Source organism: Zea mays, chromosome 1 (assembly GCF_902167145.1).
Source record: "Zea mays cultivar B73 chromosome 1, Zm-B73-REFERENCE-NAM-5.0, whole genome shotgun sequence".
NCBI lineage: Eukaryota > Viridiplantae > Streptophyta > Magnoliopsida > Poales > Poaceae > Zea > Zea mays.
Genome location: NC_050096.1, coordinates 279,361,983 through 279,432,444, shown reverse-complemented (window position 1 = coordinate 279,432,444; position 70,462 = coordinate 279,361,983). Strand labels below are relative to the sequence as shown.

Genomic DNA, 70,462 nt, shown 5'->3' with positions numbered 1-70,462 from the left:
GTTCTCCTAGAATCAACCCTATGTCAGTCATTTCTCCGTAGTCTGCTCAAGCAGCAACAGCAGAAGAAGGCCCCGTAACACCCTTATTATTATGTACTTCAAGGAGTTCAAATCCCCAAGATTCAAAAGTCCTACCCTCATTCTTTTTAAGTGGGGTAGTGTTCCAGTAAGGTTCCTGCTATGGAGAAAAAGAAGAAGGCATGTAGCAAGTTGTTGAGGACCAGATCATCAAAGCATATAAGTTTTTGGATGAGAAGTGGTCACCCAAGTTCCGTTGATGAAGCACCAGAAGACCAATCAAGAAAGGAATCCATGTGGGAGTTTGCAAGAGAAAGGTTTGTGTGTTGGCATCAATGCTTCCTCAATAAGCTAGCTGCCAAGCGAAAGCCAGAAGCCTGAAGATGATCTTTGAGTAGCCAGAATCAGCGTTTGTAATCAGCAACCGGATGCTCCTCAAGGCTAGATTTTGTTGAAGTTCCATCTCCTCGAAGAGTCTGCAAGGTGAAGATATGTAGCTGAAGTAAAGCTATACCCATAACCCTTCTAAGCCGAATCTCGAGGACGAGATTCATTTTAAGTGGGGTAGATTTGTAGCATCCCAAAAATTCAAATCTTGAAATTTTCTCAAACTTGCTCTAAATTCAAAATGAATTTCAAATTTTATTTCAAAATGTTTGTTTGCGAGTTGATATCAGCAAATAAAATATAGTGGTCTATATTCTCTCTAAAATCCTCCTCAAATATCCTACAAATATTTCCCTAGTGACCCCCCTCAAATTCTTTCTAGAAATACTGCCCAGATATTTCCCTAGTGATCCCCTCAATTTCTTTACGGAAATACTGCACAAATATTCCACCGATAATTCTCCAGATATTTTCCTCCTGAGAAATACCTTCAGAATCATTTTTAAAGTCCCTACAAATATTTTCTTCATAACTTCCCTCATGCTCATACGTATACGTATGCCTCCAGTGTCATACACTAAGCTCTACAAGCTAATTACACTTATACAAGACAAATTCATCGTTACTATTCATCGATACTATTGACTATTGTTACTATTCACCGACACTATTCATCATCGTTACTATTCATCATCGTTACTATTTCACCGATGATATCTATGGTAACTTTTTCGTCGTCGCTATTTATCGTTGCTATTCATCGATCATCCGATCACCCCAAATTTCAGCTACTCATCCATCATGTTGTCCAGTCCACCTAAGACCAGCCAAACCCCTATTCCAGTCATACGAACTCCGGTGACTGTGATTTCCCTTGCAGTAGGGAACTCCCCATCTAGTCACCCATCCTAGGTTTCTCCAAGTTGAGCCCGCTTAACTTTGAGATTCCTTCGAACCATGCTTCCAAACTCCGATTCCAATAATTCTTGTTTCTAAATTCTTATCGAATTATTCCCTATCCAACCATGTCATCCCTTAAGCATGGTTCATGTTCCAGAAAACTCCCAAAATACTCTTGTCCCATATTCTGCCTATAACTCTCATGTTCATACTAAGTCAGACGATTCATTCGTCACTATTCTCACCAATAGTGAACTTCACTGTGCTACACCACATACACCCAGCTATAAATACACCCAGCTACCCTCTCCCTCTCCACACACACTCAACACCCTCAGCCAAGGCAAACACCCCACCCACTCAGTTACTCCGCATTGCCGGCTACACGCATAGTGTCGCTTCGCCTCCAGTTCACCCTCCTGGTAAGCACCTCCGCTCCACCACCAGTAATATCACAACACCACATGACACAGATTCTGCTCAAGACTTTACCCATCCATATATCGCTATTCTGACCACTATACTAAATATTTGTTAGTATACTTGCTTGTTTGTATGTTTGCTTGTTCATGTTGCATAGTTATCGGAGCGTTCGTGCCGTCTCGTGGAGGCCAGATCTGCAAGTCTACGCCAGGCGGTGGAGCCAGAAGCCAGTTCCGCGAGCTCTCCCCCCTTTCGCCGGATAAGCACGGCAAGCTCACTGGACCCCTTTGATGCATAAATTACCTATGTTTTTCAACCACAACCCTCAGCCTGTTATTTTATGCATGATATGATTTTGAGACAAGTTATTATGGCCACCCAGCCGCTTGCCGCAATCAATCCTTGACATATTTGTTACAAATGATTTGAGAAAAGGTGTGAGTTTTCAAAAGAAAATGCTTTTCAAAATGAGTATGATGAAGGGTTTTCACCCTTATCACCTTTGAGTAGGGATGATCAGGGACTCCCTGGTTTAGGGGAGGGCCTAAGGTGATGGCTCAGCTGGTTTTGGTGTGAGCAGAAGGATTGTCCTCTCACATAAGGACCAGTTTGTCATCCTTCACTACCTGTACTCATGATAAGTACAACCACTCGAGACTGTATGGGCAGTCACTCAATCTGAACTCGTACGATTCAAACCCCAGGGTTATGAAGGCTGGGAGCACCGGGAGGATAAGGAGGGGGAATGTTTTGTCCGGTTTGGACATGGTGGTGGTCTGACTCATTCTGGTATAACCGTTAAGGTAAGGATGTGCGAGGGAAGAAAGAGATTCGGCCTTCGGGTCTCACGACGATGAGATCGCAGAAACCGGACTAGTGGGTAAAGTGTACCCCTCTGCGCAGAGTTTCAAACATATTCGAATAGTCTGTGTCCACAGGAATGGACGAGTCTGGTGTGGTATGGCAATTAGTGTTTTGTTTTAAAAAAAGGGTGCATTTGAGAAAAGTGGTTTTTAAAAGGTCCGGCGGTTGAGCCGTGAGCTATGGTGGACGGGAAATCCAGTAGCTATTTTTGAAAATGAAAACCAGTGGGAAACTGCTGAGATACCTGGATGGTTTAGTCCAGGGGATTTTATTCTATATTGAAAAACTTCCTGCTCCTTTGGGAGAGGATGCGCTTTGAAAAATACAAAATGTTTTACAAAACAACCCTGCATAAAATATTACGGTTTCTGCAAAATATCCTGAGCTCCACATATTCCATGCATTATATCTGATTTCCCCATTCCGCGGGTGAAGGTGGGCTGCTAAGTACGTTTGTACTCACCCTTGCTAATTTGTTGTTTTTCGGAAAAAGGAGATCGGGTAAGAGTTACGACTGTTCTCAACCTTGCCTGTGGCTGTTGGACTGCTGATTTGCTTCACTGCGTATATCGGGCTGCTTCAGCCCCACTCTGATGATATGTTCCGAGTTGTGGACCAACTTTTAAAGTTGTTCGCCACCTTTATAGGTTTGTCTCATTTAAGCAGATCTGGAATCATCTGATGTATAAATTTGTTTACTAGCCTCCTGGGACTAGTAATTGTATCACATTTGAGTCCCGAAGGATCTGGGGCGCTTCAGAACATTACTCTTTTGTCTCCTCTATTGAGCCATACAGGGTAGAGTATGCACTATGAGACTCGGATTGGGTACTGGCAATGCAAGAGGAGCTCAACAACTTCACGAGGAATGAGGTATGGCATTTGGTTCCACGTCCTAACCAAAATGTTGTAGGAACCAAGTGGGTATTCCGCAATAAGCAAGATGAGCATGGTGTGGTGACAAGGAACAAAGCCCGACTTGTGGCCAAGGGATATTCACAGGTCGAAGGTTTAGATTTCGGTGAAACCTATGCACCCGTAGCTAGGCTTGAGTCAATTCGTGTATTACTTGCCTATGCTACTTACCATGGCTTTAAGCTTTACCAAATGGACGTGAAAAGTGTCTTCCTCAATGGACCAATCAAGAAAGACGTCTATGTTGAGCAACCTCCCGACTTTGAAGATAGTGAGTACCCTAACCATGTGTATAAACTCTCAAAGGCGCTTTATGGGCTCAAGCAAGCCCCAAGAGCATGGTATGAATGCCTAAGAGATTTTATTATCACTAATGGCTACAAAGTCAGTAAAGTCGATCCTACTCTCTTTACTAAAACTATTGCAAAAGATTTGTTTGTATGCCAAATTTATGTTGATGATATCATATTTGGGTCTACTAACAAATCCACTTGTGAAGAGTTTAGTAGGATCATGGTACAGAAATTTGAGATGTCTATGATGGGGGAGTTGAAGTATTTTCTAGGATTTCAAGTCAAGCAACTCCAAGAGGGCACCTTCATCAGCCAAATGAAGTACATTCAAGAAATACTCACTAAGTTTGGAATGAAGGATGCCAAGCCCATCAAGACTCCCATGGGAACCAATGGGCATCTCGACCTCGACACGGGAGGTAAATCTGTAGATAAAAGGTATACCGGTCGATGATAGGATATCTACTCTATATATGTGCATCTCGACCGGATATTATGCTTTTCGTATGCATGTGTGCAAGGTTCCAAGCTGATCCTAAGGAAGTTCACCTTAGGGCCATGAAAAGGATCTTGAGATATTTAGTTCATACTCCTAAGTTTGGTCTTTGGTACCCCAAGGGATCCTCTTTTGATTTATTAGGATATTCAGATGCTGATTGGGCAGGATGTAAAATTGATAGGAAGAGCACATCAGGGACTTGTCAGTTTCTGGGGAGATCCCTGGTATCTTGGGCTTCAAAGAAACAAAAATCAGTAGCTCTTTCTACCGTCGAAGCCGAGTACATTGCCGCAGGCCATTGTTGCACGCAATTGCTTTGGATGAGGCAAACCCTCAGGGACTATGGCTACAATTTAGCAAAGTCCCTCTCCTATGTGATAATGAGAATGCAATCGGCATGGCGGATAATCCCGTTGAACACAGCCGCACTAAGCACATAGCCATTCGGTATCACTTTTTGAGAGATCACCAACAAAGAGGGGATATTGAGATAGCCTATATTAACACCAAAGAACAACTAGCCAATATCTTTACCAAACCACTAGATGAGAAAACCTTTACCAAACTCAGAAATGAGCTAAACATTCTTGATTCTCGGAACTTTGATTGATACTTTGCACACATAGCTCATTTATATACCTTTGATCATATCTCTTTTATGTCTATGACTATTGTGTTTTCAAGTGTATTCTCATGCTTAGTCATAGAATTGAAAGGGAAATGGAGTATTCGGCAAAGACGACGCTTCCACTCAACTCCATCGGTATTATCTACTCTTTGCCGGTATTCCGCCATCTCTCCATTGGTATAATCTTTCACTCATATATTGTTTGCCAAAGTGGGAGAGAATGTTATAAGGGCTCACAAAGTCTCCGTTTTTGGTGATTCATGCCAAAGGGGGAGAGAGTATTAGCCCAAAGCAAAAGGACCGCACCACCACCTAAATTTTTAATTATGTTTTGAAAATTTTTATTGGTATTAGTATCTTTCAAATTGGTGTTCCCCTAATGAGAGTATCTCAATTAATATATCCCTAAACCCTCTTGAAAGCTAAGAGGAGAATTTCATTTAGGGGGAGTTTTGTTTAAAGTCAAAGGAAAAGCATTTGAAACAGGGGGAGAAAATCTCAAATCTTGAAAATGCTTCTTTCAAATTTTATTCATATATCTTTGACTATTTGCAAAAGGTTTTTGAAAAGAATCTTCCAAAGAATTTGCAAAAATAAAACTCGTGGTGCAAGCGTGGTCCAAAATGTTAAAATAGAAGAAAGCAATCCATGCATATCTATTGAAATAATTATATTGGTTTCACTCCAAGCAACCTATGCACTTACATTATGCAAACTAGTTCAATTCTGCACTTATATATTTGCTTTGGTTTGTGTTGGCATCAATCACCAAAAAGGGGGAGATTGAAAGGGAAATAGGGTCAAACCTTTTTTTAAATGATTTTGGTGGTTGAATTGCCCAACACAAACAATTGGACTAACTAGTTTGCTCTAGATTATATGTTCTACAGGTGCCATAGGTTCAACACAAACCAATAAAAAGAACAAGTTAGGGTTCAAAACAAAGGGAGCAAAGAAAACCGAAGTGTGCCCTGGTCTAGCGCACCGGACAGTCTGGTGTGCCACCGGACAGTGTCCGGTGCACCAGGGTGGATCAACTCAAACTTGCCACCTTCGGGTTTTCGGAAATATCACTCCGCTATAATTCACCGGACTGTTCGGTGTAGCACCGGACTGTCCAATGTGTCATACGGAGCAACGGCTACTGCGCCAACGGTCTGCAAAATGAACAGTGAACAGTGCGCGGACTGCGCGCGCAGAGTCAGAGCAGCGCCAGAAGGCGCACCGGATAGTGAACTTTACCTGTCCGGTGCGGCACCGGACTGTCCGGTGCCCTATGAAGACAGAGCTCCAACGGTCAAAACCGTCAGAACCCTAACGGTTGGGTGATGTGGCTGGCGCACCGGACAGTGTCCGGTGGCGTACCAGACTGTTCGGTGCGCCCTTCGACAGCAGGCTTCCCCAACGGCTGTTTTCGTGGTTGGGGCTATAAATACCCCCAACCACCACACTTCAATGCATCCAAGTTTTTCAGACATCTCACTCAATACAAGAGCTAGTGCATTCAATACAAGACACAATTAGATTGAATCAAAGCCTCTCCAAGTCCCAATTCCACTCAAAGCAATTAGTGACTAGAAGAGAGAGTTTTGCTCGTGTTCCTTGAGCTCTTGCGCTTGGATCGCTTTTCTTCTTCCTCTTTCTTGTTCTCATGACACTTGTAATCAAAGCAAGGGACACCAAGTTGTGGTGGTCCTTGTAGGGGTCTAAGTGACCCGTTTGATTAAGGAGAAAAGCTCACTCGGTCTAGGTGACCGTTTGAGAGAGGGAAAGGGTTGAAAGAGACCCGGTCTTTGTGACAACCTCAACGGGGAGTAGGTTTGCAAGAACCGAACCTCGGTAAAACTGAAAATCGCCTAGAGGGGGGGTGAATAGGTGGAATCTGAAATTTATAAACTTTAAGCACAACTATAAGCCGGGGTTAGCGTTAGAAATATAATTGAGTCCGAAAGAGAGGGTGAAAACAAATCACAAGCAAATGAAGAGTGAGACGTGGTGATTTGTTTTACCGAGGTTCGGTTTTTGCAAACCTACTCCCCGTTGAGGTGGTCACAAAGACCGGGTCTCTTTCAACCATTTCCCTCTCTCAAACGGTCACTTAGACCGAGTGAGCTTTCTCCTTATCTCACGGGTCACTTAGACCCCGCAAGGATCACCACACACTTGCTGTCTCTTGCCTTGGTTACAAAACACTTGAGAACAAGAAATGAGGAAGGAAGAAAGCAATCCAAGCGCAAGAACTCAAAAGAACACAAATATCACTCTCTCACTAGTCACTATTTGATTGGAATGATCTTTGGACTTGGGAGAGGATTTGATCTCTTTGTTTGTGTCTTGGAGTGAAGTCTAGAGCTCTTGCATTGAATGCAATAGCTGAAAACTTGGATGTCTTGAATGAGTGGTGGTTGGGGGTATTTATAGCCCCAACCACCAAAGTGGCCATTGGGAGGGGCTGCTGTCGTATGGCGCACCGGACAGTCCGGTGCGCCAGCCACGTCACCCAATCGTTAGGGTTCGACCGTTGGAGCTCTGACAAGTGGGGCCACCGGACAATCACTGTTCACTGTCCGGTGTGCCTTCTGATGTCTGCTCTGACTTCTGCGCGCGCAAGCGCGCACTGTTCACTTTCACTGTTTCTTTGTAGACGACCGTTGGCGCGAAGTAGCCGTTGCTCCGTTGGCACACCAGACAGTCCGGTGCTACACCGGACAGTCCGGTGAATTATAGCGGAGTAACTCCCCGAATTCCCAAAGCTGGCAAGTTCAGAGTCGATCTCCCTGGTGCACCAGACACTGTCCGGTGGCGCACCGGACAGTCTGGTGCGCCAGACCAGGGCTGCCTTCGATTTAACTTTGCTCCTTTGTTTTAAACCCTTTCTTTTATCTTTGTATTGGTTTGTTGTGAACCTTTGATACCTGTAGAACATATATTCTAGTGCAAACTAGTTAGTCCAATAATTTGTGTTGGGCAATTCAACCACCAAAATTCATATATGAAAAGGTTTGACCCTATTTCCCTTTCAATCTCCCCCTTTTTGGTGATTGATGCCAATACAAACCAAAGCAAATATAGAGGTGTAGAATTGAACTAGTTTGCATAAGGTAAGTGCAAAGGTTGCTTGGAATTGAAACCAATATAATTATTTCAACAGATATGCATGGATTGTTTTCTTCTTATTTAAAATTTTGGACCACATTTGCACCACGGGTTTTGTTTTTGCAAATCCTTTGTAAATTTCTTTTCAAAACATTTTGCAAATAGTCAAACGTACATGAATAAGATTGAAAGAAGCATTTTCAAGATTTTGAAATTTTTTTTCTGTTTCAAATGCTTTTCCTTTGACTTCAACAAAACTCCCCCTTAACGAAATTCTCCTCTTAGTGTTCAAGAGGGTTTTAGAAGTTTTGAAGATACTACTTTCTCCCCCTTTTTGAACACAATAAGATACCAATTTAAAAAACTTCATTTTTAAAATTCGGTGGTGGTGCGGTCCTTTTGCTTTGGGCTCATACTTTCTCCCCCTTTGGCATGAATCGCCAAAAATGGATACTTGTGAGTGAAATATAAGCCCTTTTGACTTTCTTCCCAATGGCAAATAAATGAATATGAGTGAAGATTATACCAAAGTGGAGAATGATGTGGAATACCGGCAAATACCAATGGAGTTGAGTGGAAGCGTCGTTTTTGCTGAATACTCCATTTCCCTTTCAATTCTATGACTAAGCATAATAATACACTTGAAAACACATTAGTCATAGACATAAAAGAGATATGATCAAAGGTACATAAATGAGCTATGTGTGCAAAGAATCAATCAAAATTCCTAGAATCAAGAATATTTAGCTCATTTCTAAGTTTGGTAAAGGTTTTCTCATCTAATGGCTTGGTAAAGATATCAGTCAATTGATCTTTGGTGTTTATATAGGCTATCTCGATATCCCCCTTTGTTGGTGATCTCTCAAAAAGTGATACCGAATGGCTATGTGCTTAGTGTGGCTGTGCTCAACGGGATTATCCACCATGCGGATTGCACTCTCATTATCACATAGGAGAGGGACTTTGCTAAACTTGTAGCCATAGTCCCTAAGGGTTTGCCTCATCCAAAGCAATTGCGCGCAACAATGGCCTGCGGCAATATACTCGGCTTCAGCGGTAGAAAGAGCGATTGAGTTTTGTTTCTTTGAAGCCCAAGACACCAGAGATCTTCCCAGAAACTGACAAGTCCCTGATGTGCTCTTCCTATCAATCTTACACCCTGCCCAATCAGCATCGGAATATCCTAATAAATCAAAAGAGGATCCCTTAGGGTACCAAAGACCAAACTTAGGTGTATGAACTAAATATCTCAAGATTCTCTTCACGGCCATAAGGTGAACTTCCTTAGGATCGGCTTGAAATCTTGCACACATGCATACAAAAAGCATAATGTCCGGTCGAGATGCACATAAATAGAGTAAAGATCATATCATCGACAGGTATACCTTTTGATCTACGGATTTACCTCCCGTGTCGAGGTCGAGATGCCCATTGGTTCCCATAGGTGTCTTGATGGGCTTGGCATCCTTCATTCCAAACTTGGTTAGTATGTCTTGAATGTACTTCATTTGGCTGATGAAGGTGCCCTCTTGGAGTTGCTTGACTTGGAATCCCAGAAAATACTTCAACTCCCCCATCATAGACATCTCGAATTTTTGTATCATGATCCTACTAAACTCTTCACAAATAGATTTGTTAGTAGACCCAAATATGATATCATCAACATAAATTTGGCATACAAACAAATCATTTTCAATGGTTTTAGTGAATAGAGTAGGATCGGCTTTACCGACTTTGAATCCATTAGTGATAAGAAAATCTCTTAGGCATTCATACCATGCTCTTGGGGCTTGCTTGAGCCCATAAAGCGCCTTAGAGAGTTTATATACATGGTTAGGGTACTCACTATCTTCAAAGCCGGGAGGTTGCTCAACATAGACCTCTTCCTTGATTGGCCCATTGAGGAAGGCACTCTTCACATCCATTTGATAGAGCTTAAAGCCATGGAAAGTAGCATAGGCAAGTAATATACGAATTGATTCAAGCCTAGCTACGGGTGCATTGGTCTCTCCAAAATCCAAGCCTTCGACTTGTGAATACCCCTTGGCCACAAGTCGTGCCTTGTTCCTTGTCACCACACCATGCTCATCTTGCTTGTTGTGAAAGACCCACTTGGTTCCTACAACATTTTGGTTAGGACGTTGAACTAAATGCCATACCTCATTCCTCGTGAAATTGTTGAGCTCCTCTTGCATTGCCAGCACCCAATCCGAATCTTGAAGTGCTTCCTCTACCCTATGTGGCTCAATAGAGGAAACAAAAGAGTAATGTTCACAAAAATGAGCAACACGTGATCGAGTGGTTACCCCCTTATGAATATCGCCGAGGATGGTGTTCACGGGGTGATCTCGTTGGATTGCTTGGTGGACTCTTGGGTGTGGCGGTCTTGGATCTTGTTCATCTTCCTTGTCTTGATTATTAGCATCTCCCCCTTGATCATTGTCCTCCTCTTGAGGTGGCTCATCTTCTTGATTTTCTCCTTCATCATCTTGAGCCTCATCCTCATCTTGAGTTGGTGGAGATGCTTGCATGGAGGAGGATGGTTGATCTTATGCTTGTGGAGGCTCTTCGGATTCCTTAGGACACACATCCCCAATGGACATGTTCCTTAGCGCGACGCACGGAGCCTCTTCATCATCTAGCTCATCAAGATCAACTTGCTCTACTTGAGAGCCGTTAGTCTCATCAAACACAATGTCACAAGAAACTTCAACTAGTCCAGTGGACTTGTTAAAGACTCTATATGCCCTTGTGTTTGAGTCATAACCAAGTAAAAAGCCTTCTACAGCCTTAAGAGCAAATTTAGATTTTCTACCTCTTTTAACAAGCATAAAGCATTTGCTACCAAAGACTCTAAAATATGAAACATTGGGCTTTTACCGGTGAGGAGTTCATAAGATGTCTTCTTGAGGATTCGGTGAAGATATAACCGGTTGATGGTGTAGCAAGCAAAGTTGACCGCCTCGGCCCAAAACCGATCCAAAGTCTTGTACTCATCAAGCATGGTCCTTACCATGTCCAATAGAGTTCTATTCTTCCTCTCCACTACACCATCTTGCTGTGGCGTGTAGGGAGAAGAGAACTTATGCTTGATGCCCTCCTCCTCAAGAAAGCCTTCAATTTGAGAGTTCTTGAACTCCGTTCCATTGTCACTTCTTATTTTCTTGATCCTCAAGCCGAACTCATTTTGAGCAGGTCTCAAGAATCCTTTCAAAGTCTCTTGGGTTTGAGATTTTTCCTGCAAAAAGAATACCCAAGTGAAGCGAGAATAATCATCCACAATAACTAGACAGTACTTACTCCCGTCGATGCTTATGTAAGCTATCAGGTCGAATAGGTCCATGTGGAGTAGTTCCAGTGGCCTGTCAGTCGTCATGATGTTCTTGTGTGGATGATGAACACCAACTTGCTTCCCTGCTTGGCATGAGCTACAAATCCTGTCTTTCTCAAAATGAACATTTATTAGTCCCAAAATGTGTTCTCCCTTTAGAAGCTTATGAAGATTCTTCATCTCAACGTGAGCTAGTCGGTGATGCCAGAGCCAACCCATGTTAGTCTTAGCAATTAAGCAAGTATCGAGTTCAGCTCTATTGAAATCAACTAAGTATAGCTGACCCTCTAATACTCCCTTAAAAGCTACTGAATCATCACTTCTTCTAAAGATAGTAACACCTATATTCGTAAAAAGACAGTTGTAACCCATTTTGCATAATTGAGAAACAGAAAGCAAATTGTAATCTAATGAATCTACAAGAAAAAACATTAGAAATAGAATGGTTAGGTGATATAGCAATTTTACCCAATCCTTTGACCAAACCTTGATTTCCATCCCCGAATGTGATATGTCTTTGGGGATCTTGGTTTTTCTCATAGGAGGAGAACTTTCTTTTCTCCCCAGTCATGTGGTTTGTGCACCCGCTGTCGATAATCCAACTTGAGCCCCCAGATGCATAAACCTACAAAACAAATTTAGTCCTTGTTCTTAGGTACCCAAACGGTCTTGGGTCCTTTTACATTAGAAACAAGCACCTTGGGTACCCAAACACAAGTCGGAGCCCTTGTGTTTGCCCCTAACATATTTGGCAACTACTTTGCCTGATTTGTTAGTTAGCACATATGAAGCATCAAAGGTCTTAAATGAAATGTTAGGTTCATTTGATGCAATAGGAGTTTTCTTCTTAGGCATTTTAACATGTGTAGAACGCCTAGAGCTAGAAGCCTCATTCTTATAAATAAAAGCATGGTGAGAAGCAGAATGAGTCTTCTTTGCATGAATTCTCCTAATCTTATCCTCAGGATAACCAACAGGATACAAAATATAACTCTCGTTATCCTGAAGCATGGGAGCCTTGCCCTTAACAAAATTAGACAATCTTTTAGGAGGGGTATTAAGCTTGACATTGTCTCCCTGTTGGAAGCCAATGCCATCCTTAATGCTAGGGCGTCTCCCACTATAAAGCATACTACGAGCAAATTTAAATTTTTCATTCTCTAGTTCATGCTCGGCAATTTTAGCATCTAATTTGGCTATATGGTCATTTTGTTGTTTAATCATAGCAAGGTGATCATGAATAGCATCTACATTAATATCTCTACATCTAGTGCAAATAGAAACATGCTCAACGGTAGATATAGAGGGTTTGCAAGATTTTAATTTTACAACCTTAGCATGTAATATATCATTTTCACTTCTAAGGTTAGAAATAGTAATATTGCAAACATCAAAATCTTTAGCCTTAGCAATTAATTTTTCATTTTCATTTCTAAGGCTAGCAAGAGAATCATTCAATTTTTCAATCTTAGCAAGTAAATTAGCATTATCATCTCTAAGATTGGAAATTGAATCATCACAAACATTAGAATCAACCTTAGCAATTAATTTAGTATTTTCATTTCTAAGGTTGGCAATCAAATCATGACATGTGCTTAGCTCACTAGTTAATTTTTCACATTTTTCAACTTCCAGAGCATAAGCATTTTTAACCTTAACATGCTTTTTGTTTTCCTTGATTAGGAAGTCCTCTTGGGAGTCCAAAAGTTCATCCTTCTCATGGATGGCACTAATAAGTTCATTTAGTTTTTCTTTTTGTTGCATGTTGAGGTTAGCAAAAAGAGTACGCAAATTATCCTCCTCATCACTAGCATTATCATCACTAGAGGATTTGGATTTAACCTTCTTCTTTTTGCCGTCCCTTGCCATGAGGCACTTGTGGCCGACGTTGGGGAAGAGAAGTCCCTTGGTGATGGCGATGTTGGCGGCGTCCTCGTCGGAGGAGGAGTCGGTGGAGCTCTCGTCGGAGTCCCACTCCCGGCAAACATGGGCATCGCCGCCCTTCTTCTTATAGTACCTCTTCTTCTCCTTTCTTCTTCCCTTCTTATCGTTGTCCCTGTCACTATCACTTGATAATGGACATTTAGCAATAAAGTGACCGGGCTTACCACACTTGTAGCAAACCTTCTTGGAGCGGGACTTGTAATCCTTCCCCTTCCTTTGCTTGAGGATTTGGCAGAAGCTCTTGATGATGAGCGCCATCTCCTCATTGTCGAGCTTAGAGGCGTCGATTGGTTGTCTACTTGATGTAGACTCCTCCTTTTTCTCCTCCGTTGCCTTGAATGCAACCGGTTGTGCTTCGGGCGCGGAGGGGCCATCTAACTCGATGATCTTCTTTGAGCCTTTGATCATCAACTCAAAGCTCACAAAATTACCTATTACTTCCTTGGGAGTCATTTGTGTATATCTAGGATTTCCTCGAATTAATTGAACTTGCGTAGGGTTAAGAAAAACGAGGGATCTTAGAATAACCTTGACCATCTCATGGTCATCCTATTTGGTGCTCCCGAGGTTGCGCACTTGATTCACCAAGGTCTTCAAGCGGTTGTACATGGCTTGAGGGTCCTCGCCTTGGTTGAGTTGGAACCGACCGAGCTCCCCTCGATCGTCTCCCGCTTGGTGATTTTGGTCACCTCGTCTCCTTCGTGCGCGGTCTTGAGTACGTCCCAAATTTCCTTCGCACTCTTTAACCCTTGCACCTTATTATACTCCTCTCGACTTAGAGAGGCGAGGAGTATAGTGGTGGCTTGGGAGTTAAAGTGGTGGATTTGGGCTACTTCGTCGGAGTCATAGTCTTCATCCCCTACGGATGGTACCTGTACACCAAACTCAACAACATTCCAAATGCTTGTGTGGAGTGAGGTTAGATGATGCCTCATTTTGTCACTCCACATATTATAATCTTCACCGTCAAAAACCGGTGGTTTGCCTAATGGAACGGAGAGTAAAGGAGTACGCTTTGAAATACGGGGGAAGCTTAGGGGGATCTTACTAAACTTCTTGCGCTCATGGCGCTTCGAAGTTACGGACGGCGCGTCGGAGTCGGAGGTGGAAGGTGATGAAGAATCGGTCTCGTAGTAGACCACCTTCCTCATCTTCTTTTTCTTGTCGCCACTCCGATGTGACTTGTGGGAAGAGGGTTTCTTCTCCTTCCCCTTCCCTTTGTTGCGGGACTCTTTCGATGAAGCTTTCCCGTGGCTTGTAGTGGGCTTGTCGCCGGTCTCCATCTCCTTCTTGGCGTGATCTCCCGACATTACTTCGAGCGGTTAGGCTCTAATGAAGCACCAGGCTCCGATACCAATTGAAAGTTGCCTAGAGGGGGGGTGAATAGGGCGAAACTGAAATTTACAAAGTTAATCACAACTACAAGCCGGGTTAGCGTTAGAAATATAATCGAGTCCGAGAGAGGGTGTAAAAACAAATCGCAAGCGAATAAAGAAGTGAGACACAAGGATTTGTTTTACCGAGGTTCGGTTCTCTCAAACCTACTCCCCGTTGAGGTGGTCACAAAGACCGGGTCTCTTTCAACCCTTTCCCTCTCTCAAACGGTCCCTCGGACCGAGTGAGCTTCTCTTCTCAATCAACCGGGAACCAAACTTCCCCGCAAGGACCACCACACAATTGGTGTCTCTTGCCTTGATTACAATTGAGATGATCGCAAGAAAGAATGAGAAAAGGAAGCAATCCAAGCGCAAGAGCTCAAATGAACACAACAATCACTCTCTCTAATCACTAAAGCTTTGAGTGGAATTGTGAGAGGATTTGATATCTTTGGTGTGTCTAGAATTGAATGCTAGAGCTCTTGTAAGTAGTTGGAAGGTGGAAAACATGGTTGACTTGAATGTGGGGTGGTTGGGGTATTTATAACCCCAACCACCAAAAATGGTCGTTGGAAGTGTGCTGTCGCATGGCGCACCGGACAATCCGGTGCGCCAGCCACGTCAACCTGCCGTTGGGTTCCGACCGTTGGAGCTCTGACTTGTGGGCCCGCCTAGCTGTCCGGTGGTGCACCGGACAGGCCCTGTAGGTTGTCCGGTGTGCCACCCGCGCGTGCTCTGCTCCTCTGCACGCGCAGGCACGCATTTAATGTGTTGCAGTCGACCGTTGCGCGCGAAGTAGTCGTTGCTCCGCTGTCACACCGGACAGTCCGGTGTGCACCGGACAGTCATGTGAATTATAACGGAGCGGATTCCCGAAGCTGGCGAGTTCAGAGTTGCTCTCCCTTGGGGCACCGGACACTGTCCGGTGGTGCACCGGACAGTCCGGTGAATTATAGCGAAGCGCCTCTGAGATTTCCCGAAGGTGAAGAGTTCAGCTTGAAGTCTCCTGGTGCACCGGACACTGTCCGGTGTTGCACCGGACACTGTCCGGTGGCACACCAAACAGTCTGGTGCGCCAGACCAGGGAAGCCTTCGGTTGTCCCTTGCTCTCTTTGTTTGAACCCATTCTTGGTCTTTTTATTGACTTTTTGTGAACCTTTGGCACCTGTAGAACTTATAGACTAGAGCAAACTAGTTAGTCCAATTATTTGTGTTGGGCAATTCAACCACCAAAATCAATTAGGAAATAGGTGTAAGCCTAATCCCCTTTCAGTGAGACATGGTGATTTGTTTTACCGAGGTTCGGTTTTTGCAAACCTACTCCCCGTTGAGGTGGTCACAAAGACCGGGTCTCTTTCAACCCTTTCCCTCTCTCAAACGGTCACTTAGACCGAGCGAGCTTTCTCCTTATCTCACGGGTCACTTAGACCCCGCAAGGATCACCACACACTTGGTGTCTCTTGCCTTGGTTACAAAACACTTGAGAACAAGAAATGAGTAAGGAAGAAAGCAATCCAAGCGCAAGAACTCAAAAGAACACAAATATCACTCTCTCACTAGTCACTATTTGATTGGAATGATCTTTGGACTTGGGAGAGGATTTGATCTCTTTGTTTGTGTCTTGGAGTGAAGTTTAGAGCTCTTGTATTGAATGCAATAGATGAAAACATGGATGCCTTGAATGAGTGGTGGTTGGGGGTATTTATAGCCCCAACCACCAAAGTGGCCGTTGGGAGGGGCTGCTGTCGTATGGCGCACCGGACAGTCCGGTGCGCCACCGGACACTATCCGGTGCGCCAGCCACGTCACCCAACCGTTAGGATTCGATCGTTGGAGCTCTGATAAGTGGGGTCACCGGACAGTCACTGTTCACTGTACGGTGCGCCTTCTGACGCCTGCTCTGACTTCTGCGCACGTAGGCGCGCACTGTTCACTTTCACTGTTCCTTTGCAGACGACCATTGGCGCGAAGTAGTCGTTGCTCCGCTGGCACACCGGACAGTCCGGTGCTACACCGGACAGTCTGGTGAATTATAGCGGAGTAACTCCCTGAATTCCCGAAGCTGGCAAGTTCAGAGTCGATCTCCCTTGTGCACCAGACACTGTCCGGTGGCACACCGGACAGTCCGGTGCGCCAGACCAGGGCTGCCTTCGATTTAACTTTGCTCCTTTGTTTTGAACCCTTTCTTTTATCTTTGTATTGGTTTGTTGTGAACCTTTGGCACCTGTAGAACATATATTCTAGTGCAAACTAGTTAGTCCAATAATTTGTGTTGGGCAATTCAACCACCAAAATTCATATAGGAAAAGGTTTGACCCTATTTCCCTTTTAAAAACAAATCACTGTGTCATCCGCTTCATTTGACTTTGATTTGATTTTCACCCTCTCTTTGGGACTCGATTTTATTTCTAACGCTAACCCCGGCTTGTAGTGTGTGCTTAAGTTTATAATTTTCAAATTCCGCCTATTCACCCCCCTCTAGGCGACTTTCAGTTTATGCATCACAACCACCCAACTAGGTGTTACATAAACTCTTGGTTGAAAACACATGCAACAAATCGTTGGTCTTATTTCGACATGACTAGGTCACAATAACTTTATTATGTTAGATATATATATGTTAGAGATTCTACTAGAGCATATAGTCCGGCAACCGCGATAGATCAGTTCGACGCTCATGAAACCTCTTTAGTCACATTCAAGGCATTGAACCAGGACTCAATAGTCTGACGGACATCCTATTCACACAGTCCGACACCCTACAGAGAGAACCTTATCTGCTGTAGTTGGACTATCCAATCTGATGATACTCATCGGACTAGTCTGATGCATAACAAAGCCTCTACTGTTTGTTTTTTTAAATCGTTGGACTTAGACGCTATGATTTGACAACCATGTTCCTAAAATTCCATCTTTGGCAAACCATGTGTAGGCGTCGGACTATGCTCGATGGTATGACAACCCTATTTTTTAGGGTCTGACGCCTACAAACATCTCCATATCACTTCTAATTCAAGAATTTTACAAATGGAATTTGTTTCAAATGACTTTTGGGCTTTCTCTAAGCTACCTAAAGCTAAGGTTAACAAGTGTGCAACACATCTACTCTATTAAATTCATCTAGGTCAAGCTATTAGTCCGTACCCTCTTTATAGTACGACTAAAGAAAAGAAGTCCTAAACTACTATAAGTTCTATCAACTCTAATCGAATACTTTAAAGCTGAAACAAATTCTTTGAAAACTGAAATGGGTTACATAGGCATGAAAACCCTCGATTGCTCAAACAACCAGTATTATTGTGACATAGTTCGAATTACCTCTGTAAAATACATGTTAGTCACAACAATTGTGCCATCATTAATAATCAAAACCACTAACAAACTAGATGGTTTCACCAACCAAAATACGCTTTTGTAGATCTAGAGCTGTTGTCTAGCTAAACACTTTCCACGGTGGATCTCAAATTTGAGAGACTGCTCCATTGTGGTCTCAAGGAGTCAAGGTGGATCTCAAATTTAACAGGGGCTGCCCCATGGTGCTCACACGGTGGATTTCAAATTTTCCCACAGCAACCGAAGGTCCGTTTTTGAGTGAGGAAGCTGCGCAAACAGGCCCTAAACGGCCACTTCTCTATTATACTTAAAGCATCAATTTTAACGATCGTCCTACGTAATCTTTTATAAAAAAGTCCCTACATTCCTTCCAAATCAACTCAACGACACCCTAATAGAAGAAGGGTGGGAAACGCTAGATGATGTTGTCTAACCATCATGTTTAGGTATTTATAATATCGAATATAAATTGTACATATGTATACATAATTTTTTGTAAAATAAAAAAATAATCGTGTTGGACCGGGCCAGCATTATGTGCCGAGGCTACGGCCCTAGCACAGCACGGGGCTCGTGTCGGGTTGGTCCAGGCACTATTAAATGGGCCGTGCTTCGGGCCAGCTGGTCAGACACGACTCATTTGGTCATCTATACCTCCACACGATAATGATGGTCCTCGCCTCAGTTGCCACCATATTGTTCGTCATTCTACTTTTTCTCTCTCTCCTCATGCCTCTACCTCTGCACCATCCCATTCTCAGCAGAGGGCATAGGAGCATACGCCTCCTCTCCGTATTCGTCCGACACCAGCCCGACACCGACTCGCGCAGTGGCTATTGCACGTCCACGAGAACGTTTCACATCATGCGCGCACCATCGTTTTCGCCCATCGTGGGATGTCCCGTTCGTCTTTCCAGCCTTCGCCCTGTTCTTCCTTCCCAACCTGTTGCCCTCGGCCACGGTCGCAACCGCGAGCCGACTGACGCCCGTCGACGCGGGTACGACGTGAGTTGGTCACGCTCCTGGCCTTTCTTCGTACGTGTCATCGAGGAGGACATGGTGACACCTGTCACGCTTAGGTTATCTTGATGATAGAGGAGTCAAGATCTGAAATATTGGACAACCAAGGCTCGTAGTGTGGCAGCAGTCGACATATGGTAAAGAGTTGGTGTGTTGTGTCGCTTTGGCGGGTTCGAAGCTGGAAAGATAATCACATTCTCTCGCCCTTCTTGGATTGACGCTTGGTGCAGATGCCTCTCGGTTTGGAGTTGCTCCGGCTAGGCTTCTTTCTCCGCTTGCGTGCTCTCTCCCTATATATCTAGCGGTATACTACCTATGTCGCCTCCATATGCCTAGGTCTTCATCGTGTCTTTCTCCGATAACAAACAGATATGTCCGTCTCTTCCCTTCCCCTCCTGCTCTACAAAACCTTGAAAGTAGAGAAGGCGAGAGATGGGGTCTCTAATTTGCTATCTATGGTACTCGTGCGTTCATAAAAAATATTATACGAAGAGCCGAGACAATCAATAAAAAATTTTGAGATCTTTTTGATAGATAATTTACATGGTTATTATTGTGAGCCGTCGCAACGCACGGATAACCGACTAGTTATAGTTTATGGATGAAACTGGATCTAAAAGTTAAAGCTTGAAACGGTCATTTCGATAGTTATGATATTAGACAAAGTAAAGGTTGATGATTGAAGCAAATATTTTCGAAGTACAGTCAGGGACTAATTTGCGCCTTAGGCAATAGTTGAGCGGCCAAAATGACTATTCCATCACAGTAATATATACTTTTTCCAACAACGAAAGCTGCTCATATAACTACTGTCCTTGACACTTCGTTACTGCTGTTTATATTGTGACATACTTGTGCTAAATGTCATGTGACGGCTCCAACACTCGTATCAAGCCATCAGGGATCAGCAATACAGGATCTAGTTCCACGGCAGCCGCTAAGCGAAGTAATCACCCACAAGCGTCATCATCTATGTTATAACGAATTCCAGTTGAACATAAGCGAAGCCACTGCCACTGTGTTGGCCAAGGATGCGTCAATCAAATATCATAAAAGCCAACGACAGCTTAAGAAATGGGGCAAGGGGCATGGCCGCGTGGAGCAAAGAACACAACACGGGCTCCCATTGAAATGATTCTGTAAAGAGTGTGTACAAGACACATCAATCTTTACATTCATTCCAATCACTAATTCTGAAGCGGTGAAAACGAAAAATCTACCATCCAACTCTCACCGGTCCACTCCCCTTTTCATGTCAGACTAACCTTCTAACAAAGAGCCCACTCCAACATAGCTTGTACACCAGGGCAGCCCATCTTCGGGTGCCTAGGTGAAACGGACGCTTACTTCCCGTATCCTACAATTGGGAAGTAGTGGATGAAATGGGGAAAAAAGAGAAAATAATTTGGGGTGGAAAATACTTTACACAAACGCTGAGCTTCTACCAGAGCCATAACGGAAGAAGCTTCAGAGATGTTATAGCCAGAAAGACTTCTTCTCGCCATATCCTGTGCACGGAACACCCTTCTCTTCTTCTTCCCTTTTGCTAAAAAGGGTCTGGTCTGAACAATCCAGACCCGCTCCACAAGCTGTATTGTACAATTCGCATGCAGAGTAGCATACCCTGAGCCTGTTGTCCCCATCCTCGTCACACCGTTGAATTGAGATCTGATAAGAGAAGTTGCATCAGGCAAAATTAATTCATTAGTAGATGATAGATTTGCTGATATCGTATCAACACTAACATATGTTTTTCACATGCCTTGAGTGACATGATTGACAGCACTTGACAAAGATCAAGGACGAGTGGCTTAATAATCGACTTCTCACTAACTAGTTATACTAGTTTAAGTAGTGTGCTCGTGCACAAGTAGTTAACACAAGTAGCTTAGTAGCACCAGTAGCTAACACAAGCTACCTACTGCTCATCTAGTGTGGCACTGTTCTTGAATTTATTTATTTTCAAGCAACAAAGCAAGAGCCTAATCCAGAAATGAGTATGCAAAAGCTTAAAGTTTTTCAAATATTTGGAAAAAACAGCAAAAAACATGATAAAAATGTTAAAAGAGAAAAGGTCAAAGAAAGCAGTACCCAGCAGGCTAGCCGCTTTGCAGCTGCTGCACAGTTGGCATTGTTGAAGAAGTTAAGGAAGGTCCGCCCACTTGGCATCAATCTATTGTAATTTGGCACGAGAACTACAGTTTCAAGCTGCTGTAGTATACTGAGTTCACTTGGCGCACAATGCTGCCCATCTGAATCTCTAACAAGTACATCATGACACATTGACAGACTTGGCAGTATTGCAGAACCCTTCTGACATGTGTAGCCTGCATAATCTGAACAACGGAATTCACATTTACCATTATCACAAACCCCTCCATGTAAACTACATTGTTCATCGCAAACCGCTGCATAAAAAAAAGCAGGATATTACTTCTTGCTTACATGAAAAAGATATAGTTCGCAAACATTGAAGATAACACGATTCTTTCACCACACAATTTCAAATCCATTGCCCCAACATGACAACTGTCAAACAAAACATTCCTCCATGTCATAAATCTTATGACTTCGACCAAGCAATCAATGCATAAATCTGTCCCCCGTTCCAGCCAACAATACTTGTAACGTTTGACTTTGCATGGTCTTCTATGCTTATTTTTACCAATAATATCGTCTAGGATATATTCTTAAAACCTCCAAATTTATGATACTTTTGGAAACGTTTTTACAATACAAATTTATGCATATATCTCCAAACTAAATGATCTAAAAGTTTTTGGCATTGTAGTTTTCAAGGTTTGCCAAACCTTATCCTCATGTTTCAGTACCTATAGTAAGAAGAAATCAGTAGTTAAAGGCTTAAAGCATCACCTGTAGAGCAGTCAATCCCTGTCCATCCACTTTGACATTCACAGATCCCATTAGCTTTGCATGTACCATGGTTACTGCACTTGTCTGGGCAAGATCCTGTCCACCACACCAACAATAGTGAATTTGTGAGGTATGACGGAATGATTGAATGAACACTTCAAGGTGACTGCAATTTTCACAGTTTCTAACCAACACAATCCTGTTGACTGTTGCATCATCTAATTAGACAATATCAATTTTGCAAAATAAACACATTCTGTGCAGCTCATACTACTGATAAAAGTGGTAGACATTTACATGATCCTGATTGACAAATGAAAATACATGAAGCAAAACAACATAAACCTACATGCCGTTTTCTAACATAAGCTACTATGTGGTGAATTGCTTGACTATGGACATCCTTATACTCATTTATTTTTAAGATACCATTTTCCTAGGTAGATGCCAATTTGGAATTTCTACAGTCAATGACAAATTGGCAACAGCTTTGGCCATTAAAATACACAAGTATTTAAATCTATCATTTGAAAAATCAATATTTGTATTTTTTTTCATTAAAGTACCTCCCTAACATTATACAATTTTCACGATCATTTCTGGCATAGTATTTCTATAATCAATTAACAGAACAGTGTATTCAAATGGTATCAATGACTGGAATAATATCTTCTTGATACGGTAGTAAAATGTTAGAGAAGTTTCAAGAAAAACACACATCTGATGTCATTCTAGAGGAAATACAAGCCAAGGGAAAACATAAACTCACTTCTGCTGCAGTCATGGCCATGAAAACCAGGAAAGCAGTGACAGGTTCCATCAATGCAGTCACCGTTAAAACTGCATGACTTTGGACATTGGCCAATCATTGGAACTGGTACAGTAGTACACAACTCATGATACATCGGGCAAATTAATTCCCCTTCAGAGCAGAATAAACTTCTATGAGAAAAATACGAATGATCTGATACACCTTAAGTAACAACAGTAACAACCCTCACCGTTGAATCCTGGAAACTGAACAGGCCCACCAGATTGTGGACATGACTTCCAGATCCCATCAACAGCAACCTAGAAAAAAAAGTTAGGAAGCACCCCTAGATTGATATCAGATATGACGATGCACTCAATCAGGCAAAAGTAAGACAATATCACTCAGAAATAGAAAAAACAGTTAGCATACAACGGTACTTTTCCCCCTCGAATACGCAGGAGAACTGAGTAGCATTGCATTAAGAAGAAAAGTTAAATATTTTCAAGAACTCACAATACTCATACAACTATACTTACGGTAATCACAATGAGCATCAGTGCATCAAAAATTCACAATTAAAGAAAAAAAAACTCGGCCGGGGAAGGAATGACCGCCCTCCCGGTATTATACTAAGGCCCCCTTTGGTAGGGCTCCTTCAAAGGCTCCTTTAACGGCTTCTTGAAAAAAATTACCAAAGGGGAGGCTCTTTGATGGGCTCTTCCTAGAAAAGAGCGAGGAACTCCAAAAAACCAGCAGGAGCCAGGAGCCAGAAAATGGAGCTTCTACCGGCTTCTCTCCCATGTTTTTCTCCTCATCGACGCTACATCGTAGGAGAAGCTGCAAGAGGAGCTATATTTCCAATCAAACATGGTGCTCTTTCTAGAGCTCTTCCTGAAAATAAGGAGAGAGTTGTTTTCTTAGAAGAGCCAGAGCCAGGGCTGAAGCTGACAGAGGAAGAGCCCTGCCAAACAAGGCCTAAGAGACCGAAACATTGGTCCCAATCGAGAAAATCCCCGAACCCTAACCTCCCATCACTAACGGGAAAACGTCAACCGTCCACTCTGCAACGGTCCAACCGGAGGGTGGCGCACAGGACATCGTAACCTGGGAGCGGATGAGGCACAGGAGGGGATTTTTTTTTAACCAAGCCAGAAAATTTGCCCCTGAGGGGAATCAAACCTAGGTCGGGTCTTGGAGGTGCTACTCGGAATCCTTAACCACTAGGGCTTGTTCGTTTTGTTGCTAATCCATGTGGATTGAGTGGGATTGAGTCAGTTTAAATCCATAGCAAGTCAAAATTTGTCTCAATCCCACCCAATACACTACAATCCACATGGATTAGGAATAACGAACACACCCTCAAGTGTCAGCTCATGGAATGAAGTGTATTACCTCTAGTGAGTTGTTCGTGCAGCGGTGCTGATAACAGCCATTTCCTTGGGTCATAGATCCCCGTACAAACCCAGTTCGCACTAGTGTTGAGGCCATGCACCTGCTCATTAACAAATTCTTAATTATTACAACACAACTAGTGGATGTAGTTGTGCGTATATCCAAATCTTTGTAGGCGATGTCACCTCGAATTACTTCCTCGCACTTCACCTAACATTCTGTCAGGCGCCCGTGCACTATTTACATCAGTGCATGAACCATCAGAATAAGCAACGTAGTATGTGCAGTAGTCTGCTAATGAAGATTGACCACCTGCAGACATCAAATTCGGAGCATATGATATATGCAAGAGAATAAAGTACAGCATACTAAAATTCAGACATTATATCCAAGTAATAAAAGACAACCATAAATCATAGAAACTGAAGATATCATAAAAGGAGCATTCGGTCTACAAACTCTACAACATGGTGTGTGGTGTGTGTGTGTGCGCGTGGGGGGGGGGGGGGGGGAGGGCTTTCTATTACCATATAATTGCCGTTGCACCATAAACCACTGCTAGGCACACCACTCATCATTTTGGAAACCATGCAAGTAAAAGGTGCTACTTGTCTTTTCTTTTTTTTTTGTGGAAAGGGTTGATAACCCAGTACAAGATATCTGTCCAAACTTACATACGTGATGAGTTTTGTCATTCTGTTATTTAGGGTGTGTTTGGTTAGCAGGTTGACGCGGGTTGGAACGGGTTCAACCCACAACTCGTGTTTGGTTCAAAAGACTAGGTTGGTTCTGGGTCAAAATACTTATTGAAAATGTGGGTTCTATTGATTCCTCAAAAACAAGCGGCCCACTTCCTCTCCACCCTCTCGTCACCCATGCCTTATCCACTCGAGACCAGCACAGGAGCGCGCCGCCACTGTCGTCCTGCTGGGACGAGGAACCCCCGCCGGCCTACCCTTCGACGTTAATCCCTCGTCTGCCTCCCGTCGTCAGTCCCCCGCTGGCCTACCCTCCGATGTCGGCGTGTTCTCTAGTAGGCACAACTCGCGAGCCTTGCTAGTGCTGTCGTAGAACAGGTAAAGTTCAGTGTTCGTCACCGCCTAGACAAGCCTGCTAGTGATGGCAAATGTTACAAATTCACTGAAATGCATCTTGATGTTGTTGGGATGTTCCTTTAATTATGACTAAAATGTAACAGTGAGACCTCGTCACTAAAAATTTATGACTTAGTCAATAATGGCTTTAATTTATTTATATCTTATGCTTATGGATTCCTCAAATATTAAAATAGTGTTAGTTCCATTTATTTTGAATGATGTCAACTTATTGAATTGAAAATATCATCCTGAGTGTGGTAATATGAACAGGAAGGTGACCATATTCAGTTCATCCTTCATCACAAAACAAACAAGAGATGGTGCAGCTCTAATCCACTTTAACCCTATAATCAAACAAGAAACTAGGTTCAACCTATCACTAAAACCAAACAAGGAACGGGTCCGACCCAACCCAGAAAAATGGGTCGGCTCCGACCTGACCCACGTCGTTCCGAAACCAAACACATGCTTAGTGTGGATATATATAGTCTATAAAGGCCCCATCGTGGCCACTGTTTATAAATGGGATATCAAATGAGGTGAGATAATGGTGTTTAATGATAGTGTTGATTAAACGATTCCAACAGCGCAAACAAATTAAGAATCAATCATTCAATCATGTCCCTTTTTTCTATTTTTTTATTTTTGGGTGCATGTGTAGGCAGGGGCGGATGCGGATCTACATCTACAGTTCTACACCCGGGCCACCCGAGCCGTGGCCCAGAGCGTGATCCATGTAAGTCCATATAATTCTATTTAATCTAGTCTGAATTTGTTAGGATAAAAGAGAAGATGAAGAAATTTAGTAGGTTTGGCCCGGGGCATAACATTCTAGATCCGCCCCTGTGTGTAGGTGAGAGAGTGTGGGGGTATGCAGATCTGCCCGCATCCACTCCCTGTAGATCTACCAGTTCCAAAAAGCACATTGAGTCGTTAAACCCAGATAGAGCTCAAGATCGATTCCCACCATGCTTTGACCACTTAGATTTTTTTATTTAGAAATTCATAGCATACTGACAACTTCATGCTAAATACCAACTATATGTTGTGCAAACAAGAATCTATCTATCTTCAGCAAGTTACATTTACCCCTACAACTCAAACCAGATTCTGTATACATTTCAAACACACAAAACAAGTATTTGTATTCTATGGCATCTGCTTTAATTAAACTAGAAAGAACTCAAAGGAGTGTAACTAATAGAATTTTAAAAAAGAAGTTAAATATTTTTAAAGTTTTCATTTAATATAATTCAGCATCCTGTTTAATGTCATAAACATAATAATTTATGCTACATTTGGGCATACCTTTATTGGCTTGGGGAAAATATTGAGCCCACTTGGGCAAGTCCCCACTATAGTTTACTATAGGGCAGTAACCTTCTGCCTCCCTATTATATGTGCATCCTGATAATTGAGTTGTATTGCAATGGTATGCCCCTTTCCATGAGTTGCAAGGAGATATAACAAACTCTGTTCCCTGATTCTGACCCCAATCTAAATGTTCAGCCATGCTGTAATTAGCTTGATACCATCCACTGTCCTCCAGTAATGCTAAAGTCATTCTTGAAACCACAGATCTCGTATCCACTGACCCAGTCATGATCTCATTCATTAAGAGCCTCTTCTCCCAATGTGAACCTAATAGTATATCAAACATCAAAACAAATGAATGTGTTTGGAAACTTGCATGATGCATACATATAACAGCAAATGAAAAAAGGAAAGAAAGAAAAATAAAAATTAAGACCATAAAGGGTGCATGTTATCTACCTGAGGTGCCCCGGCCTCCCCCGTCTTCCAATTCTAACCCAGTGAAGTTTTGGGAAAATGCCTAGCACAAGAGTACAAGACAAAAACCGGTTAGTTTATATGAAGTGATTTTCTAAGTAAAGAGCATGAAAACAAATTGGTTAGTTTATATGAAGGGGTTTTCTAAGTAAAGAGCATGAAAATAAATAACTGTCGCCAATGACTCAATTAACTTTTTCCACATCTTTAGTTAGAACTTACTCCATAATGATGTCTCGCGTGCATGACAACTCGTGGTAGGACAACACGAGTAACCATTCTTCCAAGCTTTTTATCCAAACTTTGAGCAGTAACCTGAAGGAACAAATAGATAAACATAGATTAGAGAAGAATATTGGTTGTTAAGCTAAGCATGCCACACTGTGTGGAATTTTATTCTTTTTGTCCAGTACATATTCACACACAAGTATGGAGGTCATGTTCTCAAATTCTTCAGCAATCATTGAGTTGCTGGCATACATTTTAACATAAATGTCATCGTGAGCTGGTTGCCCAACATGTGATGTGACAAAGCTTACAGCAGACCGATGAGGTCTACACGTAACTCCCAAGACTCCAACTTATAAGCACCTGCAACCTAAATTATATCTAACCATTTTTTAGGATTATCCGCTTAACTGCCCTTGTATTACCACCATATAGTGGTAATTGCCAAAGCGATTATTCCATAAACCAGCAAAGTTGACATCACCCATCGAATTTCTAGCGCTTTAGTCATAGAAACATTAAAAGCAGGTCGAAGTGCAACCCAAATTTAAATAAGGTAATGCACTGACATTTTGAGCATTAGGGTCTATTTTAAGCAAAAGAAAATATATCACAATACTGAAGTGGGAAATACATTGTTGAGTACCTGACCACGTCTCCTTTTCCTTTCATCACGAAAATGTGTGAAGGCATGAGGATCAAACCCTAGAACATGCATAACCTCGTGTATTAGAGTAGCTGAAAGTAATGTTTCAGCTTCAGCTGTCAAATGACGAGGGGCCACATTAACATGTCCTAAAAGCAGAAAAAGAATACATGTAGGGTCAGAACAACACTAGAAACCCCTGGCATGTGGATGTCTGTACTTAATTGAGTTGGTTCACAAACCTGCAATGGCCCGACCCCACTGGTCACGTTCACAGGCCACAGCCCATGCAAGGGTGTTACCTGTTGTTGGTCTAGTTGTTACTAAGAGGACTAAATCAGCATTAGCAACACCATCTGCAATTGAGGAGAGATTCACATGAAAACATAGTCAGGCAATTAGCAGGCAAGAATGCAAGATTGCTAAACTGATTCATTAAAACTGAAAATTACCTTCAACATACGCATGAGGTAGTTGTACACCTCCATCCTGACCACAAGCTGAGTACCCACTGAGCCGTAGGTTCCCCTTGACAGGTTCAACAGCTAGAGCTTTTCTAAACCACTCTACTGTTTGCCCCAGTGCCTGTTAAATGATTCTCAACAACAAAACAGAAGTCAGAAAAATATGGAAATGGGGATATGGATGATACAGCTTCTATACCAGTCCAGAGTGTTCGGTATGCATTTGAACTGAACCTTCAGAGAGACAACAAAAGCATGAGAACTGCACCTTACGGAGACGTTGCCTCTTGTCTTTCCCAGCTATGTCCTCAAGGGTGCAATTGTACCAGCAGTCTCCCACCAGTGGTGGATCACCATGAGGATCGCATATAGGTGTTCCTGGTGCTGATGATACAGGAGGTTCGCCAAGCTACCAAATAGAAACAACAGTTTCAATTCTACTACACAGATAAAATAGCTGGTGGTGCAATGAGAAAAGCTAATGTGACAAACTGACCTTCACGATGTCGCCAACATTTTTACAATCACGGTCGGGCGAATGCCCGACGGCATCATAATTGAGGTATATTCGTATTGGCTTCCTGGCATTCTCGTGCGGAGCACGCCAAGATGACATGCCCAACAAGTGTCGTCCTCTTACACGCTCCGCATCCTCCCGAGACTCATGGTACACTTGTGGCATGACAGAGTACTCCTTCCTCCCAGCTCGTCGCCGTTGATGTAGTATCTCGTCGTGGATGCAGGAGTGGCTAAGGTAGACATCCTTTTCTCCAGCTTCAGAGTCTTGCAGAAACGATCCTTTGCTTTCACCAGAATCCGCACCAGCTCCGCGAGTGCAGACTAGAACCAACACAATCTGCAACACGAGAAAAGAATTGAAAGAAAAATCGTCGGGATCAATACAAAAAGCACGGTTCCTCCTTACAATGGTACTTGAACGCAAGTTATAAGAAGCCCAAATGTTCACGAAAGAGAGAGCAAACGTCAAGCAATCCACATATAAATGATAAAACCCTAGGTGTACCTAAATTTGGTCGCGCCCCAAGCATCCAAAAATAGCTCCGAGAGACAGACAAATATTTGTTGCCCCAAAAGTGCGCAGAGAAACAGTAAAACCCTACGCGCAGCAGGGAAGCCAAATATCTGAAATCAACCTCCAAACACGATGCCCGCATCAGCCTATACCAAATCCGCTGAGAGCACGCTGAGCCCCCCGAACTTTCCCGACCACTCCGCCCCGAATCTGTACTCAGCTCCCACCGCCCGCCCGCCAAAACCCGTACCGGATCGAAGGCAGTGGGCTCACCTCGACGCTGACGAGCCAGAGCACCCCACAGCGCCAGCCGCGGGGCGGTGCCCCGGCCTCCATGTACGCAGCCGCCGCCCGCAGCGCCCCGCCACTCCCATTCACGGCCTCGGACGCGACGCCGCGGCCGCGAGCCTCCGTGTCATCGCCCGAGCAATTCCGCCCCTCCGCCTGCGCCCGCCTTGAAGCCCGCGCCTCGCCGCCGTGGACGGGTCCCGCTGCGCGCAGAGACCCACGGGGACCTGCGCGCGTAAGCGCAAGCGCAACCACCGCACAGCCGCCTCGGCGGGCGGCCGCTGGAGCGGATCGAGGCAGGGCCGCGCGGCGCGGCGCGGCGCCGGAGTGATTAGGGTTTGGTGGGGGAGCTGGCTGCCCGCCCAACGCGCGCGGAGGACAGGGGAGGAGGCGACGCGGGCAGGTGAGGTGTGCGGGAGTGGTGGTGGATTTAGTCGTGAAGGCTAGAGCAGAAGGGGGGGCACTGAGGAGGAGAGAAGGGCAGGCAGACAGAGCCGAGATTTTATTATTAAGACCGAGTAAAACGGGAAAAAGGAATTTCAGCATTTAACTTAATTACGTACTAGTATTCCTGTTTTCTTTGCTAACCTCTCCTCCCTCTCGCTGTGCAGCTGAGGTTCACCACCGGGTTGCCAGCCCTGGCACTGGCAGTTGGGGGGCGCCGCACCGCACGCGCACGGACGGGGTTTCGGGCGGAGACGCGGAGCCGTATGGTTTTTTTTTTGTACCGTTGCGGGGAGTGGGCAACTGGCAGCACGAAGCCTCAGGCCTAGAGATGGCAATGGGGACCCGATCCCCGATTCCCCGCGGGGAATTCCTCTATTAGGGGACGGGGATGGGAAAATTTCTTCCCCCACGGGGATGTAAATGGGGAAATTTTCTCCCCCGACGGGTAAATGGGGACGGGGATGGGGAATCCCCGTTCCCCGCGGGGACCCGTTAAACTTACATATGACAATGTTTTTATATAATAGTTAATAATAGAAATAAATAATTATCTTGACAAAAGATCACTAGTTGTACAAATGCGTTCATTTTAATGTACACATAATGATTTTTACATCTAACAATGTGTATAAGTGACAATGTTTTACATTAATAATAAATGAAGTACGATCTAATTATAATTTAAGCGGGTACGGGGATCCCCGATGGGGATTTATCCCCGCGGGTAATGGGGATGGGGAAGAAATGTCCCCCGCAAACGTTCGTGGGGATCCCCGCGGGGAAAAATTTTCGTCGCGGGGACGGGGATGGGGAGCTAAAACCCGACGGGGAATTCCCCGTTGCCATCCCTACTCAGGCCTCGGCTCCCTTGAACTTTTGCGATCTTGTTCGGCAGATTCTGTTGGGTGGCCTCCTGACTTCCTTGTCTTTACAAAGATGGATGAAAGCAGCACGAAAGGGAAGCCGTAATGTTCTGTTCCTGCAAAAAAAAGAAACTCATGTTGCAATTCATTGTTCATACACATAGACCGACTGTTTCTGAAGAAGAAACTAATTAAAGCAACTAGGCACACCCACTAGTTTTACGCAAGGTCTGAGAACTTGCAGCGGAGTACGTAAGGTAGTTCGTAATCAACCGTTGCCCGTACCGGTGTACGAGAACGAGCTTAGCTTGGGGTTTTTCTCTCCTCTGCCCTGCCCAGAAAGAATGATGCACCGCACGTTCCGTTAGAGGAGCGATGACGCCACGTCACGTTCGCGTTTCATCGCCGCCGCGACGGGGCACCCTGTCGGCGATCGGCCAGTTTCCACCGTCACCCTCGAACAGAAACGGGTGGACGATGCGGAGCACTAGCTGGGAATGGGCGTGACGTGACGGGGGCTGGCAGATGGTTGGGGAACGGGTGCGTTTGCATCACCGTTGCGGGCCACCTAACCTAACCACGCCTAATCTAACGCAACCACTCCGCGCCTCCGCTGGTCAAGCCGGCCGCTGCCAAATGTCGCCGGCCTCGATAGGATCAGAGGAGCAGCTGGACAGAGTGGAGTGGAGGCATTATGCGTGGTCCAACTCCAACCCGACCAAAGCGGCTGCCGCGATTTTTCACCACTTTGCGGGTGATCCGCGCGTCGCGAGTGCGGTGAAAACGGCAGGAATGGAATCTGGATCGGTGCTGCTGTGCTCACGTGGCCCACTGCACAACCTTATCCGGCCACGTGGGTCCGTGTGGCTGCGCCCTGTGGGGTTTGAAGTTCGATTAAGATTAATTGATTAGTGCGGACGTGCGGTCGACAAAAAAAAAAGTTATGCTAGCACGCGCACGGCCGCGCAAGTCAAAGAGGCGTTGCAGCTAGGCCGGCCAGGGCCAACCGGTGGATACCGTGGTCTGATGCGTGACGCCCTGGTTGGAGACATTTGGCTGGATCATCAAGCAGGAATGCAGCAGGTGATGTTCAAACAGGCCGTCCGGTCTGCCCGATTTGGGTCTGACCCACTAGAAACGGTTAGAAAACGGAGCTATACCTGATAGGTCCGTGGGTCCGACACGCTATGAAGTTAAATGGGTTGGACTGGACTAGCCCATAAGCACGAAAAAAGCGTGCCGAAAAGCACGGTTCAGTAAAAAAAGGTCAAGTGCTAAATAGCTCGTGCTAGACTGCCAGGCTAGCACGACTTGTTTGATTCTCTGTCCGAGTTCGACCCGTCGTGTCGGGTCAGTCCGAGCTAAATAGGTCGGACTTGGATGAAAAAACATGCTTCGGATCGGTCTTGAGTTTGCTGTACATCTATAACTGCAGCTACAGGCTGTCGCGTGTTTATTTGGGTTTTTGGTCAACCGATCAGCTACAATACGCTGCTTGCTGTTGCTGTTTCGAGTTGTGGCCAGAATTCCTAGGCCTTTGGTTCAGCCGGAAGGGAAAGGATAGTTGATACTTCTTTTCCGCAAAAAAAAAAAATGCACCGTCTGATGTCTGAGTAACATAGCAAGGTTGAAGAAGCAACCGATACTTGTTTAAGAACTTCCATAGGCTGTCTGCTGCTGTTGTGACTGAATCAGCCGGAAGGGCAAGGGTACTTGTTTGATTGTTTCCCGCATAAATGAATTGCATTAGTCTGGTGTCTGAGAGTATTTGTTTATAAAATCAATGAAGAAACCAGCAAAATATGGGAGTGCAGAGTATAACAAATGAACGCACAAAAAAGAGATCTTTCTCTTTTTTCACAAAATAATTGTCTGAGCCCAGGTTCGAACTGGGGACCTTTAGTGTGTGAGACTAACGTGATAACCAACTACACCACCCAGACATCCTGTTAATTGTAATAACAAATTATATTTTATATGATAGTCTACATCAGATTTTGCAATTCACCGTACATGCATTGCACATTGACTCTCCGTGCGGAGATTAACTTGTAGTGAATCTTCAGGTTGTGTTTTGTTTTCTGTCTGTGAACAGAAAGTCAGGCATCGTGTATTTGAAATTTTCTAATCTTTGTTTATGTTGCGAACGAGATAACATGTTTCCTCGCTCGCTCTCGCTGTAACAGGAAAACAAACACGACGTAGTACGCTCAGTCAATCATATACGGAGTACTTGTTTACACAAAGCGTGCCATAGCTAGAGCGGGAACACGAAGAATCCTGCGAGAATTTTCACCCCGTGCGACCGGCCGGCCCTCCATGATCGACCATTCGATCCTGCTCATTAGACTACCTGTTCTTGTCGAGCCACTCGAGGATCCGTTTCTCCGACTCCGTGCGCTCCTCTTCCGTCTTCTCTCTGACCTGGCCCTCGATGAGCCCGAAGTAGTCCCTGTAGTTCCTCTTGTTGTAGTCATCCAGCCTCTGGAACATGAGCATATCAACATGATCAGTGCCGTGTTTTCAGTCCTTCAATGTATATCGTTCGCTTAAATACGTAATCAAGCCTCTCTTAAAAGTGTCCATGTTTGTGGGATGGTTAGTTCACTCCACCCATTCTTACCCCTCAATCGACTGGCAACGATAGGGCACTATTAAACCACGGGAAAAGAGTCTCCAGTTACCTCCTTGTCGTTCTTTTCCTTGTTCTCCTTCGATTTCTTCAGATACTCTGTGCGCACGCGGACCCGCATTAGTTTACATGCAAAGGAACCACGAATACCAATTCCTCAAGCCCAGGAAAGGTCTGATCAGTTTCCCGCTCACCTTGCAGTAGAGCCTTCCTCGATTCGCTGCCGCCAGGTATGGCCGCAGTGGACATCAGCAGCGTCAGAAGGCACCTCCTGCTGACTCCATTCCTCCGAGCCAAGGTGGCGGCGGCCTGATGGAGATGCTTCGCGGTCGCGACTGCTGGCCGATGGAACGATGGAGCTGCCGGCCTTGTGATTGGATCCATCGGGTTCGCTTGCGGATGAGCCAGTTGGATGGTGCTGCTGGACGCTAGTAGATTGCTAGCTAGCTAGCAGCTGCTGCTTTGATATGTGGAAGTCATGAGAGGAACCAAGGCCACAGGTTTTTCTGGGTGGTGACAAAGACAGTCTGAGAGACTGTCTTCAGCGCCTGAGGAGAAATTTGTATTTTTTTCGACTCCAGACAATAAAACTTAAAACATGTTACACTTCATTTTAATGATATTTTGTGCATCACATGCAAAAGACAAAAGAACGCAGAAGGTCAAAATTGTATGCCCAGGTGGATGGTCTCGATGACCAGGTATTCTTCCTGGGTAGACTACATTTCACAGCATCATATTTTGCTTGGGAGCTAGGCATGGAGCAAGTAACATATACTTAGGAGGTGTTTGAATGCACTAGAGATAATAGTTGTTTAGCTAAAAATATACTAAGTAGAACTAACTAGCTAATAAATAGTTAGCTAACAAGTAGCTAATTTACTAAAAATATTTAATAGCTAAACTATTAGCTAGGATTTTTGGATGTCTTTAGCTAATTTTAGTCACTAATTTTATTTCTAGTGCATTCGAACACCCCCTTACTCCATTCCGATTTATATTTTATTTTGACTTTTCTACGCTAGGTTTAACCATCTCATCTTATTAAAAAACATAACTATTATTGATTTTTACTACAATATCGTTTATCTTTGTTTTTTTATTTTTTGCAAAAAATGAATAAGATGAGCTATTCAAACCAATTATAAATTGGGATGAAGGGAGTATTACCTAGCGTATGGTGAGGATGGTGTGGTTGAACTTATGGATGTTGGATCTGTTTATTTCGACTTTTTTTCTGACGAGCTTTTCTAGAAATCTAGCTGTGGTAAGATGAGCTATTCAAACCAATTATAAATTGGGATGAAGGGAGTATTACCTAGCGTATGGTGAGGATGGTGTGGTTGAACTTATGGATGTTGGATCTGTTTATTTCGACTTTTTTTTCTGACGAGCTTTTCTAGAAATCTAGCTGTGGTAAGAATCTGGGTATCGTGACGATTAAATACAAAGGAAGATGAATGAATCTGTATTAAGGGTCTAAAAAGTGACGAATTCCTATTTTCAAGTCACTAGGTCGATTCTAAGTTCACGTCGATTTTGAATAGTTTTTAACAAAGCGATTATAATAAAAGTGAGCTGAAAAACTAGTTATTTAGCAGTCTGTGGCAACTTTCGCTAGCTAGAAGCTGGAAATAAATCGAAACAAAGAGGCATGTTTTCTTATGTGGATGCAAATATATGCCCGGCTCCATTTAATGTCCTACAGGCTAGGACCATCGATGATTTGCCGGCTTCATTGTTGGGCATAGACAATGTACTCAATAAAGCTTGTGGTTTTGCCATCGGAAGTAGTGAGAAGTTTCTCAGATTCTTAACTTAGCAAGCATCCTGCTTTTCTAGGTTTGCATCTGAGATCCTATATAGTGCTTTTACGATTTAGTTGAATTACCAAGAGAAGCGGAACAGCATGTTGGTTTACGATTTAGTTGAATTACTTGTTTTTGTTTGTAAAGCATCATGGCTGCATTGGGTTACTTCTTACATGTCTACTCAAACTTCACAAATATGCAAAGGATCAATCCAAGAGAAAGGCACTATTGTTTAAGTGTGATCCAAGAGAAAAAGCACTCTAGTTTTTTTAGTAATTAGTAGTGATTAGTATGTGATGCACTCATGTTTTCATCCATCAATTTATACACTACATAAAACTTACAGGCGACACGAGTTAATTCAGTATTTCGGATCCAACCGCCTCTCATTCATTTATAGCAGGTTCAGTTTGAGGAATGTGGTAGTACATCATCTTCTCACTCCTCATATTTTTATTTGGTTTGTGAAATAGAATAAGTTGATTCATCACTATTTCATTCCTTATAGGCTAATAACATGACGAATGGATTTATTCCACCAAATTTGTGGAACGAGCTTATGATACACCAATTCATTAGAATAGATTGGTTCTTCAAACCAAACATCCCCTTAATAAGCCTAAGCCCCCTTTATGTATTGTAAGATTAAATTCAAGTCACATTCAACCAGCAAATCTCTAAAAAAACATGCGTTATCCAAAACCAAGGACAGTGGGTGCTAACTCTAACAATGGCTCCAGTGCGCTTGGAGCAAACTTCCGAGCAAACAAGAAGCACAACGTTGAATTCTTCTCATTGTACAGACAGGTCTGTCCCTCTCGAACTTCCCTCAAGAATTCCTCCGTGATGTCAACCCTGCCAAACCTTGCTGGATGCGCAGCAATTCTAGACCAGTCTACCCAGGTGACACTCCTGTTAGCTAGGCTCTGCGGAGTTTCAATTGAGAGCATTGTTTGGATATAGTGCTCATCAGAGTAGCAACTAGGCCTGCAGAACTCCTTGAACTTGGGGTAATAGACCGTGTCCTTCACAATTTCGATGCCAACTTCCCTGTTTACTTCAAACCACTGCGATCCTTTGCGCCATTGTGTGACATCAACCTCAGGGGTCATGTTCCAGTCATACCGTCCCCGTCCATATGGTCCAGGGTCATCAATAGCCATGACAAAGCTCTGGCTCGAGTTGAGAAAGTATTGGTACGTCGTGTTGAAATCAAATATAGGAATGCATGACTCGGACACAAGCACAAACCATTCGTTGGATATATCCAGCAAAGCGTTGGCAAGTAGACGTCTCTCAGCATCGCACATGGTCATCTGACCCCATTCAGCAACCTGTTACCAACAGTACAAAAATCAAACAGATGCCGGCGTATCTGAATACCAATAAGAGACAGAGATGACTCTTCTAGATGATCAAATAATAGTAAGCACAATTTAGGCATATGAAGTAGGTTGTCCCATAAAGCTCGAATAACATACAGTCACAGCTCACAGCAAGTAGTAGAATTCAAATCCGTAATTACTATGAGACTGGCGAGAAACATCTATAAACAGGCAATAAAGATACGTGCTCCCATTCTTCATTTTAAAGAGTTGGTTTTCTCAAAAGTCAAAATCACAACATTTTCAAGGCTACCAAACAATAACCGTATATAGTTGGTGACTCAGCATTTGGAAGTTACGAAACTATATGCTCATAAGGAAATAGTGAAATCGATATATGTTCTAAAAGTAAGTACGGCAAGATGAGAGGCGGTGATGTGAATTAGGTTAACATCACATATCCGTCAAGGGTAAGCAATGTTACTAACACCTACAGATGTAAAGCATGCAATATCTGCAAGTAAAAAACTGGGAACGCAATCATAAAGAACTGGATCAAGAACTTCAGCTGTAAGGAAATATGTGAAAACTAGATCAACGTGTACCAAATACTAATCTAACCAGAGCACCAAGCAACCAGTTTTGATGATAACCTCTGTCACACTGCAATAATACAAATGAAGCGCAACAGAGGGGAAAGGGCAGAGGGACTGCTAGCGGGGAGGTACTGAAAGATGCCCCCTCCAACTTAACAACCTTATTTGCAGTAGCCTGTTGCTAGAAGTGGTGGCACTACAGATCAAAGTCTAGGCCTACAGCACAAAGAATGGCAGGAGCATCTACGTTTTGCTCTCAAAACCTTTTGTCGGTCTGGGCTGCCAACAAATTCAGTACAGTGGTGCACTGCTTTTTTTTTCAGAAACAAGATTACCCGAGTTTGTGGAAAGCCCATTAAATAGTTTCGGTACATCGCCGCTGATACTTACATTGATACTTCTCCTGGCACTAATGTTGCTTTGGAATCTATCGAAGAGTGCAGTTTAGCTCGATGTGCAATCCTGGCACTAAAATGAGATGTTTGGTTTTGTTTTTGCTGATAACTCATCCAGATGAAGCTAGAGGGATGTGGGCTAACCTTACTGGGGATTTGGCGTCGATAGAAGACGGATTCGGAGGTAAAGTTGGCCCGGTACGACGGCAGCGCGTGGACGTAGATGGAGTAGCGCCCCTCGTTCCCCCGGAAGAAGCGCTCCCAGAGCGGCGCCAGCGGCAGCGGGCCGCGCGTGAGGAACATGAAGGCCACCTTGGGCACGCGCCGGAACGGGTACCGCCGCACCCCCGGGGCGAACGACGCGCGCCAGAGCAGCTCCTCGTCCGTCATCGAGTGCTCCAGCCCCTCCGCGGCGGCGGCGGTGGGGGAGACGCCCAGCCACGGCCGGAACAGCGTGGCCGCCGCCACCTCGTGCCCGTGACGCGCCATGAGCACGCCGGCCGCGGACAGCCCTAAGCCGAGCAGCAGGAACACCTTGAGCATCCCCCACGGGAACACCCTGTGCTGCCCCTGCCTCGCCTCCTTCGCGTCGTTCTCCATGGATGCCGTGCGTGCCGTCTGCAGCGCGGCAGCACGGGGCTAGGATTTCTTCAAGCGCCGTGGGAATGTGGGGTCGCCAAAATTCGAGAGCAAGGTTGGCATACCATCGGCGCGACGCCGGAATGCCGGATCGGGACCTCAGGGAGCGCACGACGGCACGAGGCACGCGCACCGCATCGTGGGTGGCCCCGCTGCTTGCCGGCTTTTGTCCATCAATGGAGATGGTCCGGTTACATGGACCCGGTCTATGAAAGCATGAAGGGAACCGTGTGCATGGACCGGCACCGGCTTCGTCGTGTTCTGCTGCGTCCCGTGGGGTGGGGCGGGGCGTGCGTGGGAGCGGGTGAAGTAGAGAGCAGCACTGCAGCAGTCAAGAAGAGATAGGGACCTCTGAGGCTCTGACCTCAGAGGATCGCACTTGAGGACTGATAATAGATGATTGCCGGCTTGACTATTTCAGGTCGGGCAAAGTAGAAAGCAGTCAAGCATATTTGTTTTATTTATATTAAAGGATCCATGGGACCCTGACATGAATAATTCACATGATGTGTGCCAGTGGTTTTACAAGACTAACCATTTAGTAATTGTTAAAATTATTATAACCTCAGACGCTCAGAGCTATAGGTGTACATTTGGACCGGGCCTGATGGGCCGGCCCGAAGCACGGAAAAAAAGCACGGCCCAGGCACGGCACGACACGAAATAATTTAGTGCCGGGCCGGCACGACCCGTTATATCGGGCCGGGTTTGGGCCGAGGTCACGGCCCATGGGCGGGCACGAGCACGGCCCGTTTAAGGCAGGCACGAAAAGGCCCATATAGAGGCACGAAAAGGCTCATATATTTATCAAAACACACTTCATTCCACACTTTCATATACTTGATAAAAAAACACAAAGCTAGAGATAATGCTAGTTAGATGTTTTTTTTGTATCTTTGAATTAGAGTGTGTGATGTAATTTTACTTTTGTTATGAACATTAGACAATAAACTGAACTTACGAACTTTGTATAGAGCTGATTATACTCTTTTTTCTTCTAACAAAATGATTTATAAACGAGGTAGTCATTGCATAGCTGTGGTAACTTTAATACAAATATTAAGTTTAATTTTGTTTAAATTTATTTGTCTTATCTTTTATTTGTTTTATTATTTTTTGAATTTAGGGCTCTAATGTGAATTTCGGGCCAAAAACTGAATTTCGGGCCAAAAATTGAATTTCGGGCCCTAATGTGAATTTCGGGCCAAAAATTGAATTTCGGGCTTTTATAATTTCGAGCCGCCCGAAATAAGCCCGGCACGTTTAAGCAATTACGGGCCGGGCCGTGGGCCGAGGGCGAGGCCCATGGGCCGGCCCAGCACGGCCCGAAATTTAAACGGGCCGGGCCGGCCCGAAATTCAAACAATACGGGTCTTTTCGGGCTTGGGCCGGGCCGGGCCGGGCGGCCCGAATGTACACCTATACTCAGAGCTCAGGGATAATACAAGAACATGATTTAAATAGCCGCATGATGCTCTACTCTAACCTAATAACAGATTGAACAAGCTCACGGACTTCATTGTACGACTAACCTTAGACTAATTCGGCCTCGCGACAATCTTTTCTAAAAGACAGCATAATGCACATGGGCAGGCACACATGCGCGCGATTTAACCATTCGGTTGTTATTTGTTGGAGAACCGTAATATTGAACCTTTTTCCCCAACACATTGTTATTGTCTTGGTGGGATATTTATTATTTTTGACAAATTACGAACATATCGCCCATCAAAATCTAACGACATTAAACTTGTAGTCCCAAAATTATGTGACGTTCTTATTAATTGGTGGTCAAATTTATAGAAGCATGACTAATACATATCCTGAAGTGGGCCAGAGAAGAGTTTGTTTTTCCTATAATACCATAGTTGATAGTATAAACGAAGGCCTTTCATTGTTTCATGTATATAAATACCGGGCAGCAAACTTGATGGGTTGTTTAGAGCAAGATTAGAGAGGATTGAATGAGCTAAAATTCCTTATTATTCATTAAATAGTAAGGGATTTTAGCCTCATCAATTCCCTCCAATCCTCTTGCTCTCAAATAAGCTTGATTGGTACAACTGTACCCTTTGATTAGTCCAGTGTATGTCGAAAAAGGTAACGACATGGTTAGAGAGGAATGGTTTAACAACCTTAACTGCCAAGTTTACACACCCTGCATTCTGATCACAAACATATCCACATGTTCATCAACATCAGTTGCCCATTTCATAAGAGGTTCAAACAAAAGTAATGAAATGGCTTGGCGTCCCTCGGACCATGTAATCTAATGTCCCTCTTGTCTCATATATACGTCAAGTTCCATTGTGACAACAATTGTTACAACAAACACTGATGGAACCAAAAGTGACTAGGAGGTGGGAACCAAACTCCCCTTAAAAAAGCAAGAGATCATCGACGTGTAGTGCAGGCCTTAGCGGGAATCCACAGAGCGGCACCCAAGGAGTCTTCCAAGCTATAGCTGTGGGAACATCAGTTTTCTTTTCTGAAGATTTGAACCATATTCTTCCGAAGGAACCAAGAAATACAGGGTCATATGATCCGTTGTAGGTTCACCATACAAACTACTAAAACATGTCCTTATAAGTAAAATACATGCTGTAATACAGTATATATACCCTGTAAAATGATCACCTGGAGGAGGTGGGCAGCAATGTCCATGGCTGCGTCAATTCTTCCACCGAAATATCTCCACACACGCAATGATCCACAGTGACCTAACAAAGAAACTACAGGAGCAGCAGGATGCACCGATCAAAACAAAACGACCATTAACCAAAACCGAGCACAGTGGGTGCTAACTCTAACAATGGCTGCAACGCGCTCGGAGCGAACTTCCGAGCAAACAAGAAGCACACCGTCGTATTCCGGCCGTTGTATAGGCAGGTCTCTCCCCCTCGAACCCCCTTCAAGAACTCCTCCGTGATGTCACCCCGACCAAACGTGGCTGGATGCGCCGAGTTGGGACCCCCTCTCGACCAGTCCACCCAGGTGGCGGTCCTGTTGGCCAGCTTGTGCGGGGCTTCGATCTTGAGCATCGTCTGGATGTAGTGCTCGTCGGCGTAGCATCCGGGCCTGCAGAACTGCTTGAACTTCGGATAGTACACCGTGTCCTCGACGATCGCGACGGCGAGGTCTCTGTCTGCTTCGAACCACTGCCAGCCTTTGCGCCACTGCTCGAGCTCGACCTCGGGCGCCATGTTCAGGTTGTACCGCCCTCTCCCGTCTCTTCCGGGATCATCGATCGACATGACGAAGCTGTGGCTTGAATTCTGGAAATATTCGTAGGTCGTGTTGAAATCGAAGAGGGGAATGCATGACTCGGACACTAGCACGAACCACTCGTTGGATATGTCCAGTAGAGCGTTGGCAAGCAGACGTCTCTCAGCGTCACACATAGTCATCTGGCCCCATTGCACAGCCTGTATGTAATCAGCACAAGTTTCAAACTAATATGCCATCATCAGGGGTATGGGTACCTCAATACAAGAGACAAGCTAGAGAAATCACTTCTCCAGTTTATCAAATAACACTACCCACTGCGATATATATGTAACATGAAAGTAATGCATTTTTTTAGATAAACGTTGCCCCATACACATTGTAATATCAAAAGTACTACAATAACAGTCAGTGATAAATATTAAACATCTATAGAGTATAGACAGAACTTTTAACAGAGTTATTAACCTAGATAGATATATATGTTCTTAACCTCTGCACCACAGGAACGGTCGATTTCCTCGAAAATCAAATCAAAACAGCAATCATCTCAATGCTTTTGACTGGCTTGCATTGCTTATGTCTTGTTTATCAGTTTACAGTAAGTGCTAGTCTAATAATATAGCATCACAATAATTCAGTACTTTAATCTATATACTTTCCTTATTGGAATTCGGAAAATACTCCTTCCAATCCATCAAAGTGACAGAAATAGGTAGTATTTAGTAACGACTTGTCAGATCGCGTGCGAAGTAGTAGTTGAGTACAGCTAGAATGGAGTTCGATTTCGTATGAAGGTGACGGAACAAACATGCATTCCAGGCGCTAGATTGGAGCTTGTTTTCGTAAGCCAGAGGGGATCGGAGGCGATGAGCAGACCTTACTGGGGATTTGGCGACGGTAGAAGACGGAGTTGGAGGTGAAGTTGGCGCGGTATAGAGGCATCGTGTGGACGTAGATGGAGTAGCGGTCCTCGTTCCCCCGGAAGAAGCGCTCCCAGAGCGGCGCCAGCGGCAGCGGGCCGTGCGTGAGGAACATGAACGCCACCTTGGGCACGCGCTGGAATGGGTACCCGCTCCGGCCGCGCATTCGCGGCGCGTACGACGCGAGCCAGAGCAGCTCCTCGTCCGTCATCGCGTGCTGCGCGCGAGCCGGGGGGCGGGTCCACCGCTCCAGCCCCTCCTCCGGCTCCGGCTCCGCCGCTGCAGCCGCCCCGAGGCACGGCCGGAACAGCGCGGGCGCGACCGCCGCCATCTCCTCCGCGTGCCGCGCCAGGAACACGCCGAACGCTGACAGCCCCATCACCACGCCGAACAGCATGAGCCCCAGGAACAGCTTGAGCATCCCCGCAGGGAACACCCTGCGCTGCTCCTGCGCTGCGGGCAGGATGGCGGCCTGCTTCGCCTCCTCCACGGATTCCACCCGCATCGCCATCGCCATCGCGGCCCCCGGCTAGGATTTCTTTCGACGCCGTGGAATGGAATTCGTTCCTCCCCGTATTTGGGCGCGACCATCGCAATGCCTCCGGACGACGCGGATCATGTGTGGCACTGGCACGCGCTCCAGGTCTGACCCTTCTCGGGCCGGGGTCGCGGCGGCGCGCACGATTGGGCTGGCGCGAACTCCGATGTGGCCATGCGGGTGGTGGTGGGATTTGTGTGGGTGGCGCCTCGAGAGCTGGGACGCGGGTTGCCTTTGCCTTGCCTGCACGCTCAGATGCTCTCGTGTCCCGTGTTGTGTCTCGTCAACGGAGGTGGTGGGTGTTGGGCTTCGGGGCTTGAGGCACTGGTGAGATGGGCCGACCCTAGCCTATTTAGACGTGGCCTATTTATGTTAGACATATGCATGGACTATTTATGCTAGACATGGCATAAGAGTTTGTTTTTGGGCCGGGCTAGAACAATGGCACGACAGACAAATTATCAAAAGATTCTTCAAGTTTCTTGTCCTCCATCTAGTGTTGAAGTCTTGCTTCTGAAGCCTGCCAGTCCTTAATGCAGGGAAGTATCTCTACCATCTCTGGGCTCAAGCGACACCACCAGAGTGCAACAGACAAACCAGGAGAGCTATAAACAACTAAAGGCTATACGAACACTTTCACTTAGCCCTTCAACATGGATACATATACAATACAACTTTTAGAGCAGTGATAAAATCTCCTTTCCAGCCTCGAGACAATGCAAACTGATCTTTCTTCAATCAATTCTGGAAGATTCTATTGATGGTCAGTCCAATCCATAGAAAGTAACATATTTAGGCACATATCAATTAAGCTAATATGGTTTTATGCATTGGAATTGAATTCTAAGAATCTAAACGAGACGTAAGAAGAAATGGATTGAGATTAGTATGCCTCCAGTATTAATGTATAATGAAGAAAGAATTCCATCACTCAAGTCTGATCTCATTCCGGGTAAGAAATGCCCTACTGAGGGTGGCCAGGTGATAATAGAAGTTATTTTTTTTAATATTGTCCTTTTATGAATCCGGATTGAATAAGACCGGCCCGAGGGTGGATCAAGGATGCATTTTTTGAATGGAGTCTTCTCTCTAAATATTTTCGAGAAATATACCGGGCCAAACCTTCTGAGCTAACTGCACCCTAACCATTTTCAGAGAATCATTCCTCCCCCACTCTCTACCCCTAAAAAAGAAAATGCATTCATTCGCACTGTGCTTGACTTTCGCTCCTATAGCACTAGCACTCTAGCACGTGAATGCCTATTGGCTCTAGTATTGTGCTCTTTGCTTTTAGTCTCGCTTGCTATGAAACTTCCACTAAAAAAGAAGAATTTCCACACCCACCGACTGCAGAAGCTCAATCAATGGCCACTACCGACAAGGGGACAATATAGCTGCTTTGAACATGCATCCAGCACCTTGAGTCACTATCAACCAAAAAACAAGCGATATAGGAGGTAGACTGCCCGCTCCACAATGAGTGAAGAGTGCAGTAGAGCTAGAGACATCCTTCATGAAAGCAAATTGATCTAATCAGTTGGATAGTGCTTGAAAAGCTATTCCTCACTAGCGTTGTCTTGTCTGTTCTTGTTCTGGATTGGGGCACGGGTTTTCTGTAGATCCTCGATGATTCTGCTAGATATTCTAAAAATAAACTCTGAAGATATGGTAGAAGCAGACATGGTTAAAACATTAAACGTCACCTATACAGAGGGTGAATAAGCAAAACCTGAAATTTACAAACTTAAGCATAAACTTCAACCCTGGATTAGCGTTAGAAGGTGTATAAAGTCAATAGGAGTGCGGGAGAGGTGTTCTTCTTGCCAAGAGTTGCACTAATGATCGTGGAATTACTTGGGTGCAACTCAAATTGATATGAGATCAATTGCAAGCAAGAGAATATGAGAGAGGGGAGAGGAGGAATAAAATCGCAAAGTAGAGATTAACATGAAGAACACGAGCAATTTGTTTCCTGAGATTCGGTTCCTAAGAACCTACTCCCCGTTGAGGAGTCCACATAGGACGGGTCTCTTTCAACCTTTTCTCTCTCTCAAATGGTCGCTTAGACCGGTTGAGTGCTTCTTCTCAAACTCGAGGGTCACTTAGACCTCACAAGGATCACTGCACACTTAGTTTTTTCTTGCTGGCTTACAAGTGAATGAGAATTTAGAAGGGTGAGGAAGAAAGCACGATCAATAAAACCAAGCAACAAGAAAACACAAGGTCACACACTCTTTAGAGTCTCTCCAAGGCACTTAATCACTAATGATCACAAATCATAAATGTGGCACTTGGAGGAGTTTTGAGGCTTTGAGTGTGGCTTAAAATGAAGTTTTGCTCTTTGTAATTAATGAGAGTTGTGGAAGCTTGGATGCTATTAAAGGGGTGGTTGGGTTGTATACATAGCCTCCAACCACCTCCTAGCTGTTGCTACTTTTCTGCCATACGCGGACGGTCCGCGCTTCTGGTCCAGACGGTCTGCCCCTGTAAGATCAATAACTGGATTGCAACAGTTAGTTACAATGGCTATAATCGCATTAAATGTGTTGTCAGATGTAAGATAAAGCCTATTGTGAACTGTCCAGTCATGCCTCCGAATGATCCACGTGGACGCTAAAATTCCTTTTACCAAATCTGGCACCCTCAGGTTGGTCTGATTTCCAATAGACGCACGATTCACATAAGAAACCGGACGGTCTGCATGTGGTGTTGGACAATTTTTCTTTTTTCTTCGGACAATTCATAGTAGATTAGTTGAATTTGACATAGTTCATGTTTGATCTGTTCCTTGGTACTCCAAACGGTCTGGGGCAAGGGCCCGGATGGTGCACGACATCCTGATTTTGAGATATGATCTTCCTTGAAGTACCTAATTTCCTAACTTAGCAAACTAGTTAGCTCAATTAGTTGTGATGGACGTCAAATACCAAAATAAGTGTTGGAATGGTTTTTAGGCCTATTTCCCTTTCAAACATCTCGAGTTAAATTGAAAGTACCAGATAAGTAAACATGTTTTTCATGCCACTAATTTAAGATGTTTAGGCTAAAATTAAGATGGGTGATAGTGTTACTACCCAAATAGGTCGAGAATTTAGAACTAATACCCATAGTAGCTCCACTAGTGCTTGATCTTACAACGAGGCACTTGAAGATGTTCTTGTAGATAGAAGAGGGGTGGAGAAAGGGTTACCAACACTAAAAAATGTCAAATGTATCATCGTCACCAGCGCTTCAAAAATATCATCATAAGCACTTTTTTCTTACTAGAACCGATGGTTGTCAAGTCCTTTGCAACCTAATTGCACCAAACTTGTCATCATATTGCTTAAATATGCTAGAAATGTGAGCTTTTACCTTAGTTAAGTAAGCAAAATAAATTGTACCAATAAGTTTAGATAGCAACATAAAGACACGGTGAAACCCTTCAATTTAGCTCTAGGATCCTAGATAAATGCTATAGAATAAAGCAAAGGAATATTTCTCCGACACTTAAGATAGACATCTTGCATAGAAGCAACCATAGGCCTAAGCAACCTATCATTCTCATAATGCTTCAAGTACTTAGATATTAGAATAAATTGATGCAACATAAGTGAAGCTATAGGATAATAAACACTAGAAAGTTCAATAGTAGAATCATAAAACAATTCAAGGAACGATAATACCTTATCTACAACGGTCCAATGGTCATCTATCAAAAGTAAAGGCTCCTTGTCATCCATAGGATAGTTAGTCTCAACAAACACAATAAATGTTGTTTCGTATGGGATAAGATGCTTAAGCATGAGGTACATAGAGTTCCACCTCACATCCATATCTAAAACCAAACTTTCTCGGACAAACATTAATGACAATGCAATATCTCTTAAATGCAACAATGCGCTAGTTAGGAGAATTTATGAAAGAAATTACAGTTCTAGATACTTTAAGATATTTCTTGATCACATCCAAAGCATATTTAACTATAAGATTAAAATGTGACAAGTATGACATTGATGCAAGAACATTTCACCAACATAAGCAGATAGTGTAGGAGTTAGCTTGGCAATGGCATTTGTCGGGGACCATAATTAGGGGTACCCCCAAGACTCCTAATCTCAGCTGGTAACCCCCATCAGCACAAAGCTGCAAAGGCCTGATGGGTGCGATTAAGTCAAGGCTCGGTCCACTCAAGGGACCCGATCTCGCCTCGCCCGAGCCCAGCCTCGGACAAGGGCAGCCGACCTCGGAGGATTCACGTCTCGCCCGAGGCCCCCTCAAGCAACAGACACACCTTCGGCTCGCCCGAGGCCCAGTCTTCGCCAAGAAGCGACCTTGGCCGGATCGCCACACCGACCGACCGTATCATAGGAGCATTTAATGCAAGGATGGCCTGACACCTTATCCTGACGCATGCCCTTCAGTCGACAGAGCCAAAGTGACCGCAGTCACTTCGCCGCTCCACTGACCTGCCTGACAAGAAGACAACGCCGCCTGCGCCACTCCGACTGCTGTGCCACTCGACAGAGAGAGGCTGACAACAGTCAAGTCCGGTTTCGGGCACCATAGGAAGCTCTGCCTCGCCCGACCCCAGGGCTCGGACTCGGCCTCGGCCCCGGAAGACGACGAACTCCGCCTCGCCCGACCCCAGGGCTCGGACTCGACCTCAGCCCCGGAAGACGACGAACTCCGCCTCGCCCGACCCCAGGGCTCGGACTCGGCCTCGGCCCCGGAAGACGACGAACTCCGCCTCGCCCGACCCCAGGGCTCGGACTCAGCTTTGGCCTCAGACGATGGTTTCCGCCTCGCCCGACCCGGGGCTCGGACTCGACCTCGACCTCGGAAGACAGACTCGACCTCGACCTCGGAGGAGCCTCCGCCTCGCCCGACCCAGGGCTCGGACTGACCACGTCACAGGAGGGGCCATCATTATCCTACCCCTAGCTAGCTCAGGCTACGGGGAACAAGACCGGCGTCCCATCTGGCTCGCCCCGGTAAACAAATAATGATGGTGCCCCGTGTGCTCCATGACGACGACGGCTCTCAGCCCCTTACGGAAGCAAGGAGACGTCAGCAAGGACTCAACAGCCCCGACAGCTGTCCTTCTGCAAGGCTCCAGCGCTCCTCCAACGGCCACGACATCACATGAACAGGGCACCAAAACCTCTCCGGCTGCCACGACGGCATGTACTTAGGGCACTAGCTCCTCTCTGCTAGACACGTTAGCACACTGCTACATCTCCTATTGTACACCTGGGCCCTCTCCTTACGCCTATAAAAGGAAGGCCCAGGGCACTCGTACGGGAGGGTTGGGCGCGCGGGGAGGACGGGACGGCGCGTGCGGGCCTCTCGCTCCGTCCCACGTGGACGCTTGTAACCCCCTACTGCAAGCGCACCCGACCTGGGCGCAGGACAAACACGAAGGCCGTGGGTTTCCCCTTTACGCCTGTCTCCTTTTTTCCCTTCGTGCTCCGTCTCGCGCCGACCCATCTGGGCTGGGGCACGCGGCGACAATTTACTCGTCGGTCCAGGGACCCCCCCCCCGGGGTCGAAACGCCGACAGTTGGCGCGCCAGGTAGGGGCCTGCTGCGTGTTGACGAACAACTTCCCATCAAGCTCCAGATGGGTAGTCTCCAGCAACCTTTCCAGCCCGGGACGGTGCTCCATTTCGGGAGTCTCGAGTTCATGTCCCTCGATGGCAGCTACGACATGATACTCCTTCCCCCGCCTAGCGACAACGACAATGGCGGCCGACATCCCGCCCGCCGGCGGCGGAATCGACGACGTCTTCTCCACGTGGCGGAAGAACAACATTCGGGTTTGTCCCGTCGCCTCCCCCACCGACGAAGGAAGAGGCAGGGCAACCAAGGCCAAGCAGGAGGCAGCACCTCGTCGGCTGTCGAGCGAGTCGACGGCGCTGGCGCCCCAACGGGGGACACGTCGGGCGTCGACCTCGCGTCTGAGACGAAGACGAGTGTCGTTTCCCCGCAACACACCAACTCCAAGCGTACGGACGACGCCAGCACGCTCGCAAAGGACTTGCTGGGCGTCACCCTTGTACCTGAGACGACGGTGCAGTCTGCCCCTGACGCGACTTCGTCACCGCCCGTCGACCAAGAGGTACCGACCGATTCCCATCTCGGGCCTTTTGGATTCAGCCTCGACCCGCCAAGCGACTTTGCTTCGGTGGGAGCCTTCGTAGAGGCATGTCCAAACCCTCCGGGGTACGGTGTGCGGTCACCCTGGGACCGGCTGACAGCCGTCTCGACCTACGGGCCCTCGGGTTCCGAGGAAGACGACGAGCCCGACTTTTGTTGGGATTTCTCCGGACTTGGTAACCCTAGTGTCATGCAGGACTTCATGACCGCATGTGACTACTGCCTTTCCGCGACGGTAGCCACAGCTTCGGCGACAAGGACTGCGGCCCAAGTCGTGAATGTTTCCACGTCGATCTAGGGGGTCCCGGCGAAGGCAACCATCTTGGTATACCGAAAAATGGTGATCCCCCTAGGCCTGGGCCTCGCGTTGACATCCTTCGGGAGCTAGCTGTGGTTCCAGTCCCTGCGAGGGGTCAGGACGCACAGCTCGAGCAAATCCGCGAGATGCAGGCCAGGCTCGACGAGGGAGCAGGAACACTTGAGCCATTCCGCCGGGACATCGGGCAGGAATGGGCAGGCCAAGCTCCGGCCGGAGAAGCGTGTCATCTACCCCAGGGCATCCAGCACTGCATCGCCGATGATGTCAGGGCAAGGCCGCCACCGGCTTCCAGTGGGAACGGCCAGAACCTGGCTGCAGCGGCAATACTTCTCCGCGCGATGCCGGAGCCATCAACCACCGAGGGGCTGGCGTATCCAGGGAGAGCTCAAGAATCTCCTGGAGGATGCCGCGGTCCGACGGGCCGAAAGCTCTGCCTCCCGAAGGCAGGGGTACCCCTCGGAGCATCGCGCCGCGACTTCCCGATTCATGCGGGAAGCCTCGGTCCACACCGGGCGCACGCACAACACAGCGCCTGCGGCCCCGGGTCGCCTCAGCAACGAGCACCACCACCGCAACCGTTGAACCCACCTCGACGAGAGGGTGCGCCGAGGCTACCACCCCAGGCGTGGGGGACGCTACGACAGCGGGGAGGATCAGAGTCCCTCGCCCGAACCACCCGGTCCACAGGCTTTCAGCCGGGCCATACGAGGGCGTCGTTCCCGACCCGGTTCCGAACCCCGACTACTATCACAAAGTACTCGGGAGAGACGAGGCCGGAACTGTGGCTCGCGGACTACCGGCTGGCCTGCCAACTAGGTGGAACGGACGATGACAACCTCATCATCTGTAACCTCCCCCTGTTCCTCTCCGACACCGCTCGAGTCTGGCTGGAGCATCTGCCTCTGGGGCAGATCTCCAACTGGGACGACCTGGTCCAAGCCTTCGCCGGCAACTTCCAGGGCACGTACGTGCGCCCTGAGAACTCCTGGGATCTCCGAAGCTGCCGCCAGCAGCCGGGAGAGTCTCTCCGGGACTACATCCGGCGATTCTCGAAGCAGCGCACCGAGCTACCCAACGTCACCGACTCGGATGTCATCGGCGCGTTCCTCGCCGGCACCACCTGCCGCGACCTGGTGAGCAAGCTGGGTCGCAAAACCCCCACCAGGGCGAGCGAGCTAATGGACATTGCCACCAAGTTCGCCTCTGGCCAGGAGGCGGTTGAGGCCATCTTCCGGAAAGACAAGCAGCCCCAGGGCCGTCAGCCGGAAGATGTCCCCGAGGCGTCCACTCAGCGCGGCACCAAGAAGAAAGGCAAGAAGAAGTCGCAAGCGAAACGCGACGCCGCCGACGCGGACCTTGTCGCCACCGCTGAGTACAAGAACCCTCGGAAACCTCTCGGAGGCGCCAATCTCTTCGACAATATGCTCAAGGAGCCGTGCCCCTATCATCAGGGGCCCGTCAAGCACACCCTTGAGGAGTGCGCCATGCTTCGGCGCCCCTTTCACAAGGTCGGGCCACCTGCGGAAGGTGGCAGGGCCCGCAACAACGATAAGAAGGAGGATCACGAGGCAGGAGAGTTCCCCGAGGTCCACGACTGCTTCATGATCTACGGTGGGCAAGTGGCGAACGCCTCGGCTCGGCTCCGCAAGCAAGAGCGTCGGGATGTCTGCTCGGTAAAGGTGGCGGCGCCAATCTACCTAGACTGGTCCGACAAGCCCATCACCTTCGACCAGGGCGACCACCCCGACCGCGTGCCGAGCCCGGGGAAATATCCGCTCGTTGTCGACCCCGTCATCGGCAACGTCAGGCTCACCAAGGTCCTCATGGACGGAGGCAGCAGCCTCAACATCGTCTACGCCGAGACCCTCGGGCTCCTGCGGATCGATCTGTCATCGGTCCGGGCGGGCGCGACGCCTTTTCACGGGATCATCCCCAGGAAACGCGTCCAGCCCCTTGGACAACTCGATCTACCCGTCTGCTTTGGGACTCCCTCCAACTTCCGAAGGGAAACCCTCACGTTCGAGGTGGTCGGGTTCTGAGGAACCTACCTCACAGTGCTGGGGAGGCCATGCTACGCCAAGTTCATGGCCGTCCCCAACTACACCTACCTCAAGCTCAAGATGCCGGGCCCCAACGGGGTCATCACCGTCGGCCCCATGTACCGGCACGCGTACGAATGCGACGTGGAGTGCGTGGAGTACGCCGAGGCCCTCGCCGAATCCGAGGCCCTCATCGCTGACCTGGAGGGCCTCTCCAAGGAGGCGCCAGACATGAAGCGCCATGCCGACAATTTCGAGCCAGCAGAGACGGTCAAATCCGTCCCTCTCGACCCCAGCAACGACGCCTCCAAGCAGATCCGGATCGGCTCCGAGCTCGACCCCAAATAGGAAGCGGTGCTCGTCGACTTTCTCCGCGCAAGCCGAAATCTTTGCGTGGAGTCCCTTGGACATGCCTGGTATACCGAGGGAGGTCGCCGAGCACTCACTGGATATCCGAGCTGGAGCCCGACCCGTGAAGCAGCCTCTGCGCCGATTCGACGAAGAAAAGAGCAGAGCCATAGGCGAGGAGATCCACAAGCTGATGGCAGCAGGGTTCATCAAAGAGGTATTCCATCCCGAATGGCTTGCCAACCTTGTGCTTGTGAGAAAGAAAGGAGGGAAATGGCGGATGTGTGTAGACTACACTGGTCTGAACAAAGCATGTCCGAAAGTTCCCTATCCTCTGCCTCGCATCGATCAAATTGTGGATTCCACTGCTGGGTGCAAAACCCTGTCTTTCCTCGATGCCTACTTAGGGTATCACCAAATCAAGATGAAAGAGTCCGACCAGCTCGCGACTTCTTTCATCACACCTTTCGGCATGTACTGCTACGTTACTATGCCGTTTGGTTTAAGGAATGCGGGTGCGACATACCAAAGGTGCATGAACCACGTGTTCGGCCAACACATCGGTCGAACGGTCGAGGCTTACGTTGATGACATCGTAGTCAAGACGAGGAAAGCCTCCGACCTCCTTTCTGACCTTGAAACGACATTCCGGTGTCTCAAGGCGAAAGGCGTAAAACTCAATCCCGAGAAGTGTGTCTTCGGAGTACCCCGAGGCATGCTCTTGGGGATCATCGTCTCCGAGCGGGGCATTGAGGCCAACCCGGAGAAAATCGCGGCCATCACCAACATGGGGCCCATCAAGGACTTGAAATGCGTACAGAGGGTCATGGGATGCCTTGCGGCTCTGAGCCGCTTCATCTCGCGCCTCGGCGAAAGAGGCCTACCCCTGTACCGCCTCTTAAGAAAGGCCGAGTGCTTCACTTGGACCCCTGAGGCCGAGGAAGCCCTCGGGAACCTGAAGACGCTCCTCACGAACGCGCCCATCTTGGTGCCCCCCGCTGCCGGAGAAGCCCTCTTGATCTACGTCACCGCTACCACTCAGGTGGTCAGCGCCGCGATCGTGGTTGAGAGACAAGAAGAAGGGCATGCATTGCCCCTCCAGAGGCCGGTCTACTTCATCAGTTAGGTATTGTCCGAGACCAAGATCCGCTACCCACAAATTCAGAAGCTATTGTACGTGGTGATCCTGACGCGGTGGAAGTTGCGACACTACTTCGAGTCTCATCCGGTGACTGTGGTGTCATCCTTCCCCCTAGGGGAGATCATCCAGTGCCGAGAGGCCTCGGGTAGGATTGCAAAGTGGGCGGTGGAAATCATGGGCGAGACAATCTCGTTCGCCCCTCGGAAGGCCATCAAGTCCCAAGTCTTGGCAGACTTTGTGGCTGAATGGGTCGACACCCAGCTTCCAGCGGCTTCGATCCAACCAGAACTCTGGACCATGTTTTTCGACGGGTCGCTGATGAAAACAGGAGCGGGCACGGGCCTGCTCTTCATCTCACCCCTCGGGAAACACCTCGGCTACGTGCTGCGCCTCCATTTCCCGGCGTCCAACAACGTGGCCGAGTACGAGGCTCTGGTTAACGGGTTGCACATCGCCATCGAGCTAGGGGTCCGACGCCTCGACGCTCGCGGTGACTCGCAGCTTGTCATCGACCAAGTCATGAAGAACTCCCACTGCCGCGATCCGAAGATGGAAGCCTACTGCGACGAGGTTCGACGCCTGGAAGACAAGTTCTACGGGCTCGAGCTCAACCACGTCGCCCGACGATACAACGAGACTGCGGACGAGCTGGCTAAGATAGCCTCGGGGCGAACAACGGTTCCCCCGTACGTCTTCTCCCGAGACCTACATCAACCATCAGTCAAGACCGACGACACGCCCGAGCCCGAGAAGGCCTCGGCTCGGCCCGAGGCACCCTCGGCTCGGCCCGAGGCACCCTCGGCTCGGCTCGAGGCACCCTTGGCTCAGCCCGAGGCACCCTCAGCCCCCGAGGGTGAGGCACTGCATGTCGAGGAAGAGCGGAGTGGGGTCACGCCTAATCGAAACTGGTAGACCCCATACCTGTAATATCTCCACCGAGGAGAGCTGCCCCTCGACCGAGCTGAAGCTCGGCGACTGGCGCGACGTGCCAAGTCGTTCGTCTTGCTGGGGGACGAGAAGGAGCTCTACCACCGCAGCCTCTCAGGTATCCTCCAGCGATGCATATACATCACCGAAGGCCAGGAGCTTTTACAAGAAATACACCCGGGGGCTTGCGGTCACCACGCAGCGCCTCAGGCCCTTGTTGGAAACGCCTTCCGACAAGGTTTCTACTGGCCGACTGCGGTGGCCGACGCAACTAGAATTGCCCGCACCTGCCAAGGGTGCCAATTCTACGCGAGGCAGACCCACCTGCCCGCTCAGGCTCTGCAGACGATACCCATCACCTAGTCGTTTGCTGTGTGGGGTCTGGACCTCGTCGGTCCCTTGCAGAAGGTACCCGGGGGCTACACACACCTGCTGGTCGCTATCGACAAATTCTCCAAGTGGATCGAGGTCCGACCCCTAAACAACATCAGGTCCGAACAGGCGGTGGCGTTCTTTACCAACATCATCCATCGCTTTGGGGTCCCGAACTCCATCATCACCGACAACGGCACCCAGTTCACCGACAGAAAGTTCCTGGACTTCTGCGAGGATCACCACATCCGGGTGGACTGGGCCGTCGTGGCTCACCCCATGATGAATGGGCAAGTAGAGCGTGCCAACAACATGATTCTGCAAGGACTCAAGCCGAGGATCTACAACGACCTCAACAAGTTCGGCAAGCAATGCATGAAGGAGCTCCCCTCGGTGGTCTAGAGTCTGAGGACAACGCCGAGCCGAGCCACGGGCTTCACACTGTTCTTTCTAGTCTATGGGGCCGAGGCCATCTTGCCCACAGACTTAGAATACGGTTCCCCGAGGGCGAGGGCCTACGACGACCAAAGCAATCGAACAAACCGAGAAGACTCACTGGACCAGCTGGAGGAGGCTCGGGACATGGCCTTACTACACTCTGCGCGGTATCAGCAGTCCCTGCGACGCTACCACGCCCGAGGGGTTCGGTCCCGAGACCTCCAGGTGGGCGACTTGGTGCTTCGGCTGCGACAAGACGCCCGAGGGCGGCACAAGCTCACGCCTCCCTGGGAAGGGCCGTTCGTCATCGCCAAGGTTCTGAAGCCCGGGACATACAAGCTGGCTAACAGTCAAGGCGAGGTCTACAGCAACGCTTGGAACATCCGACAACTACGTCGCTTCTACCCTTAAGATGCTTTCAAGTCGTTCGTACACCTCGTCCACACACAAAGTCTAACCATAAAGGAAGGGTCAGCCTTGCCTCGGCAAAGCCCGACCCTCCCTTGGGGGCTAGAAGGGGGGAACCCCCCTCTGCGTCAAAATTTTCATCGAAAAAAGTCTTCCATCAAAAAGGCTTTCGCGTCTCCCGGCTATGTCAGTAATAGGACCCCAAGAAACGAATAAGGGTGCATGTAAGTGGCAAGGTCGACCGAGCCGAGGGACTCCTACGCCTCTGGGATACGGATACCTCACTCGTCGCCTACCACGAAAAATGACCCTTACTTGGCCAAGCTACCCTGCTACTGACGAACGAGTCCGGATACGCAAAACGGAAGGAAAAGAAACACAACCTTATATTACGATAATAAGGTGTTCGGGCCTCGGCGGCCGCAAAAGACACATATGCATTCAAAGAAAACTGCTCCGGCAGAATCAGGCGTCGCCCGGAGAAGGAGCCGCGCCCTCAGCTTCGTCCCCACCCTCGGCAAGATCCGCCTTGGCCTCGGACGACGACGCAAGCGGGAGGATCTCTGCCTCGAAGGTGGTTGCCAGCACCACGCTTGGGCCCGCGGCGGCCGCGTTGAGCCTCTGGACTTCGGCCAGGGCGGCTTCATCTTCGTCGGGGAGGCAATACCCCTCGCTGACCCGCTCCAGATCCACGTCATAGTGGGAAGCGAGCACGGCGAAGGCCCGCCTGATGCCGTGATGCAGCGCCTCGCGGAGTCTGCCACGCGCATGGTCACCCAAGGCCTGCAGGCGACTTTGAGGGGAGCTTCCCGAGGGGACGTCGTCAAAGCCAAAGACCCAGCAGAAGGCCGAGATGGCCTCGGACATGGCCGCGTGGTCGGCCTCCCTCTGCTCGGCCGCCTGAGCAAGCGCCTTGGCGGACTTATCAAGGGCAGACTCGAGCTCTGCGAACAGCCAAAGCGGAAGACTTCAAACACGAGTTGAGCAACGAAGCCGAATCGAAATCTTAAAACAGTCAAGACATACCTTCGGCTCAGGCACGCTGCTCCGAGGATGCGGCTTGGGCCACGGCTAGGTCTGCTGCAAGGGTTCCGGCCCGAGCAGACGCCTCGGCTAACTGGACTCCAAGAGCCTCAGCCCGCTTTCGGCCTCGATAGCCCGGTTCCAAGATTGGTCCCGCTCGCCGGTGACCTGGTCAAGCTTCGACTGCTACCGCTGCTGCCTCTGCTCCTAGATCGACACAGAGCAACCGAAGGTCCGCCACCTCGGCGCTCTGTTGGGAGAGGCGCGCGGTAGCCCTGGCAAGCGTGGTCCTCAGGGACCACAGCGAACCCCAGACATCGACCTCGCGACAGATGAACGACAACTTGGCGGCGCTCAGATCCGTCAGATCCTGAGGGAAGGAAGCGGGGCGTCACAAAGAACGCCTTAATCACGTGAAAGGTATGCCTAAAATCATTACCTGGAGGATCTTGGGAACGTCCCTGCAAAGGACCTCCAAGGTCGACCGGAGCGACCCCACCGTTGCCTCGGCACACTCACGAAGCCCGTCCCAAGACTGCTCCTCCCGCTCGTCGTCAAGAACGAAGAGGGGATCCAAGGCCCCACGAGTCCGGAACCGAAGCAACTGGCGCCGCCCATCGGAACTGCGCCGCGCAGGGACAAGGCTGCCGCTCGACTGGACGGGTCACAGGCCCGCGCCCCCTCCTCTGAGGCACCAAGTAGCGACGCCTCGGCCATCTCAGCATCGGCGATGATGGGTGGCTCCACGGCTAGAACGGCAATGGCCTCGGCAGCAGCCGGCGCCACCGCGGGCAGCATGTCTGGTGGGCCTGAGGCCACGACCGCGCCGGCAGCCTCCCCCAGCGCGATGGCCGCCTCGACTGAGGAGTCAGCCTTGGGAGCTCGCCCCACGGAAACTGGTGCCGCCTGAGCCCCCCGTTGTGGGGCGTCTTGCGAGGAGGTCAGCTGGCCGGCGAGGCCCGGCGCGGCGCTAGCTGCAGAAGCTGACGCCGTCTTGAGGACCTTCCGGGGAGCCAGACCGGTCGAACCGTGCCTCCGCTTGCTAAGGAGAAAAGGAAAATCAGGATCGGGACATACGAAGGAGGAGCCAGGACGAAGATATCCTAAGATACTTACCCACTCTGAGCCATGATCAATCGTGCCTGTGGGGAGGTCTCTCGAACCTCGATCCCCGAGGGTACCACCAAGGTATGCCCCGCTGCCGGCCTCGGTACCGTCCTCGCCTTGGGCGCCCGAGGCACCCGAGGGACGGACTGCCCAGAAGCAGCCACGACGACCCGAGGATCGCCCTCCTGCGCAGTCGGCACGGGCGACGGTTCTCAGGGAACAGGCAGCTCGGCCTGACTCTGCGGGGTCACCTCAACTACCTCGGCCAAGGGGTCAAGTACCCCCTCGGTCTGCCCCCGCTCTTCGGACCGGGACCCCGATGTCCCGGCCCCCGATACCGACGGCACCAGCCCGCTTGGGGGCTGGCTTGACAACCCCTGGCCCAGCCTAAGATCCGGGCTGAGGCCAAGGTGGGCAGCCATATCGTCGTCTTCATCATCGTCTTCATCGTCGTCGTCGTCAGGCGTCTCCGGCGACGGCTCCCTCAGGAGCCCATCCCTCTCCTGCCGACGACGGAGCCTTTCCAAGGCGTCCCGAGCCCACGTCCGCTCGCGGGCCCGAGCCTTCTTCGCGTCCTTCTTCTCCTTCCTCTTCTCCGTGGCAACCCTCCGCGCAGCTCGGACCATCGTGTCCTCCGGGACCGGTGGCAGGGAAGGCTTGTGATGCCCTACCTCCTGGAGACAGACGAAAAGTCTCGGCTGTGAGAACCAAGGGCAATCCGACGCAAGAAGAAATAAGGAGCGGACACTCACTAGGGACACACACCCGCGGTCGGGACGCATCAAGGGCTGGGAGAGGGCGCCGGCGTCCGGCTTCCCCAACGTGTCGGCTACCCGCCTGTGGAGGTCGTCGACGGGAAGGGGATTCGAGGACATCCGCAAACCCTCCAAGTCGGCCCCCGGCGTCATCTCCCAAAGTGGCAGCCGCCGCTCCGTCAAGGGAAGCACCCTCCGGCGATGAATGGCGGCAACCACCCCCGCAGCGGTGAGCCCTTGAAGCGTCCCGATCCTTTGGGACCCAAATGTGAAACAATTACTAGTCCCAGGAGGCTAGTAAACACATTCCTTACTTCAAATAGTACAGAGTTTAGATAAACTTATTACAATACCGGGGTACAAGCTCGAGAGAGCCAAATAGAGAAGCGCAGTAGGAAAATACACTAGCCCAAGCCACGGGCAGAACTGGGTGCAAACACAGCCCTCTTAATCAAGCATAGCAGAAAAGAAGTCCTCGGCTGCTGAAAAACATAAATAAATCTGGGTGAATACACTAGGTATTCCGCAAGCCCACCCCGCTCCCGTAGAGAGAAAGAGACCTATGATGTACATGCTCAATTTGGTGGAGTTGCAGTCACTCATCATTTTCTTAGAGAGAGGCAGTTGCTTGAAGGTTTTCCCATGGTATTACAAGTAACCAAAAACTCAACCACCACTGAGCTTCCCGCTCCCGTGGCTTTATTTTCTTTTTCAAAACCCATTTAAACACACCTTTTCCTTGTTAAGAAACTTAGAGAAAAAGCTCTAATTGCCATACCATACCAGACTCATCCATACCAGTGGACACGGACTATTCGAATAGGTTTCAACTCTGCGCAGAGGGGTACACTTTACCCACTAGCCCGGTTTCTGCGATCTCACCGTCGCGAGACCCGAATGCCGGATCTCTTTCCTTACTCGTGCATCCTAACCTTAACGGTTATCCGGAAGGAGTCAGGCCACCACCATGCCCAAACCGGACAAAACTTTCCCCTTCCTTATCCTCCCGGTGCTCCCCAGCCTTCTTAACCCTGGGGTTGGACCGCACGAGTTCGGATTGAGTGACTGCCCACACAGTCTCGAGTGGTTGTACGATAAAGGAGTACAGGTAGTGAAAATGACAAGCCGGTCCTTATATGAGGGGACAATCCTTCTGCTCACGCCTAAACCAGCTGAGCCAACACCTTAGGCCCTCCCCTAAACCAGGGAGTCCCTGATCATCCCACTCCCAGGGTGATGAGGGTGAGTACCCTTCATCGCAAAACTTTTCAAGAAGAGACTTTATTAGGGGAAACACATTGCCCTTCTTTCCAAACCACATTACGTATCCAGAAAGTATATGTTAATGCGGGCCATCTCTCACTCCCAATGCAATATTCCCCCATGATCCCGACCTAGGCAGTGGTAGAGAGAATAGGTAATTTATGCATCAAGGGAAGGATGGACTTGCCTTCGTCGAAGCTTTCCTGGCACAGAAGACCTACTTCCGGAAGTTCGGGCTCTGGTCCCTCTTCCGGGGCTACGGGTTCCGGATCAACGATCCCTGCTTCTTCTAGGAAAAGAGGCAATAAAACAATACATCAACAGGGATTTACAGATTATAGTGTGTCATTTTCTAACATCATTGTTGTATGAGACCTTTAGAAATTATTTGGATAATTTTTGGTGCATAAAATATTGAAGAATACTAATTAAATGGGAAAAGGGAAGGAAAAGGAAAAAGAAAAGGAATTTCTCCTCAGGTGGGCCGGGGGCATGATTTTTGGCCCACCCCGGGCGCGAGCGCGCGCTGAGGCGCTTTCGGCCCAGCGGCGGCCCACGAGCGAGGGGGGGAGAACGGCGCGGCCGCGACGGTGACGGCGTCGCATGGGGCCCACTTGCCAGCGAGAGAGGGGAAAGGGACGGCGTTACGGTTGACGGGGGGGATGAACCGGCCGTCCGCGGGGAGGACTCGGCCGCCGGTAGGCTCGGCGGCGGTTCGTCGCCGGTGGCCCGGTTCGTGGACAATGCGTAGGTGTCTTAGCACGGGGAGGGGCTGGCGAGCCTGAAGGTGGGCTCAATTTGGCTAGAGGGGGACAGGAGGGGGCTGTCCGCGGGGAGGTGGCGGAGCTCCGCGGCGGGGATCGCCGCCGGTGGTCTTTGGGCGAGGGTTTGGGGCGGGGAGGTAGTGTTTTGAGTTTGCGGCGAAGTGAGGAAGCTGCTAGGCTAACTTAATCGCTCGCTGGGTCAACAGAGAGGGAGAGAGAAGAGGGGGAGTAACTCACCGGAGAGGGGGAAGACGGCGGCGCTTCACGAATTGGGCTCGGGCGAGGGGAGGAGGGTAGCGGTCGAGGCCGGTGCGAGGAAGAAGGAGCTCGGGGCGAGCTTTTTATAGGCGCGCGGGGGCAAGGGGAGCGGTGGAGCTCCCTGACTCCGGCGAGCTTCCCGGTGCCGCCATAAATGGCGCACAGCGCCGCCGAGGGGACGCTACGGCGGGGCGGTACCGGCGAGGACGCTTGGTCAAGGGGAGGAGGACGGAGCGGTGCCAAACTTTCCTGTGTGGCAGGATGGCAGAGGGGAGGACGGAGGCGACGGTCGGAGGTGACCTCGGCGAGGGGACGGCGGACGGACGACGAAGCGGCTGACCGGTGGGGCCGGTCTGCCAGCGGGAGTGAGCGCGCGATTGAGAGCGACTGGCGGGTGGGGTTGGCTTGTCAGCGAGAGAGAGAGGGAGTGCAGAGCGGGCTGGCGCGCGCGCGGAGGCAGGCCGGGAGTGGGCCGAGAGAGGAGGAGCGCGGGCGCGAGAGGGGGGGGGAGTCGCGGGTTTGGGCCGGGAGTCGGCCCAGCAGGGGGAGGAGAAGGCTTTTCTCTTTTTCTTTTTACTTTCTAATTCCTATTTCCCATTTTGCATCTTTTTCTTTTGAACAAATTATTTTGTAGATACTCTAAGTGTTTAGAAAATAGAATCTAAGTGAGGTGCTTTGTGATCAAACAAAATGTATGCATATGATGAAGGAAAATTTAGTGGAGGACTTTAGAATTAGAGGATGGAGGGAGGGGTAAAAGGTGGATTAGGGTTTCAAACCTAGATTAGGATTTTTGGGATGCTACAAACCTACCCCACTTAAAGGAATCTCGCCCTCGAGATTCTGACGGGGCTTGAGAAAAGGTAAGGGTATTCCTTCCTCAGAGAGTCCTCACTTTCCCAGGTGGCTTCCTCTTCTCCATCTCTGCTCCACTGAACCTTACAGAGCTTCACCTCTGAATTGCGGGTCCTTCTGACTGCTGAGTCGAGAATCTTTTCTGGCTTTTCCCGGTACTGGAGATCTTTTTGAATCTGAATTGCTTCTGCCTCGATACGGGTTTCTGGTACTTCTAGGCATTTGCGGAGTTGAGACACATGGAACACATTGTGAATATCTGACATGGATTCTGGTAGCTCAAGACGGTATGCCACGGGTCCTATTCGGGAAATGACAGGGTAAGGACCGACGAAACGGGGTGCTAGCTTTCCTTTCATCTGGAACCTTTTGACACCACGCATTGGGGAAACCTTGAGATAAACAAAATCTCCTTCCTCAAATCTGAGTTCCCTTTGCCTATTGTCTGCGTAACTCTTCTGTCGACTCTGAGCTTCAAGTAACCTTCTGCGGATCAAAGCAACTTTTTCTTCGGCTTCTTTAACAAAGTCGGGTCCTTCTAGTGTTCTTTCCCCTACATTGGACCACATTAGGGGAGTCTAGCATTTTCTTCCATACAGTGCTTCGAACGGTGACATTTTGATGCTGGCCTGATGGCTGTTGTTGTATGAGAATTCGGCGTACGGCAAACTAGACTCCCAATCTCTGTCGAAGGCTAATACGCAGGCTCTGAGTAAATCTTCAAGGACCTTGTTGACTCTTTCTGTTTGACCATCTGACTGGGGGTGATAAGCAGTGCTGAAATCTAGCTTGGTGCCCATTGCTTGCTGGAGGCCCTTCCAAAATTTTGAAGTGAACTGTGTTCCTCTATCTGATACTATCTTCCGTGGGATGCCATGCGGTATGGTCTCTTTGCGATGGGTGCGGTGCCGGGAATGAGATCTATATAGAACTCTACTTCTCTTTCTGGTGGCATCCCGGGCAACTCTTCTGGAAATACATCTTCAAATTCCTTGATTACAGACATGCTTTCTACTGCCAGATTAAATATCATTGGGTCATTTGCGGGCGGTTGGGCTTGACAGGAAACTGCCTTTCCTTGGTGATCTATGAGAAGAACAGTCTTGCTTGCGCAGCTGATAACACCCTTGTGCTTAGCTAGCCAATCCATTCCTAGGATTACATCAATTCCTTGGGATGGCAAGATGGTTAAGTCTGCCAGGAACACTACCCCACTTAAAAGAATTCTGACCTGGGAACACCTGAGTTTGCACAGGAGGTCTGATCCCGGGGTTCGGGTGACCAAAGGGATAGCTAGAGGTGTAGAGGGTATGCCATGCTTTTCCACAAACTTAGCGGCTATAAATGAATGGGATGCTCCTGAATCAAAAAGCACAGAAGCGGGAGTAAATTCAACGAGGAACTCACCGAGCACTACTCCCGGGGCTTGCTGGGCTTCCTGAGCGTCGACGTGGTTGACCCGGGCCCTGCCCTGGTACTGAGCCCTGCTCTGCTGGCTGCTGGAAGGAAACGCCTTGGGGGTAGGTGCTGATGGAATCTTGGGGCCATTCACCGAGTTGGAGTAGGTTGGTCCTGGTGCCTTCAACTGGGGGCAGTTGTTCTTGAAGTGACTGGGGTCCCCGCAGTGCCAACAGGCGTTTGCTGGCGGCTGGTTGCTTGCAACGGAGGGTGCCTGATGGGAGCTCTGACTCTGCTGACTGTAGCGCGATGGAGAGGGTCCAGATTGTTTATGGAAGCTTGGACCTCTGGGTGGGAGCCCAAAGGGTCGAGCTCTCTGGTGACGTTCTTGCTGTTGTGCTCGGAGGACCTGGAACTTTCTCTTGATGTGCCCTTTTTCTTCCTCTTTTGCTCTTTCCACTTGAATAGCTTTGTTGGAAAGGTGAGAGAAGCTGTGGAAGTCCTGGCTGGCGAGGATGGTCTTAAGCTCGGGTCTTAACCCTCTCAGAAAACGAGCCATCTTTCTGGCCTCGGTGCTGACATCCTCGGGAGCGTAGCGGGCCAGCTCTGTGAACTTGTGCACATACTCACTGATTGTCCTCCCGCCTTGAGTTAGCTCTCGGAACTCATCCTCCTTGAGTTGAACTATCCCCTGGGGTACGTGGTGCTCACGGAAGGCTGCTTCAAATTCTGCCCATGTGGCGTCTCTGATGGCTTCACTGAAAGTGTCCCACCATGCTAAAGCCATTCCTGAAAGATGATGAGCTGCCAGCTGAATACGCTGATTCTCAGGACAAGCGATGGCTTCCAACTTCCTCTTGATTGTGCGAAGCCAGTCATCTGCATCGAGGGGATTGCTGGACCCCGCGAACGTGGGCGGCTTCAGTCTCAGGAATTCTCCCATCCTGTCCTGGGGCCTTTCACCGCCTGGGCGCTGGTTCTCCAGACTTCGAGTGAGGACTTCAATGAGTCTGGTTTGATTGGCCAGAATTTGGGCTAGGTCTAGTGGTAGTTCTGGAGGTGCGGGGAGGTGGGTCTCACCCCCTTCTCCGCCAGCCTCTCCCTCAGCTCCTAGAGGAAGTCTTGCTCCAATCCCAGAGGCGGTAGGCGTGGTTCTATCCGAAGCCATCTGCCATGGGAAGAGAGTCGCTATTATGCACATGCCATTTTTTTTAACTAGTTATTTTATTCATTACATCAAGCCATTACATTACATAGCATACCATTACCACAAGCTTATCACACACGAGTGCTACCTAAGGTACCCCCGAACTCTTTCTCTAAAGTGTCCCCAAATTCCTTGAGAAGGTCATCAAGGCTGGCCAGGGACATGTCCTCGGTGTCGGACTGGTTTCTGGGAGGGTTCTCTTCCTGCTGCTCAGTCTGGCATCCTTGGCTTCTGGTCTTCTTGCGGATTTTCCTTGCGGGGGCGAGCTTCTTCAGTACCTTGTCGTAGTCCATTTTGAGGGTGCGGTAAGCTTCACGGGTGTTGGTCTCTTCGCCTTCAGCTAACGAGAGGCTCTCTTGGAGGGACGCTTTTTCTTCTGAAAGTTCCCTGACTTTCTGCTCCAGGCTTTCCACCCGGGAGGTTAGGGAGGTGCAGTGGAGGGCGAGGTCATCATATTGGTTATCAAGGGTATGAAGGTATCCAGCCATGTAGACAATGGTGGGATCATTCTCAATAGGATCTCCTCCTGATAGGGCCTGAAGTCTTTTCCTCCAGGTGGGGATATTCTTGTTGCTGGGTGGAAAGTAGCGAAGGGGGTTTCAATGATTACTTTGTTGTAGTTCTGACATAGCTGTCGGAGGGCTTTTCGGGCGACATTTTGGCAAGCATCTAGAAAATGGACTCCGGTAAAAGTGACTTGGAAGGAGCGTTGGTTTGGATAGCTTTGGCTTTCCCCCAGGTAGACTGCCATAAAGCATCTTATCATTCCGCCCTCGAAATGCTCCGTCCAGACGTATTCCAGCTTCTTGCGGATTCCCATGCGGAGCGCACAGCTTCGCAAGAGGCGTGGGAACCCTTCCACTTCTGAGCAGTAGGATGACTTAATGGCCAGAGAGTCTTCCATCTGGAATAGGAAAAGAAGGGTCTTGTTAAAACCGGGAAAGGGAAGAGAAAACTTTTCTTGAGGTAAGGGGTATTTTCCTTCTAAGGTAAGTTTTAGGGTCAGGGCTGCGACCTACGGCCAGTCCTATGGGCTTTGATACCACCTGAAGCGTCCCGATCCTTTGGGACCCAAATGTGAAACAATTACTAGTCCCAGGAGGCTAGTAAACACATTCCTTACTTCAAATAGTACAGAGTTTAGATAAACTTATTACAATACCGGGGTACAAGCTCGAGAGAGCCAAATAGAGAAGCGCAGTAGGAAAATACACTAGCCCAAGCCACAGGCAGAACTGGGTGCAGACACAGCCCTCTTAATCAAGCATAGCAGAAAAGAAGTCCTCGGCTGCTGAAAAACATAAATAAATCTGGGTGAATACACTAGGTATTCCGCAAGCCCACCCCGCTCCCGTAGAGAGAAAGAGACCTATGATGTACATGCTCAATTTGGTGGAGTTGCAGTCACTCATCATTTTCTTAGAGAGAGGCAGTTGCTTGAAGGTTTTCCCATGGTATTACAAGTAACCAAAAACTCAACCACCACTGAGCTTCCCGCTCCCGTGGCTTTATTTTCTTTTTCAAAACCCATTTAAACACACCTTTTCCTTGTTAAGAAACTTAGAGAAAAAGCTCTAATTGCCATACCATACCAGACTCATCCATACCAGTGGACACGGACTATTCGAATAGGTTTCAACTCTGCGCAGAGGGGTACACTTTACCCACTAGCCCGGTTTCTGCGATCTCACCGTCGCGAGACCCGAATGCCGGATCTCTTTCCTTACTCGTGCATCCTAACCTTAACGGTTATCCGGAAGGAGTCAGGCCACCACCATGCCCAAACCGGACAAAACTTTCCCCTTCCTTATCCTCCCGGTGCTCCCCAGCCTTCTTAACCCTGGGGTTGGACCGCACGAGTTCGGATTGAGTGACTGCCCACACAGTCTCGAGTGGTTGTACGATAAAGGAGTACAGGTAGTGAAAATGACAAGCCGGTCCTTATATGAGGGGACAATCCTTCTGCTCATGCCTAAACCAGCTGAGCCAACACCTTAGGCCCTCCCCTAAACCAGGGAGTCCCTGATCATCCCACTCCCAGGGTGATGAGGGTGAGTACCCTTCATCGCAAAACTTTTCAAGAAGAGACTTTATTAGGGGAAACACATTGCCCTTCTTTCCAAACCACATTACGTATCCAGAAAGTATATGTTAATGCGGGCCATCTCTCACTCCCAATGCAATATTCCCCCGTGATCCCGGCCTAGGCAGTGGTAGAGAGAATAGGTAATTTATGCATCAAGGGAAGGATGGACTTGCCTTCGTCGAAGCTTTCCTGGCACAGAAGACCTACTTCCGGAAGTTCGGGCTCTGGTCCCTCTTCCGGGGCTACGGGTTCCGGATCAACGATCCCTGCTTCTTCTAGGAAAAGAGGCAATAAAACAATACATCAACAGGGATTTACAGATTATAGTGTGTCATTTTCTAACATCATTGTTGTATGAGACCTTTAGAAATTATTTGGATAATTTTTGGTGCATAAAATATTGAAGAATACTAATTAAATGGGAAAAGGGAAGGAAAAGGAAAAAGAAAAGGAATTTCTCCTCAGGTGGGCCGGGGGCATGATTTTTGGCCCACCCCGGGCGCGAGCGCGCGCTGAGGCGCTTTCGGCCCAGCGGCGGCCCACGAGCGAGGGGGGGAGAACGGCGCGGCCGCGACGGTGACGGCGTCGCATGGGGCCCACTTGCCAGCGAGAGAGGGGAAAGGGACGGCGTTACGGTTGACGGGGGGGGATGAACCGGCCGTCCACAGGGAGGACTCGGCCGCCGGTAGGCTCGGCGGCGGTTCGCCGCCGGTGGCCCAATTCGTGGACAATGCGTAGGTGTCTTAGCACGGGGAGGGGCTGGCGAGCCTGAAGGTGGGCTCAATTTGGCTAGAGGGGGACAGGAGGGGGCTGTCCGCGGGGAGGTGGCGGAGCTCCGCGGCGGGGATCGCCGCCGGTGGTCTTTGGGCGAGGGTTTGGGGCGGGGAGGTAGTGTTTTGAGTTTGCGGCGAAGTGAGGAAGCTGCTAGGCTAACTTAATCGCTCGCTGGGTCAACAGAGAGGGAGAGAGAAGAGGGGGAGTAACTCACCGGAGAGGGGGAAGACGGCGGCGCTTCACGAATTGGGCTCGGGCGAGGGGAGGAGGGTAGCGGTCGAGGCCGGTGCGAGGAAGAAGGAGCTCGGGGCGAGCTTTTTATAGGCGCGCGGGGGCAAGGGGAGCGGTGGAGCTCCCTGACTCCGGCGAGCTTCCCGGTGCCGCCATAAATGGCGCACAGTGCCGCCGAGGGGACGCTACGGCGGGGCGGTACCGGCGAGGACGCTTGGTCAAGGGGAGGAGGACGGAGCGGTGCCAAACTTTCCTGTGTGGCAGGATGGCAGAGGGGAGGACGGAGGCGACGGCCGGAGGTGACCTCGGCGAGGGGACGGCGGACGGACGACGAAGCGGCTGACCGGTGGGGCCGGTCTGCCAGCGGGAGTGAGCGCGCGAGAGAGAGCGACTGGCGGGTGGGGTTGGCTTGTCAGCGAGAGAGAGAGGGAGTGCGGAGCGGGCTGGCGCGCGCGCGGAGGCAGGCCCGGAGTGGGCCGAGAGAGGAGGAGCGCGGGCGCGAGAGGGGGGGGAGTCGCGGGTTTGGGCCGGGAGTCTGCCCAGCAGGGGGAGGAGAAGGCTTTTCTCTTTTTCTTTTTACTTTCTAATTCCTATTTCCCATTTTGCATCTTTTTCTTTTGAACAAATTATTTTGTAGATACTCTAAGTGTTTAGAAAATAGAATCTAAGTGAGGTGCTTTGTGATCAAACAAAATGTATGCATATGATGAAGGAAAATTTAGTGGAGGACTTTAGAATTAGAGGATGGAGGGAGGGGTAAAAGGTGGATTAGGGTTTCAAACCTAGATTAGGATTTTTGGGATGCTACAGCCCTCCTTTCCGCAGCTCCTCCAGGGCCTTCAAAAGGGGCTGGAGATTCTTCTATCTGTCGCGCAGGGTCCCGTAACGCCAGTTATCGGCGGCGGCGGTCACCACTCGCTAAGAAAACGACGGGAGCCTCACGTCGTCATTTCGGAGATAGAACCACCGGCGCTGCCACCCTTTATTCGAAGACGCGAGGACGACAGGGATGTACTGCGGCGCCCGCGCCTGCCTCAACTGGAGGATGCAGCCACCAGCCCGCACTGCCATGCGGACCCTTCTCTCCTCCGTCGGCGAGGCAAAAAGCTCCGCGGAGAAGAGATGGGTCCACAGGTCCCAGTGAGGGTCAATCCCCAAGTATCCTTCACAAACCGCCGCGAAGATGGCGGCTTGCGAGATGGAGTTGGGACTGAGGTTGTGCAGCTCCACCCCGTAGACATGCAGAATCGGCCGCATAAAACGGCTTGCCGGCACTCTGAACCCCCGCTCGTGAAAGGAGACGAAGCTCACGACATACCCCGGCGGCGGGGACGGGGCAGCTCCGCTCGGAGGGGCCATCCACTCCGGCTGCGAGTCACCGGAGAGAGGGCGAAGCAAACCCTCAGCAACAAGGGCCTCCAGGTCATCCGCCGTGACGGTGGAGAAAGGCCACGGGTCGTGCGGCGGAACAATGGTCACCCGATCGGCCATCACCAAGCAGAAGAGGTGGCGGCGGAAAGGACTGGGTGAGCGGTTTCCTTTCTCTGGCTATTCCCTCGGGTTGCGAAAACCTAAGAGGGAGGCGAGTAGCAGAGTAAAAAACCGTCACCAGTTCCTCTCCCGAATATATAAAGGCCCAGGCGAGACCCGTTCAACACTTCGCCCGAACCCGCCGCGAGATTCAAAACTCAAAGCGAGACGCCCATTCCTCGAACGGCTCGCGCACGCGCAACGGCTGCCCCGTGAACCACTCGTCCCGTCGCATTAACTCTGTGGCAGGACAGGCGGCACCTTTGGCAAGAGAAGCAGGCGACGCTTCGCTTCCGCCATAATGACCACGTCAAAAAAGGTGCGCCACGTCGTTCGATTTCGTACTCTTTTCCTCTTCCTCTTTCTCTCTCTTACAACAGGGACCGGGAAAGGGGATATTCCGAAAGGGATCCTTCTCCGCGAAGGAAGCGGGCCCCGAGCCCCCCTACTGATTAGAGGTTCGAAGGCCGGCCCCTCGAAAGGGTTCAACAGCCGCCTCAGAGCACTTGGGCTCCGCGCCCACTACTGGTCAGAGGTTCGAAGGCCGGCCCCTCGGAAGGGTTCAACGGCCGCCTCAGGCCACTCGGGCTCCGCGCCCACTACTGATCAGGGGTTCGTAGGCTGGCCCCCGAAGGGTTCGACAACCGCCTCAGACGTAGAGCGAGGGATGACCCTGGGTACGTTCGATACATAACCAAGGCTCGGGCTACGCTCCCGAGGTACCCTAGGACATTTCCAAGATCAACGGGAGCGATCTTGTAACGGAATCCCATCAGAGGGAGGCATCGAGCCCTCGGACCCCGTCAAAAGGGGGACCGGGTCCGGCAAATCACCCGCATGTACTTTTGGAGCGCGCCTCCGGGCCACTAGCCGACCCCTAACGAATGGGGCACGGGCGTCCACTCGGATTACCCGTTAGCAACTCACTGGAGACACCATGTTCGGCGCCCTCCAAGGGCAACATGGCGCTTTCCCCCCTCCTCCTTGCGGAAAGGCGACGCAGGGGCGTATGTAAAAAAGTCGAGTCTGTCCTTGACCGTCCTCTCGCTCTGTGCGGAGGCTCGGGGGCTGCTCTCGCAAACCCGGCTCCGACCAAACCGTTGACAACGTCAACATACCTGCCCGAGAACTTGGGACTCGATTGTGCACCCGGGCTACGGCCAGTTCGCATTAGGGAACAACCAGACCGCCCGAAGCATCACGAAACGCACTAAGACCTCGGAGGAGTCAAACCACTCCTCCGAGGCCTCAGGGGCTACACCCGGCGGGTGCGCTCGCGCGCACCCACTGGAACGAAACGCAACCGAGAAAGGTCGGTCCCCTTGCAAAAAAAGTGCGACAAAAGCCTCCAAGCGAGTATTAACACTCCCTTTGAGGCTCGGGGGCTACTGTCGGGGACCATAATTAGGGGTACCCCCAAGACTCCTAATCTCAGCTGGTAACCCCCATCAGCACAAAGCTGCAAAGGCCTGATGGGTGCGATTAAGTCAAGGCTCGATCCACTCAAGGGACCCGATCTCGCCTCGCCCGAGCCCAGCCTCGGACAAGGGCAGCCGACCCCGGAGGATTCACGTCTCGCCCGAGGCCCCCTCAAGCAACAGACACACCTTCGGCTCGCCCGAGGCCCAGTCTTCGTTGAGAAGCGACCTTGGCTGGATCGCCACACCAACCGACCGTATCACAGGAGCATTTAATGCAAGGATGGCCTGACAACTTATCCTGTCGCGCGCCCTTCAGTCGACAGAACCGAAGTGACCGCAGTCACTTCGCCGCTCCACTGACCGGCCTGACAAGAAGACAGCGTCGCCTGCGCCACTCCGACTGCTGTGCCACTCGATAGAGAGAGGCTGACAGCAGCCAAGTCCGGCTTCGGGCGCCATAGGAAGCTCTGCCTCGCCCGACCCCAAGGCTCGGACTCGGCCTCGGCCCCGGAAGACGACGAACTCCGCCTCGCCCGACCCCAGGGCTCGGACTCGGCCTCAGCCCCGGAAGAGGACGAACTCCGCCTCGCCCGACCCCAGGGCTCGGACTCGGCCTCGGTCCCGGAAGACGACGAACTCCGCCTCGCCCGACCCTAGGGCTCGGACTCGGCCT

The 70,462-nt window shown here is 48.9% G+C and overlaps 4 protein-coding genes and 1 non-coding gene across 6 annotated transcripts; all 5 read right to left on the bottom strand.

The window, feature by feature from the left end:
• Positions 1–20,025: 20,025 nt before the first annotated feature.
• Positions 20,026–30,071, bottom strand: LOC103643963 (uncharacterized). 2 transcript variants are annotated; one of them, XM_020546919.2, is made up of 17 exons: positions 29,580–30,071; positions 28,770–29,129; positions 28,542–28,682; positions 28,262–28,394; positions 28,052–28,165; positions 27,810–27,958; positions 27,158–27,250; positions 26,918–26,978; positions 26,453–26,785; positions 24,233–24,359; positions 24,048–24,147; positions 22,903–22,972; positions 22,671–22,823; positions 21,902–21,997; positions 21,119–21,435; positions 20,473–20,695; positions 20,060–20,384 (listed from the first exon to the last, which is right to left on the bottom strand). In XM_020546919.2, exons 1-16 carry the CDS (start codon positions 29,640–29,642, stop codon positions 20,504–20,506), a joined length of 2,502 nt encoding a protein of 833 aa, XP_020402508.1. In that variant the 5' UTR covers positions 29,643–30,071; the 3' UTR covers positions 20,060–20,384; positions 20,473–20,503. The 2 variants fall into 2 exon arrangements, with proteins under 2 accessions (XP_035820265.1, XP_020402508.1); XM_035964372.1 differs by having other exon boundaries at positions 20,026–20,695.
• Positions 30,072–32,773: 2,702 nt separating this feature from the next.
• TRNAV-CAC (transfer RNA valine (anticodon CAC)) lies at positions 32,774–32,847 on the bottom strand. Its single transcript has one exon. It is a non-coding gene; the product is annotated as a tRNA-Val (tRNA).
• A 168-nt stretch (positions 32,848–33,015) lies between these two features.
• LOC100275243 (uncharacterized) lies at positions 33,016–33,981 on the bottom strand. The gene is made up of 3 exons (NM_001149377.1): positions 33,731–33,981; positions 33,589–33,635; positions 33,016–33,388 (listed from the first exon to the last, which is right to left on the bottom strand). Exons 1-3 carry the CDS (start codon positions 33,918–33,920, stop codon positions 33,254–33,256), a joined length of 372 nt encoding a protein of 123 aa, NP_001142849.1. The 5' UTR covers positions 33,921–33,981; the 3' UTR covers positions 33,016–33,253.
• A 1,912-nt stretch (positions 33,982–35,893) lies between these two features.
• LOC100191173 (uncharacterized) lies at positions 35,894–38,430 on the bottom strand. The gene is given in 2 exon segments (NM_001136608.1): positions 35,894–36,681; positions 37,808–38,430. Coding segments are annotated over 2 exon segments (1,098 nt in total). The 5' UTR covers positions 38,264–38,430; the 3' UTR covers positions 35,894–36,039.
• A 2,360-nt stretch (positions 38,431–40,790) lies between these two features.
• Positions 40,791–43,214, bottom strand: LOC100383262 (Core-2/I-branching beta-16-N-acetylglucosaminyltransferase family protein). The gene is made up of 2 exons (NM_001175922.1): positions 42,407–43,214; positions 40,791–41,727 (listed from the first exon to the last, which is right to left on the bottom strand). Exons 1-2 carry the CDS (start codon positions 42,965–42,967, stop codon positions 41,077–41,079), a joined length of 1,212 nt encoding a protein of 403 aa, NP_001169393.1. The 5' UTR covers positions 42,968–43,214; the 3' UTR covers positions 40,791–41,076.
• Positions 43,215–70,462: the final 27,248 nt, after the last annotated feature.

What these genes read in the sequence shown, in the direction of transcription:
- LOC100383262 (NM_001175922.1), bottom strand. Translation starts at nt 42,967, where the DNA reads ATGGCGATGGCGATGCGGGTGGAATCCGTGGAGGAGGCGAAGCAGGCC. An exon ending in GTCGCCAAATCCCCAGTAAG is followed by an intron (nt 41,728 to 42,406) that starts GTCTGCTCATCG and finishes GATTACATACAG; the next exon opens with GCTGTGCAATGGGGCCAGAT.
- LOC100275243 (NM_001149377.1), bottom strand. Translation starts at nt 33,920, where the DNA reads ATGGATCCAATCACAAGGCCGGCAGCTCCATCGTTCCATCGGCCAGCA. An exon ending in GAGGAAGGCTCTACTGCAAG is followed by an intron (nt 33,636 to 33,730) that starts GTGAGCGGGAAA and finishes GCGTGCGCACAG; the next exon opens with AGTATCTGAAGAAATCGAAG. An exon ending in AGGAAAAGAACGACAAGGAG is followed by an intron (nt 33,389 to 33,588) that starts GTAACTGGAGAC and finishes CTCATGTTCCAG; the next exon opens with AGGCTGGATGACTACAACAA.
- LOC103643963 (XM_035964372.1), bottom strand. Translation starts at nt 29,642, where the DNA reads ATGGAGGCCGGGGCACCGCCCCGCGGCTGGCGCTGTGGGGTGCTCTGG. An exon ending in TCTGGCTCGTCAGCGTCGAG is followed by an intron (nt 29,130 to 29,579) that starts GTGAGCCCACTG and finishes CTCGTGTTGCAG; the next exon opens with ATTGTGTTGGTTCTAGTCTG. An exon ending in AGGGATTGACTGCTCTACAG is followed by an intron (nt 21,436 to 21,901) that starts GTGATGCTTTAA and finishes TTTTTTATGCAG; the next exon opens with CGGTTTGCGATGAACAATGT.